Source organism: Podarcis gaigeae, assembly GCF_964106915.1.
Source record: "Podarcis gaigeae genome assembly, chromosome: 1".
Classification (NCBI taxonomy): Eukaryota; Metazoa; Chordata; class Lepidosauria; order Squamata; family Lacertidae; genus Podarcis; species Podarcis gaigeae.
Window position 1 is genome coordinate 58736013 of NC_139678.1, and position 71900 is coordinate 58807912.

At 44.4% G+C, this 71900-nt stretch overlaps 2 protein-coding genes and 1 long non-coding RNA gene across 4 annotated transcripts in view; 2 read left to right on the plus strand and 1 right to left on the minus strand.

Annotated features, from left to right (window-relative positions):
* The first annotated feature begins 1128 nt into the window (after window positions 1–1128).
* Window positions 1129–15067, plus strand: FGF3 (fibroblast growth factor 3). Its single transcript, XM_083728862.1, has 3 exons — window positions 1129–1416; window positions 10111–10214; window positions 13160–15067. Exons 1-3 carry the CDS (start codon window positions 1137–1139, stop codon window positions 13490–13492), a joined length of 717 nt encoding a protein of 238 aa, XP_083584988.1. The 5' UTR covers window positions 1129–1136; the 3' UTR covers window positions 13493–15067.
* A 40207-nt stretch (window positions 15068–55274) lies between these two features.
* On the minus strand, window positions 55275–57689 carry LOC310837500. Of its 2 annotated transcripts, none has more exons than XR_014560566.1 (2): window positions 57575–57689; window positions 55275–55762 (listed from the first exon to the last, which is right to left on the minus strand). It is a non-coding gene; the product is annotated as an uncharacterized lncRNA (long non-coding RNA). The 2 variants fall into 2 exon arrangements; XR_014560567.1 differs by lacking the exon at window positions 57575–57689 and adding an exon at window positions 56396–56458.
* An 822-nt stretch (window positions 57690–58511) lies between these two features.
* FGF4 (fibroblast growth factor 4) overlaps window positions 58512–71900 on the plus strand; it is a 17614-nt gene continuing 4225 nt past the window's right edge. Inside the window, exons 1-3 of the mRNA XM_083742913.1 lie at window positions 58512–58922; window positions 62849–62952; window positions 70608–71900. The exon at window positions 70608–71900 is cut by the window's right edge and continues 4225 nt beyond it. Of these exons, the coding sequence (XP_083599039.1) occupies window positions 58589–58922; window positions 62849–62952; window positions 70608–70784 (615 nt within the window). The 5' untranslated portion in view covers window positions 58512–58588 and the 3' untranslated portion in view covers window positions 70785–71900. The remainder of the gene's footprint in view (window positions 58923–62848; window positions 62953–70607) is intronic.

The window sequence follows — 71900 nt, forward strand, 5'->3', positions numbered from 1 at the left end:
TCTCTCTCTCTCTCTCTCTCTCTCTCTCTCTCTCTCTCTCTCTCTCTCTCTCCCCCCCCCCCCCAGATTCTTGAGCTGCTGTCCAAACCTCTTTTCTCATGCTTCCTTTTCGTTTTAAACGTGTATTTGGACGCCAAGTCGTCCGTCCTTGTCACGCATTGTGAGCCTGTGGGGATCAAGAAAAGCCGGTGCCCGACCCCAGGAGCATGTTTCTCTCAAGGTAGACATTTTCAGATGCAAAATCACTTTTTCAGTTAGGAGTTGAGGGGGTTTTTTTTTGGGGGGGGGGAGAGATAGGAAACCATCTGCCCCATCCCTCGTGTGGGTGGCTGGGTGGGTGTGAGGGGGCGATGTGGTGCCCTGCAAAAGGCCACCCGGGAGCGTGCGTGCGCGTGTAGATGCGCGCGCCCTCGCGGCTGGACGCGGTGCTGCGAGCCTGTGCGCTCTAATCCTGGATGCGGTCTGGAAGCTCACCCGGGACTTGTCTCTTTTCCTCGCTTGCGCTATTATCAGATCAGTCTCCTGTGGCCGGGAGCGCCTTTCCTACGTACGAGCCGTCGATTAAGGCGATGTCCCCATAGCCTCTCTCCTGGCATTTCGGGACCCCCGTTTCCCTTCCTACCTCCTCTCCCCTCCCCTCCTTTTCCTCCCCCGCCTCTCTCTCTCCCTCCCTCCCTCCCTCCCTCCCTCCCTCCCTCTCTCTCTCTCTCTGTCATTCTGGAGCCCTGAAGACTGCCCTGATCGCAGCACCGCCACTTAATCCAAACAGCTGGGCCTCTCCAGTTTGCTTTCCTCGACGACGTCTATTTACTTAAAGAGATCTAAAACCAATTAAGAAGGGGGAGAGGAGGAAGAGGGAGGGAGGAAGACGAGGAAACCGACCTGGATTGAAACAAACAAACAAACAAGCAAGCAAACAAGCGAGCGAGCGAGCGAGCCAAGGAGCCCCCCTCCCGCACGACGAGAACCACAACCTAGCGGCCGCCTAGTCCATGCGTCCCGATTGGACCCGGCGTGCCGGTGGCCACCTAGGAGAGCTGCCTCGGCCGCTGCAGCCCGGCGCTCTTCCCTGATGGGCCCGTCGGGGTTGTGCTGTGCCCGGAGCTGAGCGCCGCTGCGGCCCCCGCCATGCCACAATGGTGACCGCCTGGCTCGTCCTGCTGAGCGCCTTGCAGGCGGCGCGGGGCTCCCCCGGGCCGGCGGCAACCGACGGGGCCCCCGTGGGGCCCCCGTGCGCCCGGGGAGGGCCGTCGTGCGACCCGCGCTGGCGCAGAGACGCGGGCGGGCGCGGCGGCGTCTACGAGCATCTCGGCGGAGCGCCGCGGCGCAGGAAGCTCTACTGCGCCACCAAGTACCACCTCCAGATCCACGCCAACGGCAGGATCAACGGCACCTTGGAGAAGAACAGCGTCTTCAGTGAGTACCGCTTGGCCCCCTGCCCGACCCACACCTGCTAGCCGAGCTCCCCAAGACCCGACGTGGAAGCCACCCCCACCCCCCCAAATCTGGCTCCCAAGTCGAGGCGCGTTCAGCCCCGACGACCGGGCCTCGCCGCCGCCTCTCGGCGATTCGACGGCTCCTCTTCGGCCACCGCTTTTCGGGACCGGGTGACGGGACACCTGGAGAAACCCGCCCTATGAACCCCATGAGCCGTAGAGAATTAAAGGCTGCCGCTTAGAGGCATGCAAGAGGCATGTGCGCTGAGAGGTTACCCACGGGAAATTTCTCACCCAAGGTGAGATTTTTTAAAAATAAAAATAAAAATCAGATCAAAGCGGGCGGTTTTAAAGCAGAGGTTGGACGGCCATCTGTTAGGGATTTTTTGGCGGCGATTCCTGCGCTGTAAGGGGTTGAATTAGATGACTTTCAGGGTCCCTTCCAACTCCACATTTGCCGAAATCCCCGTGCCCGTCCCGTCCTTTGTGCAATCTTGATATTTTGTAACAACACCTTCGCTTTATTTGAGCCAGGGACTAAAATTTGAGCTCAAGACCCTGCTTAAGGCTTCAAGCACATTATGTTTTTTGGGTGGGGGAGGCACGCTGAAAAAGAATAAACATTCGCACCTAGCTCCGGAAACATACCGTAGCATGTGTTGACTTTTGCCAATTCAGCTTGAGCGAAACGTAGAGGAATAACAGTCCCTATTGTACACAGTGGGGGAAAAGCAGGCATTTTCTGGCTTTGCCAGTCCATCCTGGAAAATTTTAAGCAATGATTGGCAACCTGTACAGAGAGATGCTTGGGATAAAGGTTCTGGCCAGGGCAAGTGAGAACCATAAGGATAGGACAACAAGACCATGCTTCTGGCCATGTGCAAAGTATTTTCTGCTGGCCATTGGATAATCACCACCAGCTTCCATATAAGGCAGTGGCTGAAAAAATGTGCATGATAGATGGTTGGCAGTGCTTGTCTTTTTAGGGATAAATTTTAGAAAGGTTATTCTACCCACCCACCCACCCTCAAGCAACCAGCCCAGAAGACATTATAAATATAACCCTCAAAGGAACACAACAAGTAGGTTAAACATCAATTTCATGGAATATAAAGGCTGTCAGTGGTTATACTCTGCCTCCATGGGTGCAGGCAGTATGTTTCTGAAGTTCAGCTGCTGGAAGCCATGGGAGGCCCCACAGGCACTAGGTTTGCCAGTGAGAACAGGATGCCAGGCTGGACAGGCAACTGGCTTGATCTGGCAGGGCTCTTCTTAAGTTATGTTCTTGTGCTTGTCAGTCATCTTCCAGTGGCTACCACTGATGCAGTGACTAATAAATGTATTGGTCTTTGAGGTGCCATGAGACACATTTGTTGGTTTTGCTGCAAAGAAAGAAAGAAAGAAAGAAAGAAAGAAAGAAAGAAAGAAAGAAAGAGACTACCAACACTACCGCTCTGGAAATTACCGTAAATCTGTTTCTGTGGCAAGTCTTAGTCTAAGAATTGTGGCTGTTTTGCTTCCACGTATTTAATTTCTAATGTTTTTCTTTGTTTTCTGCCTTGCACTTTACATATCAAATACTCTCTGCAGCCAAACATAAGACACAATGGGAAACAAACCTCTCTCTCTCTCTCTCTCTCTCTCTCTCTCTCTCTCTCTCTCTGTGTGTGTGTGTGTGTGTGTTCACATCCACACTATCCAGTTAAAACACTCTTATGACACCTTAACTTTAACCATCATGGCTTCCCTCAAAGACTCCTGGGAACTGTAGGAAGGGTGCTGGGAACTTTAGCTCTGCAATGGGTCTCCTAACAACTCTCGCACCCTTAATAGCCTACAGTTCCCAGGATTCTTTGGGTGGGAGCCATGGCTATTTTAAGGGCTTTAATGGATAGAGAAAGACTAGTTCCATCATGACTAGGACTAGTGAGGCTGAGATCCTTTTCTTTTTTTGCCTCTGGATGATGCGAGTGGGGAATATATATATTTTGAAAGCAGCTTCTAAAATTACCCCCACACTAGGCTGTTCCTCTGCCGCTCCAGACAGAAAGCAAAGGGCACAAAGGAAGGGGCTGCCAAGAATCCCCAGCAAAGGTCTTTTCAGGTTTGTCTCTCCTCAAAAGGAGAGGAGCGGGTGGGAGCTCAAAGGACTTTCCTCTCCTCTCCCTTTTGTTCCTCCTCTTCCTGGAAATCTTTCCTGGACTTAACTTGTTTCTCTCCCTCTCACTCCTCCTCATCCCTTCAAATATACATCCCTGTGGGGAGGAGAATCTGTGCTAGAAGAAGCAAAGAAGCTCTCTGGGATTGACAAAAGTTGAGGATCCAATGGGGACTGCCCCTTAGTTTATCGTCTCCTAAGGTGTGAGTTCCCAGGACCAGCTTTCAAATCCCTCTTCCCTTTTATGACACCAGGTCAGATTGCAGCACTAATCCTGGAGAGGGAGGCGGCTGGTTTGTAAATAATGTGTCAAGATGACTTTCACACTTCCGTCTGTTCATCTCAGCCTGTTTGTTTGGTTTCCCTTCCCCTCCTATTCACCTTGTTTGATTTGTCTTTGGAGAGTTAGGGCACATTTTCTGAATGGGCTGCGGACATGGTAGGATGGGCACATTTGCTTATCAAAGGCAGGCTGCCTGTGTTAAAGACTATCCTGTGCAAAAGGAGGAGCATTGCAGTCAGAAGTCAGGGCGCACTCAGACATGGACACCCATCACTCAGTGGCAAGGGTGCAGGGGTGGCATAATAACTGTCATCTCAAGCAGTGCTTTCAGGCTGCACAGTAATTTTCAGTGGAAGCAGTTCAGGCCAAAGCAAAGCACTCTAGCAACTCCTGCACATCAAAGGGACTTAAAAGAGCTTAGCTTTGGCTTGGTTTTGCCACACCTGACTATGTGCCTCACATACCTGGATAATGGAATCATAGAAATGTAGAATTGGAAGGGAGCTCAATGGTCAACTCCTCGAAACCCCTGCAATGCAGGAATCTCAACTAAAGCATCCTTGACAGATGGCCATCCAACCTCTGCTTAAAAACCTCCGAGGAAAGAGAGTCCACCACTTTCCGAGAGAGTCCGTTCCACGGTTGAGCTGACCTTCCCATCAGAAAGTCCTTCCTGATCTTTAGTCGGAATCTCCTAACTTGAAGCCATTGGTTTGGGTCCCACCCTCTGAAGCTGGAGAAAACAAGCTTGTTCCCTCTTCCATGTGACAGCCCTTGAGATATTTGAAGACGGCCATCATATCTCCTATCCTCTGCTATGACCAGCTTATATTCATTGTATAAAACTTTCCCGAAGTTTCCTCAAGACTTTGTGGAAAGAGAAAATATATTTCAATTAATGTATAGTGGGCAGATATAAGTGAAGCAGATTAAATGAAACAGATTAAGCATATAAGAATTAAACTCATTGAGATGTTCAAATCTTGGTCAATTGTGTACAGCATAACCCCTCCATTGTACCACAACATCATAGAATTGTACTGTAGAAAGTGAATCAGTCCTAATCTCTTGCTTCAAGAGGTTTAATCTCAGGCATCTTCAGGTAGGGCTGGGAGAGGCTCCCACCTGAAACCCTGGAACACTACTTTCGACCAATGCAGGCAGTACTGAACTAGATGGGCCAATGGTTTAATTTGGTTTAAAGCAGCTTCCCTCTTGACACATGCCTACCTAACCTTTTTCCCTTTGATCTCAAAGGAAAGGAATATCATTTCTGGAATGCTTGTTGTTCAGAGAAGAAGTGAAAAACTACTTATGGGTAAATTTACACATACATCCACTCAGTGGCACTCATTCAAGTGACAGCTTGAATGTGTGAAACAGCCCTCACTGATCAAACACTTCAGACAGAGATTTAATAGCACAATACTTTTCATTAGTGGGCAGATCACACAAGTAACTTAAAACCATCAAGTGATGCCATAGCACAATGGTGAATGTGCCAATTGTGGGATATTTAAAATGCAGTCAAGTCAACAATTTTGCTAGATAGGCACAGGATAGGAGCTGAAGCTCACCAAGTTTTCCTGTAAACTTGCTAGAATGAACCCTGTGAGAGACACTCCCACTGTGCCCTGACAGAAGGAGGGCATAGCTATATATTCTCCTACCTGCCTGGGCACACCCTCTTTCTCTCTTTCCATTTCTTTCTGCTCTGCCAGCAGAACATCTGCTGGGTCTGAGCTCCAGTGCTTGGACTTCATCTTAAGCTGGACTTAAGTATGTCTTTGTAACTGAATTACCATTTTAAGCCTGAACAAAGCTGTGGTTATCTGTTACTCTTCAACAAGTATTCTGAGTGAGTAAATGTTATTTCTACCTGTTAAAAGATTGTTATTGCTTTAAGGGGGAGAAAAGAGGGAAATACAAGGAGAATCCAGTTTGCCTTAAATCCTCCTGGATTTCTTAAACTAAAAGGCTATCTATCTATCTATCATCTATCTATCTATCTATCTATCTATCTATCTATCTATCTATCTATATCTATCTATCATCTATATCTATATCTATCTATCATAACTCTCTCTCTCTCTCTCTCTCTCATCTATCTATCATCTATATCTCTTTATCATCTGTTTATCTATCTATCATCTATTTATTTATTTATCTATCTATCATCTATCTATATCTATCTATCTATCTATCTATCTATCTATCTATCTATCTATCTATCTATCTATCTATCTATCTATCTATCGATCTATCATCTATCTATCTATCATCTATCTATCTATCTATCTATCTATCATCTATCTATCTATCTATCTATCTATCTATCTATCTATCTATCTATCATCTATCTATCTATCTATCTATCTATCTATCTATCTATCTCTATCATCTATTTATTTATTAATATAATGAAAAATGATTCAGGAGTCCTCACAGAAAAGCCTGGACAAATAAATAGGTCTTTATCTGGAACTAAAAAGAGTTTCCTCTAGCCATAACTGAGAAAGGAGGGAATTCTGTAAATGGGGTGTCAGTACCATGAAGGCCCTGTCTCTCCATTAGGCATCTGTGTCCTGAGCTGTAAAAATATTATATATATATAGAACTTAGCTCAGCAGCGTATATAGGTAGCCATTGGAATTCTTTTAGAACTGGTGTGATATGCTCACAGTAGATAGCCCCACACAACAGCCTAACTGTGGCATTTTGTGTTACCTGCTGCTTCTGAACTAACCTTAAAGATGTAGAGCTCATTATAGTAATTCAGAGGTGGGGAGCTGGAGGGAGCGGGTGGGCCAGAACCATATAACACACCCCAATGAGCAACTTTGTTGGTCACCTGGTAACAGCAGGTGCGTCTTTAGTGCCAATCACCTGTTTGGTGCTGGAAGTGCACCTTCAAAGAGGATCCCTGTAACCATTGATCAGCTGGTCATCAGTTACTGGGAGCCCCTTTGAAGTCTCAGTAGTGGAGGAAATGCTCCTAAAATGGAACATTTTTAAAGGGTTCCTGAAGGGGGAAACCGTAGTGCAGCTGATTCCAGCTGCTTGTCAGGGCTTTAGTTTTGCAGGGCGCTATTCAAGCACTGACCACCAGCTTATTGTTGGCATCCATGCTGTGCTTTGAAGCCCCAACAATCTCTTGAATGGGTTTCAACAGAAAGCATGGCTTGAAAGTGCCTTGCAACTGTACAATGATCAGCTGTAAATCCCTGTTTGGTCCGGCCGTGACTTTATTACAGGGCAGGTGACTGGCCTGGCCAGAACTGCCTGGCAGGCCAAATCAACCCCATAGGCAGGTTTCTCGTTTCTGCGATCACCCCATGATATCCACACGTTGAGTCTGGACTCCTATTAATATTCATATTCTTGTTTAAATTTATTAGTATCATTTTCTTGCCGCAGGCAGCTCAAAGCAACTTGACAAAAAGCTAACAAAACAAAAACAAGAAACCCATACATTCATAAAGACCAAGAAAAAAAATACATTAAAAATATCCATACAGGATGAAAGCCCACCTAGAAGCTGAAAGCCTGCATAAAAGGCTACACAGAGAGAGGGCTAGGCTTGTTCAGAAATCCACTTGTAACATGGACATGTCAGCATGGAGCATGGGGAAGCTGCATGATATTGGCAGCATGGAGAGTGGTCCATTCTCCCTGTCTTGTCTAGGCATGGTCCCTCTTCACATTATTAGTACAGTGGTACCTCAATTTAAGAACAGCCCTGTTTACGAACTATTCGGTATACGAACTCCTCAAAACCAGAAGTAGTTTTCCAGTTAGCAAAATTTACCTCAGTCTACAAATGGAAGCCAAATGGTGGAAGGGCACCTGTGGCGGGAGGCCTCATTAGAGAAAGCCTACCTCGGTTTAAGAACGGTTTTGGTTTAAGAATGGACTTCCAGAACAGATTAAGATCATAAACCAAGGTACCACTGTATAGGAATGGGGCTATAGCCAGAATCCTGCTCTATGTAATGACATTGCAGGTGGACTGGGAGAAGGTGTGGACTGAGGCTATTCCTGCCCTGACATGCCCCCATTGCTACCACTCTCCAGTCCTTCCACTAGCAGAGTTGCGTCAGTGGTGGGGACTTGCCAGCATATCTCTGCTTTGCCAGTCCATCCCCGATCCCCGAAGTTACTTCAATGATGTTTTTCTATGATCTGCCAGTGCAGAGGACTTACACCAAGTCTTGAGGCTTCTCTGCCAGTATAGGATGATGCTCTGAGTGATGTACATACATGCAGGTGAGCTGGCCATAAGACAGTTTCGATGCAAAAGAGAGTACAAAATAGCTCCACTATCCTTCCTGTGAAGGAGAAGGCAGTATTTTTCAAAAACTATTAAAAGACCTTAACTGAGTTTAAGCAGGAATAATTTCTTAGCAAATGAAATACCAAATTCAGTAATGAATGCAACAAGCTTTTAAACTACTGGTGTCATAATCTGAAATGAAAATAATAAATCTGTGCGTGAATAGTGTTGATTATTCTGACAGCATCTCCCAAGTGCTTTCCTATCTGTTGGGTCTCCGCACATATAACATTTTTTCAGCGTACATATAAAATCAGTTTCCCACCCCACTCTGTGGAATGTCTAAAACCATCATGTGACTTGCATGAATGTGATGGACAAGTGTTTGAAAGCGTATGTCTAGGTATTTGTTTTTACATGTTGTGTTTTCTACTGTTTATTGTACAATGCTTTGTGAGTCTTGGGCTTTAAAGGCAGAATGCATTTAAAACACACACGGAAGCAAGCAGGCAAATACGTGTCACATGGCTACTCTGCTCAGAGAGCCAGGCTTGCTTGCACACTCTCTTTTGGATGTTAACATAGTGGGAAACATGAGTTGGTTGCTCTTTAATGTGTGAAGCAGTCCGGGATACATGCATACCTTTGGCTTTCTTGTTGTTTCACTTGTCTGGGCGATGAGACCCTTTCCTTTGATGGTCTGAAATAGTTCCACTCTTTGAATGTGGCTTAGACTGCCACATTGTCCTTCCCTGCAAGGGCTGCGCTGACTTTCTAAATGACAGACTCCATTCATGGTTCCATACGTGGCTTCTAAGATGCTTCAGCCTCTCGTCTGAACTCCATTTTGCCCTCTGGAGATCTCAGCCGAAGCATTGTCCCGAAATGGGCAGCTTTGTGGTTTGCTTCAGTAAGTCAAGCACCCTTGTGTCCCCTAAGAAAGGCATTAAAGGGGATTTAAACTTTTTATAGACATATAGGATTAGGTGGCCCTCTAGTTCAATGTCAGATCTTTCTTTTTCTGAGGCAGTTCAGTCTCAATCAAACAGCTGGGGATTTACTAGCAAGAGTTTGCTTCAAACAATTCCCATGCTCTTATTTTTCTTCCCCTTCCCCTTTTCTTTTCAATACAAAAGGGTTTGCTTATGAACTAAGTCGTGAATGCAGGTATCTTGTGAGATGGTGTTCTTAAACGGGATGTTTCCCAGATGGAAGTAGCATTTGGGCAATTTAATATTAACAGCTGAAGACACAGCCCATTCCCTGGGAGACCCAGCTTCACAATTCTTGCTCAGTTCTAGATTCAGTCCATAGCCTTGGACAAGTGCATCATTTTTTCTGTGGGAATTGTAATAATCAACTTCATCAACTTACTGGGAGGATGAATGGAACCAGAGCTCCTGACAACCAGTATGATGTAGTGGTTAGAGTGTTGGACTGGGACCTGGCAGACCAGGGTTCAAATCCTCTCTCACCTGTGAAGCTCACTGGGTGGCCATGGGCCAGCCATCTGCTCTCAGCCTAACTTACTTCACAAGGTTGTTGTGAGGATAAAATGGGGGGGGGGTGTGTATGCCGCCTTGAGCTCCTTGAAGGAAAAATGGGATACAAATGAAATAAATAAATAAAATGAAACAAATCACTTTGCAGAGCAACATGTCAATTATGAACACAATTAAGTGGGAGATGCAGAGATCTCTGGGGTGCCTCATCCATCACAGTGTTGGGTTTCATATTTGCAATCCAGTGATCCCCAGAGCCTCTGGATATGAGTGCCTGGCAGCACAGATCAGAGACAAGTATGTAGTTCCAGTGACAACAAGTGGTTTTACCTGCAGGTAAACATGGGAGGTTCATGATGTAAAAGTGCTATAAAATTTGTTGATAATAATATTAATAATAATAATTCATTGTACATCATTGTATATCATTAAGCTAAAGCCTTCCTTTTCTGTTTTAGGCATCCTCGAGATTACTGCAGTGGACGTTGGAATTGTTGCCATCAAAGGCTGTTTCTCCGGCAGATACCTGGCCATGAACAAAAGAGGCAGACTTTATGCTTCCGTGAGTGCTATTTACAACAGAAGCATCTTAACTATGGCAAGGAAACTGAAACATCCTACACTGGAGTGCCAGTCATTTTCAATGGGGATTTAAATACCATTGTAGTCCAAAGGACGCAAATACTGGTGTCTATGTACAAACGTTTATAGAGAACAGAAATATGTCCTTTGGTTTTAATGTGGGGATTAAGTAGCCAATGCTTGGAGGCCTCTAGATAAACTATTATGGTAAGCACCAGGCATGCTCATTTTCCTTTCATGTGTGCTGCTGATCAGCCAAGGAAGGAGGGAGGGAGGGAGAGAGAGAGAAAGAGAGAAAGAAAGAACTAGCCAGAGAAGGATTTATAACTACATAAATTTACATGTCAAGATATCCTTTTAGGGACTGTAAGTAACTCACTCAGGTGAATAAGTGTAAAGAGGTAAGGAAGTCTACAATTCACATTGTGATTAGGAAGGTTTCTCAAAAGAAAAATCTCCTGGGGATGTCAATGGGAGTCCCATTTGCACAATGCTATGAATGGGCTCCCAGTGTGCGTAAAGTAATTTAAGTTGGGATCTAACACAGCAGAGAGGTGCAGCACCAAAGCTGCTAACAGACGGGAAGAATGTGCAAATGAAATGAAGTTTTCCTCCAACACTTTCCAATTACCCTTCTGTACTTTAATCCGACTTCCTGGTATGTATATGATAGGATACTTTACAATGAGGATTTGAGAGATACTGCACTGCCAGATAAGGAAGGCTGAAGAAGTGTTTTAATACACATTTACTGTGCATATTATTTAATGGAACCCAGTGCAGTGTTGGGGGGGGGGGGTGAGAGAGAGAACTGGGAGAAAAGTAAGAGAAAAGCATTAATCTGTAGTGTTAAGATGAGGAAACGACCCCATCTTCCCTCTCAATAACCCAGGTGCAACATGTGACTGAGAGATGTTAGGTGACTCCTCACCTAACCATCATTCCCAGGATTCTTTGGGGAAAGCCATGACAGTTAAAATACTATACCACTTTTAAAGAGTGCTTTAAAAGTATGGCGTGGATGTCAGTTGGCTGCATTAGTTAATTAATTACTGGATTCCAGGGTTAACCAACCCTCCCCCCCCAAAAAACACACCTCAGAATGGAGCATATGAGTTTCCCAAGTATTTCCCCAAGCATTAGGGATTCTTGTGCTCTAGATCAAGGGACTCCTAAACTACCCTTTGGACCCCTAGTGGTCCATCAGTTTTGTTTCAGTGTCTGTAAAAATACATTTTTTAAAAAACCATACAGCATCTAGCACAGCGCATTAAAATTGCTACAAAAGACCAACAAATCATTGAGTGGTCCCTCAGGAATTCTCAAATGGTCCATGGGAAGAAATGTTCTGGAACCAATGCTCTAGATGAGATGTTAGAATCAGTGGGTGAACTAGCTAGAGCAGCAGCTGATTAATTGCTGGAGGCCAAACTGCATCATTGAGGACAAATTTTAATTAGTCAGGCTGAGAGAAGATAACTTTCCTTGTAAGAGCAAATGGCAGACTTTTGTTCTTTTGGTTTTGGTAACTTAGGCATCTTTAAATATCTCCAAATGCATACACACAATATAAATCAATGCAATTCAGTGATTATAAATTTATACAAGTCATTGATTCATGAAACATTGACTAAAGAATTATTTAGGTCAACAGTCGCAATTAAAATTCTACCTATTTTTGTTAATTTTTCATCTGCAGTTTCCACCTGCAACTTTCTATCAGCAATAGGTATTTTTCAGCACTTATCCTTCAACTTGGAGGGCCACAAAAATTGTGACCCACCAAGCCAAACACAACCCACTTTTCATAAAGAGATATATAAATATGCGATATTTAGGGGAGGAGCTACAGTTCTTTTATATATGAGGAGTTGTCCACAACTCTGCCATATCTCCATAGACCTCTATCCTGTTAGGCAGCTTTCCCTAATAACTATAACTATGGTTAGCTGAAAACAGAAGCAAAATGTCTGATCTTCCCATGTCCATGCCAACAGGGGAGAAGGCATGGAGCAGTGTGTGAGCCCAGGCCTTACCCAGCCTTGTTGCCATAATGGCAAAGTATGGTTTAGCATTAAGTCTGAATGCAGGCACTCAGGCTTCATTTTGTCTTCTGACACTGCTGCCTTCCTTGTTATGTTGTGTTTTAATGTTGTAACCCATCCTGGGACCTTAGCTTGAAGAACAGATAACAACAACAACAAGAAGGCACCTTGTTTGCCTATAGAAAACCATTATATAAAATAATTGCAATTGTTTCATTACACTTCTCTTTATTAGTGTTTTTCTTATGCATTATCCTTGTGAGTTTTGCACCCTTGGATTCACAGCTGGGGTCTACCTGGTGGTCCCTGATGTAGTACAATTGAAGAATGGACCTATTGACTCCCTCTGCTGGGCTAACCGATAATTCCCTTCTTGTAGCCTTTTCAATCACATTATGCTAGGAGAGTAGCCAGTGGCCGGCTCCCAGTTCCAGGAGAATCAGCGAGCATCAGAAGTAAAATATGTGGAGAGCTACAAAACAGATGAAGGAAACTATGGAAAATGGGCATACCCTACAGACAGTTAGTCAGTGGACTATTGAACTGGTCATCTCTACAAGTGCTGATTTTGCTGGAATTTAAGCATGTCTAATATTCCCCAGAGCAGAGGTAGAGAAGCTAATTTTCAGCCTCAGGTCCACATTACTTCATGGGCAACCTTTTGGGTCACATGCCAGAGCCCTTAGTTTTGCTTAAATTATGTGAATAGTTTTCAAATTGATTCTGCATGCATACAGAGTTTTTGATCTTTGGAGGCCCCTAGTACCCTCTTTTATGTGCCACTGTTAGCTTGCATGAAGACAGCTACATTTGATCTGAAATAGCCATTAGTTCTTCTTTAGGATTTCTGGAACTTATGGTTCTCCTCATTACATTACAGGAAACCTACAATGCTGAGTGTGAGTTTGTGGAAAGGATTCACGAGCTAGGCTATAATACGTATGCATCCCGCATATACCGGACTGTGCCCAATGGAGCCAGCGGTAGGCGCAAAGCTAGCGCTGAGAGACTCTGGTATGTCTCCATCAATGGGAAAGGACGACCCAGAAGAAGCTTCAAAACCCGTCGGACCCAGAAATCTTCTCTCTTTTTGCCGCGGGTGTTGGATAACAAAGACCATGATATGGTCCGACTGTTCCATACAAATGCTAAGTACAGAGAGACCCTGCTAAAGCCTCTGAGCAAGAACCAGAGGAGACGCAGAGGAGACTAAGGGATGCTCTGTGGGGAGGGCAAAGGATGGAGAAGCAAGAAGACAAGTCAGTGTTCATAGTGCTACTAAATAACTAACAAATATGACTGCGTGATCAATGTGGACTCAGAAAGTAATGTTACGCTGTATGTATATATTTTACCAGTTGTCTCACCAAACATACTTGCTAATAGGTGTTTTAGACTTATAATCCATTGTTAAGGGCATATGATATAATAAATCACAGCATGTCCACATGTAAATTAGATGGATGCAACAATTCTCATTGTTTGTCTTTGACTATTCTTTCTCAGTTGCTTTTTCATTAAGTATTGCCATTTTGTTAAATTAAGAATATTTAAACACAGTCATCTCCATTCCTCCGTAGGGTTGTCATCTGTTCAGAGAAAACTTACTCTGATGGAAATCAAATTAGTTTTAATCAATTACATTTGTATACATTTGCTTATGACAAAACAATAGTTGAAGAAACCCTTCCTTCCTCCCTCCCTCCCTCCCTCCCATCACTTGAACCTAGTTCCCACTGAAATTATGGGATGACAGACCTGTCCCATTGATTTCAATGAGACTTTGGGTCAACTAATGTTACATCTTTACATCTGAATCCAGCCCAGTGTTTTTAGACAGTGTATGTATGTGTCATGGTAAGTACCACCTTAGAGGAGGCATAAACGTGCTGTTATATATTTTTTAAAAATAGCTTTGAAAAAAGAAGTATTGCCCAGTTAATTTGGGATACCTTTTGAGTTTATTAAAAAATATCATACAGTGCAATTCTGTATGTGCATACTCAGAAGTAAGTCCCATTGAATTAAATGGAGTTTACTCTCAGATATGTGGGTATAGGCCAAAGGTTGCAGCCCTGGCTTTCAGGTACTTATCATTGTGCAAACATAATATTCCCCTGCTCCAATTTAGAACCAATATTAAGAACTGCAATTTAAGAATGATTTATTTTGTAAATTCTTCTTTAAATTAATTTGCCTTTCATTTTAATCAACAGTAACTACCAGATATTAGTCATTACTCTTTATTAATGTGAAATGCTAAGCAGTGCACATTTCAGGAAAGATGCATGCTGCTAAGACTATTGTTCTCTTTTTAAAAAGTATGTTTTGTTTGTTCAAAACTTGAGGATATTTTTAAATAACTTCCTGTGGATCTATAAAGCTTGCTGAAGTGTAATATACATTATTACAAATCAGGCTTCAGGAGACTATTCAAAACAGGTTGCTAAATGCTATAACAGCTTCTCTGCTTTGACGTGGAACTATGTTAAATCACTTCATTGAAAGAGAATAGCAAAGTTCAAATATCATCTCACACTACATTAAAAAGTACATTGGAGCCTTTCTGAAATGGTGTTTGTGCCACTGGTTAACATATTCAATGCGAGATAGAATGTGGGATGAGATCAAATGCAATACTGGCCAGTGGCCGCTACAGGATTTTTCTTTTCTTTATAAACCCAAACTAATTTCAGAGTCTTGTGTGTAATTTTATTTAGGTTCATATCAGCAAGGAGGTCAAAAGAGTTTTGGTACCTTAGATACTCAATTATTGTGGTATGCCTTTTCCCAGGCAAGAGCTTGTTTCATTTGATGTATGAAGCATATATAAATAATATTTTTTTAAACTTCTTTTGATTATCAGCAATGCTAAGCTGGTTCTTTCTGTTTCTCTCTCTAGCCTGGATCACATGTTGTGGTAAGCCAGAGTAGAGGGGAAAGGTTTGTAGGGAACACAGCGCTTGGTTGGAGATCTGGATCATCTGATCTGATGCAAGGATAGAGAACCACTTTAGCTCAGTGGGCCAGATCTTTATCTCCTCCCACCCTGCAGGCCAACTTTGACAGGTGAGCAGGGCTGCCCACATGTCAAACACCTGACATCATGATGACTGATAGGCAGTCCCACTCACCTCTCAAAGTTGACTCACAGGGCAGGGGGTCCACTCTGCAGCACATTCCCTGCAGAGAACATGCTGACCAAGCAGCACTGAGCAGGATTGACTTCTCCGCTCATCAGTCCTGCTCCCTGAAGCTATGTGGATAGGATTCAACTTTAAGGTGAAAGGAGAAGTTTCCCATCTTGTCAGGGTCAAGGATGAAGGCTGCATATACATCATACGTACATTCAAAGCACATGACTTCACTCAAAGAATCCTGGGAACTGTAGTTGTTAAGGGCTGGGAATGGTAGCTTTGCAATGGGTAAAACTACAGTTCCCAGGATTCCTTGGGGGAAGTCATGTGCTTTAAATGTGCTCATGTGTAAGTGTGCATGTACAAGGGGACAGGGGATTCTGCACCTTAGTGGCGTAGAATTTCAGCAGCTGTAACTTCTCTTCTGCATACTGTACTGTAGGCTGCACTCCAGGCGCTGATTTTGTTGGAAAACCCTGGCTTCAGCAACTGAGTTTAGGGATCTTTCTCCCTATGTCTGGATTAATATATGGCAACCCACAGCCTCAGCCTTACCCTGATGCCACATGAGGGAACGTTGCATGTTGTTGGATGCAAAGGCTAAGGTCAGAGCTGTCATGGTGGTTGACAAAATAGACAGGTCTTGCAGGCCAAACCGATTTCACAATCATATCAGAAAATGGAGAAATCACAGGGCCTCAAAGCTATACTGATTTTCAGAGATAAATTTAAGGATCTCATAGCTACCTGAACTCTCTTGACTGCTGGGCTTGAGAAACAAGCAGCTCTGTAATGTGTCGTTCCAGAGAAATATGACCATAACGAACTGAATTGGCTTTAAGAAGGATGCAATTTTATGCTTTCCATTCTACCTATCCATTTCCTCTTCCTTTCTTCTTTTTTTCTTTTCATTTCCCACTAGTAAAACCCTTTCTATATAGAAATAAGTATTGGATGCTTAAGACATCCTCCCCTCTTTGAAAGAAAGAAAAGCTATTTTAAATAGGCCTTTGAAGATTTCAGCAAAGCTCAAGTTCAAATGTCTCCTGTTTCCTTTTGGAAGATCTGAAGGATTTGGGAAGGTGAACAAGCAAAGCTATAATTAAAGAACAGTTGATGGTAACCATCCCCTCCTGGTTAGCATTCTCAAGCCACCTCCAAATATAGACTGCAAAAGAAAACTTCATCCCGTTTTAGGCTTGCAATAGTTCAGATGCCTCAATGGCAGAGCAGAAAGAAAGGCCTTCTGAAAAGCTGAGGGCATACACAGAAAGTAGTAATAATAATAATAATATAAATAGCGTGCCCTTCCCCTCACACAGAAAATCTCCCGGTGAAGCACATTTGGATGATGGCCGGTTGTGAAGGCGCCCTCTGCAGGAATTAAGAAAGATACCTACTCCTCACCAATCCTCCGCCCCGCCCTCCACCGTGCTCTACACTCACAGGGTGCTAAATCTGCCACTTGGGGAGGTTGTTGGCACTGGCAACCCATGCTATGTCACTGTCTGGGAGTAAGCCACACAGAATTATATCAGACATACTTATGAGTAGGCGTGGTTAGGATTGCACTGTAAGTTTCTGTGAAAACTGAATTTTTAAAAATTGGTTGGGAGACTTGACTGGTGAGATAGATGAAGGAGGTATGGGGGGGTGCATGCCATGGATTGAAATGTTTTGGTGTGGGCAGTTTGCGCACAGATATGTTTATGTCTTCTTCCTTGCCTCTGTGTTTATCTCCACCCTCCTTGCATAAAATGTTTTAGAAAGGTAGTTAATAAATGCTACTATAAAAAAATAACAGCACAATCCTGTACATTTCTACTCAGAAGTTAACTCCATGTGTATATAAGCATACACATGCATCAGAATGATTTTCTTTTATTTCTAAAAAAAAAAGGTCTTACAGATAATAATCCAAGAAACATTAAAACATGAACATCCATAAATGTCATTAAAAGAGCTTTTGTTGTTGCTTTGGAGAGCATTTTCCTTTAAACGTGACATCATGTTATTTTAAATTAAATAAGTAAAAAATCAAATCAAATAAAGATTTAATGCCATTACAAGAACAGAATACTCAGGCTCACAACTCAGCTAAATCTCTTGTACTATGCAACACAGAATGTGTAATTATGCACTGTGGGATAAATTCAAAGAAACGCTGAGACTGTTTCAAAGGAGGGGCCATGTGAGAGAATAATGAGTTGCCTTGCTTTTCAAAAGAAACTCTGGGCACATCTATAGGGCATACAAACTGGAACAGACCTCCCTCAAGGCATGGTGGTAGTGGGATTGTATGCTCTGATTGTAAAGGCCCCTATGGATGAGTTTTCTTGGAAAAACAGGCCGTGACCAACCAGGGTCCAGGCCAAGCTTGCATCAATGTTTTGTATTCAACAGCGATTAGCCTCTCCACCCTAGAAGCTGATCTTACAAATAAGTCAGTATTGTGCATGGAATGGAGGCAGTTTAAACAGCGACCCTCTTCCATGGTCCCGCTGTCAAAATTCAGTTGCATTCCAGCTGGAAAAGCAACGACAGCTATGAACATGGTACAAGTGATTTCTGTTAAGCGGCTATTCAGCATTCCTATTGCAGAAATCATCTTCATGTTTGAATAACCTATTTGGATTCTTTTTCCATGAAAATAATCACCTATTTGGATTCTGTTTCCGTCGAAAAAATATATCATGCTAAAAACCGTCTCTATGAATTTCTAATTTGATGTGCAGCATTTTATTTTTTGTAAGTGGAGTAGTCAAACATGCAGCTTTCACAAGAGTCTGAATAGTTTGCTGAAACTGCATTACATGATTCTGGTGTTTATGCAGATCAGCTGTAAATCAGGCAATGGACAGAGGAATGATTTGATGCAAGAAAACCTAGGGCTCCTGTTGGACTCCACAACTTCCATCAGCCTCAGCCCCATCTACTGTGGCCAATGTCCCAGGATGGGAATTGTAAACTAGCAGGGGAGGTTCCCCATTTCTGTTTCAATGAACAGGTGATTGCCATGGATGTTCCAAATCCCTTAACAGCAAGGAATATTTATTAGTGCTCTGCATTGTTTGGGACGCAGGTGGCACTGTGGGTTAAAGCCTCAGCGCCTAGGACTTGCCGATCGAAAGGTCGCGGTTCGAATCCCTGCGGTGGGGTGCGCTCCCGCTGCTCGGTCCCAGCGCCTGCCAACCTAGCAGTTCGAAAGCACCTCCGGGTGCAAGTAGATAAATAGGGACCACTTACCAGCGGGAAGGTAAATGGCGTTTCCGTGTGCGGCTCTGGCTCGCCAGAGCAGCGATGTCATGCTGGCCACATGACCCAGAAGTGTCTCCGGACAGCGCTGGCCCCTGGCCTCTTGAGTGAGATGGGCGCACAACCCCAGAGTCTGTCAAGACTGGCCCGTACGGGCAGGGGTACCTTTACCTTTACCTTATTGTTTGCAGGAGCACACTTGCCATCATTGGACATGGGTCTGCTATTACAATGGCCTGACAGGTGTGTTGCTTACATGCAGTTGGAAGGGTAGTAGCTGCATCTGGAATGGCCAATCCAGTGTAGACGTCGCTGAGACTGGAGTGCAAGCATGCTGGGAATGTGAACTTGGGAGAGCACATCTTTTGTTTGAGGCTCTGTCCCAAAATCTTGCGATGTCCCAAATCTTGCTGATGCAGCACATATGAAAGGCATTGAGGCGTCATACTTGACGGTTGTAAGTTGCCCACGACTCACCTCCATAAAGCAACGTGCTCAACACACAAGCCTGGTAGACCTTCATCTTGGTATTGGTCATTATCATCACATTCTTTCATACCCTTTTGGAGAGGTGAGCCATTGCTGTAACTCACTTTACCAATGGCATCAATGGAAAGGTTGTCAGTTATGGTGGAACCCAGGTAGACAAAATAGTCTTCCACCTCAAGTGTGTGGTCACCAGTGCTGATGCATGGAGTGCTGGTGATGTCCTGATGATCCCACAGCAGTAACTTCATGTGATGGTTCTAGGGGTTGCTCATGCGTAAGCCGGTGCTTATCTCCCCGGCTGGGTGCAAACACCTGGCTGGGTTGCCTAAGTGAACCTTTTCTGTCCAGACAGCCACTCACCCGTGGCTGACTCAGTCGCTGGCAGAATCCGTCAGTGGGCGTTTCTTAAACTTCTTCCAGCAAAGAAGCTCTTTGACGCCTAGTCTCCTCCTACTCTCTCTGCGTGAAAGCCTTCTGCGCAAGGAGGGCATGGGCAGTGGAGGACCCCTACTCTCCCCGCTGGTCCCAGGCAAGCAGTCATGGGACTGCCTCACCGCTTCCCCCATCTGCCCCCCTTCTCCCGATCCCTGGACGCTCACTGGAATCCCTCTGGCTTTTGCTCTCTCCCTCCGGCACTGATGGCAGTTCCCTGACACTTCAGTATGAAATATAAACTCATTGGGTTGCAGCCAATGCTAATCCTACCCAGAATAGATCCAAATTACGATCACATTGCTTTTGTGCCTGGAGACAGATTGGTGGGAGCTCCTGGTTATAGCAATGCTTTTAGAATGAGATTGGCTGAGTGGTGCAGAGTGCTGATTATCCAGAGAATGGGAGATTGACAGAAATATTGCACTGAGCCTCTCTAAATTCTAATGGATTGTGGAAGGATTTGTAAAACAGGAAAGTGTGTGGCTTTGAGATTTGGGGTATTCTATTTTATTTTTCGCTTGATAGGGCTAAGCCCTGGTTGCCCCAGTAGACCAGCCTTCACTTGTTTTAATCAGGGAGTAGGAAAAATGAAGAGTGGAAACAGTGTGACAAACTAACATACCAGAATTCAACAACAGTAATTCACTGTAGTCATGTTTCAAAGGTATCCTCTCAGTTAACAACATATACAGCATAAGATTGAGGGCAGTGCAGGTGGTTCCCCCACACAGGGGAAATCAAGAAGATCCATAATTGAGTAGATCCAATGGGGGTGCTAAATTTTGGTCTTGCTCAGGGTGCCATTCTACCAAAGATTACCAAAGCCTGCCCCTGAAGAATACTAGTATCTTGGGGGGCCCTCAGATACATGGGGCCCCAATTCTGTGCATACCCATAAACCCACCAGTCGTTTCAACTATTAATAAATGCATTCATGTCCATATTGACATGACCTGATGTGGACCTGGTTCTGCCCCCTTCATGCTCACCCCCTTAGTTACTATTTTAGCTATGGGGGGGAGGGCAATGACTGCTGTAAAATTGGAGGAAGTTGGTGGTTGTGCTCATGGATTTCATTAAGAGGCTCCTCCATTTTCCTCATAATTCAAGGACTGGTTTAGAATAGACTAAATAGATGCACTATTGCCATGTATAAGATTGGTGTCTATTAACATTGGTATGAATGTATTGTTTTGCACATAGTCTATTATTGGAATATTTGTATCACATCCAATGCACCATTTTTGTGTCTCAAACTTTATTTCCCAAGATCAATACCCAAGCAAAACCTGTACTGAAATCAAGCCTATTTATAAGTATCTTCGCCTCTGACACCCAGATCTGAGATATTGCATCTGATGTTTCACTTTACATGATCTGCCATTTGATCGGCAGTAGTAAATGCCAATCTTCTTTCTGCATAGAGTTCCCAAGAAGCAGGAAGTTGCTGTGTTGTTATCAGTGTGATTGTGTCATTAATGATGGCCCTGCCAGACCATTTGCTTGGCTGATTAAGGCCAAAATAGTTATGTCCACTTCAGTCTCAGTGAAATTGATAATACGTAAGTGCACATAACTGAGCTGTACTGCGATTCATGTCTTTGCTATAAGATCATCTCCTTGAGACTGCTTGACAAAGGAAGTAACTTATATGACTGAAGGCTGGAATTTATAGATCTACAAGCCAGATCCAAATATAGTGCGCTATAAATGTGTAAGTATCTCTGCTGGCCACTTTTACCCTTCCACCAACTTTCTCTACCCAATGTATCACGATATCGCCAAGAGTAATTACATTAATTTCTTTAGTGCTTTATTTTCTATCCATACTCCATTCACATTAGCTCCCAGGTCTGTTTTCATATCTCTAGAGTACCTTCGACCTCATGCTGTACCTTGTTGACATTTGTGATGTATTTCTCAATGCTTCCCTCCCCCTCCGTTGACATCACAACTTTATTTTCAGCTCAGCGGTTTTCTTGGCTTTGAGCAATGAAACACTGCCTGCTCTTCAAGACTAATATATGGCCCCTGAGTGAAGGCGAGGCTGTGATCCAAATCAAGAGTTTCGTTGACACCATAATCCTTAGGAGTGCACAACTGGAGCATTTCATGAGCAGTAAGCAAAGGCTCCCTATTGATTTATGGCCCTGGTATTTGATCAGGAGTCCATGTTCTGTGTCACTACTACTACATGCAGACTTCTAATTAAGGAAATTAACTAGTTGTCTGACTTGTAAGAGGAGAATTGTTATATCTGTAGCATGAGACTGTTTTTATGGATTCTCCCTATTTTTACAGTGGATAGGCTCCAGGCATCTAAGAGCATTCAGTAGGGTCTGAAGAAACATCCCTAAAGTTCTAAGATCCAAACTTGCTACTGCAGTTGTCACATTATCCATCCTTTGCCCAACCTTGGAGAGGTACAGGAGGATATCTCTTTGTGGGCAGGGACAGAACTGAGGGCAGAGAAGTGCTGCATGACAGCATGGGGGTGGAGCTCAACCAGGGTATTTATGTTGGCTCCCTGCTTTCTCCTCTAGTGACACCCAGTCCTCCCTTGCTGAGATATCAGTACAGGATTAGCTGGCATGCTTACATTGGTCTCCTATTTTTTTACTCCCCATCTACTCTGCACCTGAGAACTGGGGGTGTGGGTGTGAGCAGGTAATTGATTTAGCTGGGGGTTGGGTTTGTTAAGTAGGCTGATTGTTCCTTCATAAGCTGGCAAGCCTGTGTGGTAAGTGAAACAAGGAAGACCAGTAGGGGAGTATGTTGGAACAGCTTTATGGTACACGAGAGTTGTCTGTGGGGCTTTGGTAGCTATCGATAGGGTAAGGACCAATGCTATGGCTAACTCTTGTAACAGGAGCATCTCCACCCACCCCCGTCGTTCAGCCCGGACACTGAGGTCCAGCTCCAAAGGCCTTATGGTGGTTCACTCATTGCAAGAAGTGAGATTACAGGGAACCAGGCAGAGGGCCTTCCGGGTAGTGGTGCCTACCCTATGGAACACCCTCCTGTCAGATGTCAAGGAAATATACAACTATCTGACTTTTAGAAGTCATCTGAAGGCAGCCCTGTATGGGAAAGTTTTTAAGGTTTGATCTGTTACTGTGTTTTTATATTTTGATGTAAGCTGCCCAGAGTAGCAGGGGCAACCCAGTCAGATGGGCAGCATATAATTAATAAAATTATCATCGTCATCACACTCAGAGTTGACATGCAAGGCAATTTTCCCATTTAGATGAAATTCTGCAAATTCTGTGTCCATCCATAAAGGTGGATGGTTCCTGTGGATTCCCTAATAATTGCTCAGAATCATGAATTCACATCCTCTGTTCACTTTAGGGTATTTGGAACATTAAATGCACAGATACATCTGTAAGGTTCAAAGGCAGAAAAAAGAACACTGGTGGTATAAAACTCTGCAGTCAGGAGGAGAAGGGGTGGGATCAGCACAATTTTTGTCTATAGCTGTCTGGATACAGCATCCTATAATCCTATAGCAACTTAAGTGGAGGCACCGACTTTGTAGAATTTCCTCCTAGATGATCTCCACTGGGCTCCTCTTTGCCTCTCTCTATGACTGGCAAATACTTAAAACAAAAAATCTAATTGGCTTTTTCCATATAGTCTGCTGTTTTACACCTTGCATGCTACCCATTGCATTTTTTTCCTTTGCTAACATTTTAACTGCAGCTATTTAATAGTTACTGACTTGCTGCTTTTAATATTTACATTTTGTCCTCTTGCACTTTTGGATTTATTTATTTTGCTTGGTTTTCACACAAAGGCAGGTGATATTGTGAAATCAAACCAATGTCATTTCGGATCATGTGGTGTAGTCTAAGAATTTGCTCCCCCCCCCCCAAGTCCAAACAAGTTCAGAGCACACCATAAATGGATCATCTGAATATCAGCCTGCCCATGACCAATGATTCAGTTCACCCATTCACCACTCATTCTGGGATGGCGGGTAAAAGTCCTTGGTCACAAGGGGACTAGCTATATGAGCTGCCCCTTACATAAATGCTTTACTCTCTTGCCATAGGAGCCAGCTTCTAGGGACCGTGGGGGCTTCTGCCCCCGCAAAGTTGATGTGCATTTGCATTCAAATGGGGTGTGCACACTGTGTCATGTGATTGATTTTATTATATTCAAGTTAGCATCCTGCTGCATCCATGCTTTGCCGTTTCAGTGTTTACTAAGCACAACTAAGAAGCTCCCATGTACTCGATTGGGCCGTTGGTCCACCTTGCTTAGTATGGCTTCTGCTGATTGGCAGCCATTCTCCAGGGCCACAGGCATTTCACATCACATGCTACTCGAGCCTTTTAACTGGAGATGCCAGGAACGGACTCTCAGGCTCCTGCATGGGTGCTCTGCAGCACTACCAGCCTTAGCTGCTTAAACAAATCTCTGCAGCACAGTGGCCATGAGGCATCCATCCTTTCCTTGCACTCCCTGTCAATGCATACCTGTGAAGAAACTGTTGGCATGCCAGCATTTTCGGCTTGCAAAACAAACCCTTTTGCTCCTGCAGTACCAGCCAGCAACCACAGAGTGTCTTCGAGCCGGAGGATGACACCCTTCCCACCCCCCTCCCGCCCAGCAATCTGCCATTACTCCCCTCTGACCTGAAGTTCTCTAGATTGTTTCCAACCCTGCATTGCTAACCTCACGGAGCCAATAGTATTCCCAGTATTTTGGGGTGGTGACTCACAAGACAGTTATGAGGGCTCCTTAAGGGGCTCTCGGAAGTCTTGGTGTAAGCAACACTCTCTTTTGACCACAGCTGTAAGCCTGAAACTTTGCACACATTTAAGATCTCTCTCTCTCTCTCCCTTTCTCACACTTCAAGGGTGTGCAGTTTTTTTCCCTCCTCGGTTTTTCTTTCTTTGTGCACAACATCTTCAGTCTTGAGGATGTGCATCAAAAACATTTTGAAAGCTGTGAGCAAGGGAAGCATGGAGTGACATTCTTAATTCCCTCCCACTTATTTAATATACTTAATATTTAATATACTTTTTTTTCTTACTTATTTTCACCTCCTACTTTGTACCCTGAGGATCCAAAAGGTCCATTCCTTTGCTCTCACTGCAACTGCTGCTTAGCATAGAGTAACTTCTCTCCGTTAACAACCCCCAACTATTTATAATATGAGTTATAGGGTTAGAATCATAGAGCTGTGGGGGTGGAAGGGACCCCGAGGGTCATGTGGCAAAGCCCTTGCAATGCAGGAATCTCAGCTAAAGCATCCAGTGTTTGTCATATTCAGAGTACACCCACTGAAACGAATGGACATGCCTAACTTAGGTGCATTGATTTCAATGGGTCTCCTCTGAGGAAACAACCAAAACCTCCCTGTGTATGGCTCTTATACTAATGGTGGAGTGATTGGATGTTATGACACCCCATCCAATTCTCTGTCATGGCAAGGTGGGTGGGGCAATTGTCAATTCTGTGCCCCCTCCCCTTGCTCTTCTCATTGAAGCCAGTGGGGAGGAAATGGATTGCAACCCCCAAAAACATACTTAAGGGAAATCACAGGCAAAAAAAAAAAATGCAGATAAATGAATAGTTATTGCAATTTTAAAAAATCTGTAACTCTGTGGTTGATTGTCAAGGGTTGTTGTTGTTGTTGTTAGGGATTATTTCCACCGTTAGTTGTCTAGAAGGAAATGCATTGCATCAGGTCTGAGGGTGGTGTAAAGTTGCATCATTGATGGGATGTGGATGTGGTTAGCGGCAGTACTGGATAGAGTGCAAGTGTGCTCCCTGCTTATCCAGACAGGTATGCCAGTGTGTCTTTCACCCTGGCGGCATCTCTCGGGTTTCACAAGCTTAGTGGGGTTTCTAAACTATAGCCTCTCAGCTGGCAGAACTCAAGTGCAGGACTGGGCTCTTAGCCATTTAGCTTAGGAGTGTGGAATCCCATTTGGACAGCAGGTCACAGAGAACTGGGGCCACATCTGAAAGGAGGGAAGCTGCTGCCCACCAGTCAATCACCTGACATCACAAGGCATCAGGTGGATACAACTCCTGGGCTTGCATTTGGGGTCAAATTTGTATGGTATTGAATGGAAGCCCCACTTGCTAGGGAACAACTAGGATTGCCCTTGAAAGCTCCTGATGGTTCCTTTGTAGCTGCAGCTTCACCTCTCCCACACCTGACATCATAAGACTTCAGGTGAGTGACAGGTGGGCATGAAATGGCCTTGTGGACCAAATTAGGAGTCCCATGCCTGCAATAAAGTGGTACCTCGAGTTATAGATGCTTCAGGTTACAGACACTTCAGGTTACAGACTCCGCTAACTCAGAAATAGTACCTCGGGTTAAGAACTTTGCTTCAGGATGAGAACAGAAATCGGGAGGCAGCGGCAGCGGGAAGTCCCATTAGCTAAAGTGGTGTCTCAGGTTAAGAACAGTTTCAGGTTAAGAACGTGCCTCCAGAACAAATTAAGTTCTTAACCTGAGGTACCACTGTATAGGCAAACCTATCCAGATACCAAAAGTTGGCATGTATTTTAACATGTACGGTAATTTTCTAACATCTAATTTTAAATGGTTGACTTTAAAGTTATATTGTTCTTTACTGACTTTAACTGATAATTTCAAAATATATTTTATTTTGTGTAAAACCTAGAGGTTTTTATGATTAAGCAGCAGACAAATTCAATTAAATAAATATACAAATAGGTGACATGACCAACCTGCTACTGAGTTTTCAGTATAAATATATACAAATAAATTATCATTATATGTTGTATGAATTGCATTCCTTATATGACAACATCCATTTCTAAAAGCATTTTTGCATTCAGTTTTTATTGTAGTTCTTCCTATTTTAGTACTTTAGGTTATACGTATGACAAATCATTTATAGTTGGAGACGTCTGTGCATAAATATATTTATCCTACTCTATTTTTGTTATGCTTTCTTTTCTTTTTTCTTTCTGTACAATAGCCAATTTCAGCATATTTTTGCCCCATTAAGATGATATCAATATAAAATCCTTTGGGGCTGATCCAGTTGGTCCACCTGGCACAGCTAGCCAGCAACTGCTGCTCTCTACTTGAAGGAGGGCTGTGGGCTGATGCTATGGGGATGGTTTCAGCACCAAGAATTCCCTTCCCATGGAACAACATGCATGGGTGTGGAGTGAGGAGGGTCTGGTGAGCAATGGAATTCTGCCTATTGTTTTAAAATTTTAAAATTATTACAGATCAATTTTATGTCTCACTAGCCCCCCCCCGAAAAGAAACAACAACTCCAGGAAAATATTATGACCACAGATTAGTTATCTTTCATCACCTCACTTTCAACAAAATAGCACATAAGGATCTTGAATAAATATTTTTCCCCTCCTTTTGTGCCAGAAATGGATGTTAAGTATTTGGAATTCCTTCCATCTCCATAATTTAAGTGAGCATCTGCCTTCTTCCATTGCTTTTTTTTTCTTTGTTCCTTCTGTGCCAGGTCTTATAAAACAAGATACCCTAGGATTTCATTCTAAAAATCTTATATTACTGCCTTGTGGTATACTGGACACGACAGATTCCTGCTTAATAATACTGTCTTACAGAATTCCTGCATGGTAACTGAATCCCAAGGGATTCCTTCTTGGTAATGATATCTCCCTGGGCTTCTGCAGCAATGCTTCCCAACAGGATATCCCTAGCTCCACCAGATGACAAGTTATGAAGCTTTCTTACCATTTCAAAGATAGTTTAACAACGTAAAGGACATGGACACAAAGGAATTGCATCATGGTTACATTCCTTCATTTATATGAGCTCATGAATGCTAAGATCTTCCTGTTTAAATTAGATTTAGGACCACAACGAGGGCATTGGCGCATTTGGAGCTGTGTGGAAAGGGAGCAGGTATATTTTTTCCCCTTCATACATTCAATGGATCAAAGTATGTGGGATGTCCTCACGGGAATTCAGTCATATTTAGTCTCCAACCCAGCAGAGTTGTCTCTCCATTCCCTCATATTGCCAGGCAGCAGTGAAAAGAGTGGTTAGCCTAAGCTTAGCTGCTTTTACAGAGCAATCCAAGACGTGCCTATTCTGAAATAAGCTCCAGTGACTTCACTCCCAGGTAAGTGAGTATAAGATTGCAGCCTTAGGCAGCTGCAGTGGGACTTCTGTGTAGTTAATCCACACAGGTGACGCTAATGTGAAATCCCCATACAGGCAAATCTTGAATGTATGCCACCGAGTGCTCCAGAGCTTTGGCCCATTATCTTGTTTCTTGTTTTATTGGGCCTCCATACATTGTGGACTCCAACATTAAACTTGGCCAGCCTGGTCAATGGACAGGTAATGATGTGAGTCGAACGGGATCTGGGTTGCCCATCCCTGGTTTAAATGCATCGTGGTCAGAAACCATGCTAAACAAATCATTTCCCCTTAAAATAGAAAGAAGCTGTTTGTCATTCTCTGTAACAAAACAAATACTGATATGCAGCAGAGGTATCATATTTGCACTACTGTAAAAGAAATACAGTTGGGCATTTTCCATTTCTCAAGCTCCTCCATATAGACTGTTGTCATTGTTGGAATTAATTACCGGTATGTGTATGATTGGCAGCAGTGGCATGGCCTCTATGCCCCAGTAAATTTAAACCAGGCTCATATACAGTGGTACCTTGGGTTAAGAACTTAATTCGTTCCGGAGGTCCGTTCTTAACCTGAAACTGTTCTTAACCTGAAGCACCACTTCAGCTAATGGGGCCTCCTGCTGCTGCTGCACGATTTCTGTTCTCATCCTGAAGCAAAGTTCTTAACCCGAGGTAATATTTCTGGGTTAGCGGAGTCTGTAACCTGAAGCGTCTGTAACCTGAAGCATATGTAACCCAAGGTCCCACTGTATGAAGAAGTTTTTAGAAGGCAGTACAGTGAACAACATTCTGCACTAACAGCAGTTTCCAGACCAAGTGCAAGAGAAGTCCCATGCAGAGTTCATTGCAGTCCACTTTTGAAGTCACATCTGCAAAAGAGTGGTCAAGTTCTCCTCATATATGAACAGTAATGACTAGATATGTTCAAGCAACTCATGTGATGATCATTCCTCAGTTAATATACAAAATGTGTATTTCTTCTAGGTGATTGTTTATTACCAGTAATTCATACAAGCACAGTGCATCACATATATTCCAGGGGTGGCCAACTCCCAAGAGACTGCAATCTACTCACAGAGTTAAAAACTGGCAGTCATCTACTCCCTTTTTGGGGGGTTCAGGTCAAAATTGTTGAGTTTTTCAGGGAGGAGGTAAAATGTTGAGCTTTTTTTAGGGGAGCCACAGTTGTTCAGCTTCTTTGCAGAGAGCCAGTGATCTACCAGTGATCTACCACAGACGTCCAGTGATCTACTGGTAAATCACGATCTACCTATTGGACATGCCTGACGTAGTCCATACCTTTTCAAACTGCTAGGTTGGCAGGAGCTGGGACAGAGTAATTTGAGCTCACCACCATCGCATGGACTCAAACTGCCGAGGAAAAGGTGGAATATAGATGCCATAAATAATAATCATTAAAAAATTGGAATCCTACTTTGCCAAATTGTTCAGAGCAGGAGACAACATAATAAAAACACAATTTTAAAAACAAAAATGCACTACAACATTTAGCATAACATCAACAGCAGCATCAAAACAGCGGCAGAAAACAATATCAAGAACAATATTGTCAGCTGAAAGCCCGATGGAGGAGCTCCTTCCAAAAGGCCATCAGAGAGGTCCCTTTCCTCACCTTCTGGCAGGAGACTCCACCATCCAAACCTGCTGCAAAGATGGCACAGGCAGTAATGCCTGAGGACTAAGTCACAACTGGCAAGTGAAAGAGACAGTTTTTAAGGGATGCGTGTGTTGGACATTGCACAAAATGCTGACCCTATTTCAAAACAATCGTTTTGGAAGCAACATGGAGCATACACATACATTCTAGTAAAGGATAGTGATGTAACTTTTGCAGGACAATAAAGAAATAATGTGTAAGGTGGCATTTATGTCTATCCATTTGAAGGGTATAGATGAAAAGTTAACACAATATGCCACAGTATTCTGAAACAGGGGAAAATGCAAGGCAGGTAGCAAAAGGAGCCTTAGCGTATCCCCTCTTTATTCAGCTAGTTTGTTGCCTGAATTGTGTCAGTGTACAATATACCTTTGTTTTCTGCTTCTGAAAACACTTTTCAAAAAACGAGGCTGAGAGGTATCAAAGGTAGGGCAGCTGCAAAGGTTTGCACCTCTGCAGCAGCTCCTTGCTGTCACTATTTGTTCACCTTCCCTCTCTGAGCATGCAAGCAGATCATGGGACCAAGCCTCTTCCTTTGCCTGTCTTGCACTCTCCCTCTGAGCAGTTGTGCAAATTTGGCACAAAGGGAGAAGGAAAGTGAATTGGCAGGGCATCAGTGACCAGGCATTGGCTCCCAGGCTGGGCTTCTTTAAACATTTCACAGGGTTTGCCACTGAGCATATTCTCAATGTAGATGAATAGCAAAACCTTCCCCCCCCACCCTTTTTTTTGCAGACACTGGATTGTTCCTTTCATAGGAACAGGAGGAGCTCCTTTATACAGTGTCACACCACTGGGCGACCTACGGTAACTCACTATTGTTTACACTGACTGGCAGCGGCTCTCCAGGGTCCCATTCAAGGTGCTCTCCCAGTCCTACCTGGAGATGCCAGGCATAGAACTTGGAACCTTCTGCATCCAAGGCAGATGTTCTAACACTGATTATGTTCCCAGGTACAGAATTCAAAATTATTGTACTGTATGAAGAGACCTTCAGCTTCCATGGATTTGACAAGAGTTGGAATGCCATACTATTCCATGAAATTGTATTCCTCCATGCCACATACAGAATATTATTTTCCCTCTGCATTTTGGCATTGTCTGGGGGAGGTGCATGAAACAAGCCAAAGTTGCAGGTACTGAACACAGTAAATAATGAAATACAATTTTGTAGGTGAGATGCAATCCCATAGCAGCAAATTATGATTGTACATTTAAAGTGGATTTGGAGCACTTTCACAATAAACCCTTGATAGGTTTTAAAAATAGAATTAGTGGGCTTATAATGTGTGTGTGTGTTAGTTAATTTGTGTGTGTGTGTGTGTGTGTGTGTGTGTGTGTGTGTTGCAGAGTTGTAAAACCTAGAAACTAGAGCTGCCTGGAGTTATTCAGTACTACCACTGCCCATTCTGACCCATTCATACATCACTAACACTGCTTAAGGGATGCAGGTGGTGCTCTGGGTTAAATCACAGAGCCTAGGACTTGTCAATCAGAAGGTCGGCAATTCAAATCCTTGCAACGTGGTGAGCTCCTGTTGCTCGGTCCCTGCTCCTGCCAACCTAGCAGTTCGAAAGCACATCAAAGTGCAAGTAGATAAATAGGTACCACTTCGGCAGGAAGGTAAACGGTGTTTCCGTACCCTGCTCTGGTTCGCCAGAAGCGGCTTAGTCATGCTAGCCACATGACCCGGAAGCTGTACGCCAGCTCTCTCAGCCAATAAAGTGAGATGAGCGCCGCAACCCCAGAGTCGGCCATGACTGGACCTAATGGTCAGGGGTCCCTTTACTCTTTACCTAAGACTGCTTAATGGGGAAAGATAAAACATGCAGAAGTTCCAATGGTGAAGGGGAAAGAGTTCATTATTTACAGTTACTTCATATTCACAAGGATGGCTTTGAATTCAAAGTTTACATCACTGGAGTAAGTATCATAGCAATCTTGTGCAAGGAGAGAGAGAGAGAGAGAAAGAGAGAGAGAGAGAGAGAGAGAGAGAGAGAGAGAGAGAGAGAGAGAGAGACTATCTGTTAGTTTCAGCTCTGCTGACTGGAGGCATTCAACGTTACTCATACCCAACAAGAGCCCCCACCTGCACACAAAAAACAAAAACAGCCCTGGAATAAATAAAGTGATGAGAAAATGCACAAGAAAATATAGGATTACAATTGCTTGAGATGTCATATAACCTCTTTGTAAAAACAAATCAGAACGAAGGCCCAATAGACAGCCAACCTCTCATAGCCTCCCGACAAATTTTGTGCCAACAAACAGGACAAATGCTCACTAAAGAGGTTGCCTTGAAGCTGCCTCACGGTGTTGTAAAAACCTTGTGCAAATATGGTCAGAAAGAAAAAGGGACAGTGACATTTCCCTTTTAGGCACAGGACAAGGGAGGGATGGCAAGGCTGAGTGTAAAAGAGGAACAAAGCTTCTCAGAGATGTTTGAGGAAATTCTTGCTCCTAAATAGGCACTCAGGGACACCTGGGTGACCGACAGTAGGAAAGCTAATGTCACCTCAGTAGAGGGTTTGGACATACTTCATAGGCGCCAACATGAACAAAATATTGGGGGTGGCACCTCTTTTCTCTGAAGGCACACCTTCCTCAATTGCATGCAACTGGACTCAGGCCTCCCCTGTGCCCCCACCCTGCTCCTGCTAACCTCTCGTCCCCCACCCATGTGCAAGAAGTTTCTGCCTGACTGCTCATGCCTTGCCTCTCCTACCGGCCAGCTGACCGGCCTGTCTACCTTCCTCTCCCTAGTTGCTCCAGCTCGGACACACTTTGCACTGAAAGCCAGGAGGCAAGCTGAGTAAAGAGAGCAATGCCAGGGGAGATGGCTGCCCAAGGGAGAGAGGGAGGAAGACATCAACTTGCATAAAATAGGGGGGGTATTTTATTGGGGGGCAAAGGGACCAGGCCCCCATAAAGTTGGCACCTATTATACTGATCATACATTCATCCTTAAAGAAAGAATAAAACTCTCTGAGAGCATTGGAGACATCTGAACATGTTAAGTGGAACTTTGGTAAATATATCACTTATGGGGTGGGGGAGGTAAAAGACCCCTGGATGGTTAAGTCCAGTCAAAGGCAACTATGGGGTTGCAGTGCTCATCTTGCTTACAGGCCGAGGGAGCTGGTGTTTGTCCACAGACAGCTTTCTGGGTCAGGTGGGCAGGATGACTAAACCGCTTCTGGCGCAATGGAACACCATGATGGAAAGCAGAGCACACAGAAACCACCCCATCACCGGGATTCAAACCACCGACCTTCTGATCAGCAAGCCCAAGAGGCTCAGTGGTTTAGACCACAGCACCACCTGCATCCCTATCACTTATGTAGACGAGCAGGCAAGGAGAATGTAGCAGAGGTCCTAGAAAGATTACTAAACTAGTGCACATTCTAATTATCAATGCATTTCGACTTGTGGGTAAAACACTGAAATGAAACAAGCCTTTTTCTTTATTCTGTATATTTATTTCAGTCAGTAACCAGTAGAGAAATTTATTTCCATTAGTATTACAAATAATGGACAACAAAGCATGCAAGAGGATGAGAGGAATAATCTACTACCAGCCTGGTAATGCCCCCCCCCCCCCAAGTATGAATCATTAAGGGAACAAAGAGCGTGTCTCTGTGCCAGAGGAAAAATGGGTGGGCCTCCCTCCCTGGTTAGTTAGAAAGACAAACAGCCAGAGTTGAGAGTTGAGTCATGTGAGCTAGAAGCTGGATGCAAAAGCTGCAGGCTAGAAAGGCAGAGAGAGAACCAGGCCTGATTTATGATGGAATCTAAGGTTTGCAGCTATGGGAGAAGCAGGACCTTCTTGGGGTGTTAATGCTGTGAACCCCTCCATCTTAGGCTCAGGTTGTATACATGTGTAAATAAACCATATATCATAAGGACACCACAGTCTCCACTGTGCCCCATTCCAAAAGGAAACATGGGTATGCACATAGAACCCTGGAAACCTGCACCAATCAGAGACTGGGGAGGCGGGCAACAATACATACACCAGGGATGGGGAACCTTCATTAGATGTTGTTGGTCTCCAACTTCCATCATTCCTGGGCACTGGCTGAGGCCTGAGGCTGATAGGAGCTGGGCTCAAGCAACAACTGAAGAGCTGTAGGATCCCCATCCCTGATCTATACCATCAGATTCTGTTGTGGACAGCTCAGTTCACTTTTCCAGTAGACACCCGCCAGAGTTGAACAGCTCTGGGTCCAGATGGGCCAGGAAATCAGGACAGTTTAGCAGGGTTTGGGACAAGGGTCTTTTCCAGACCTTCCTGCTTTAGTGCTTTCCCCAGTAAATAATAAATAGCTGAAGTTTGTGGTGTGGTGCTGTTCTCAAGTGCAAGGGCCATAGCTCAGTGGGAGAGTACATCCATGTTCTACGTGCAAAAAGTCCCCCATTCAATCCTTGACATCTCCAGGTAAGGCTGAGAGACTCCCCCTGCATGAAACCCTAGAGAGCTGTTGCCAGTGCATGCAGACAGTGCTGAACTAAATGGACCAATGATTGTAGGCAATGATCATGTCTACCTCCTACGGCAATGAGTTGATGGTACAATGACAACAATAATACAAAGCAGCCCACTACCTGTGTGCATTAAAGTTTGAGCACCTAGATCTCTCTTGATGGAGTAGAAGTCAGTCACAGTCTGTCCACTGCTGACAGATGTTTGGTTCAGCCGTTTCAGACTCACTCGGTTTATGAATTGCTTTCCTTGTTTTGTTTTTCAGATTCCATGGGTCACAAAAATAAAAAGAGCCCTTCTTTTGCAAATAGCAACAGATAGGGGAGAGGGAGATGATATTTCAATAGCTCGCAAGCCCAACTCCGAAAGTTCCCAGGAATGAGGAGAATGAAGATTGATCTCCACATTGGAATAGGCCTGTGTTGTTTAATGAGCAACATCAAAAGTAACCGGGCAGAACAGAGGGCAGGAGCATTGCTGAGGTTCGGGAGGTTGCACAAGAGGGACAAAAAGCACCATCCCAGTTGCTATTTCACACAGGAAGTTTCTCAGCAACACTAGGTCAGCAGCCCTCAGCCTCATTCCAGGATGATTTATGAAGCTGAATTCTGCCCGCAAGTTACACCTGTGCCACCCTGTTGCAGGAATGGGTGGATGGATTGAGCTGACAGGCAGAACTGCGGTTTTAAGATGAACTCTTGGCCTATACATTCAAGACAAACTTTACTGCTAACTTCAGTGGAGGCAGAGTTTCAGCCTTAATCTTGTAAATATCCAGTACTTCTGGCCTTGGGAAATTTGCATAGTATTCATTTTCTCTGTATTGTAACAGTTAGGATTGTGCCCAGATCTAGGCACCTCAGCGGCCATGTTACATGTTATGATTGTGAGACAACGATCTGGGGTTCTGTGGGCAATTTGGAAGAAGAGGAGCCAAGAGGTGGTGAAGGGAAAAGTTGGATTTTGGTAGTGAACAGATGTCAGGGAGAATGGATCCTCAACCGTGGGGTAATGCATGAAAGTCTGAACAAAACAAATCCATAACCATGGAACTTTGTATAACATGTTATTTTTCACAAATAATTATCCAACAGGCTTACCTTTCTTGTGCAGTGTATCCAAAAAAATGAAATCAATCTGAAACATGTTTGAATTGATTTTTGATTTAAAAAAAAAAACCTGGCTTGGGACCTTATGGTAAAGGGGTGGTAAGAAATTAAATAGCAATAAAAATAAAAATAACCAGTCCTTTTTTAAAATAGAAAAAAGGGTGTTGGTTCTCACCATGTACTGGTAGTTGTTACAGTAAGTGAACACTATTAACATTTGCAAAATAATAATAAAATGTGCTGGTACGGTTCTGAGTACCCTCAGAAAAAGTGTCTTGTGCACTGATTAGGTAGTTCTGATGTCACAGGCACCAATTTGATAGTGCTTGTGATGTCATTGTTGACATCGGGTACAATTCTCCCCTTCACCTAATTCTGTTATTTTGTGAGGATTTAGACTTGCGAAAAAGAGAAAACCCCTCCCAACCCATATCATGGCTGTAATATTAATATTTACACCACGCTCATCTGGCTGGGTTTCTCCAGCCACTCTGGGCAGCTTACAGCATATCTAAAAACATAATAAAAACATCAAAACCACATAAAAACACCAAGCATTAAAAGCCTCCCGATACAGGACTGCCTTCAATATCTTCTAAAAGTTGTGTAATTCTTTATCTCCTTGACATCTGAAGGGAGGGCGTTCCACAGGGCGGGCGCCACTACAGAGAAGGCCCTCTGTCTGGTTCCCTGTAAATTCACTTCTCGCAGTGAGGGAACCAGCAGAAGACCCTTGGAGAAGGATCTCAGTGTCTAGGCTGAGCGATGGGGGAGAAGACTCTCCTCCAGGTATACTGAGCCGAGGCCATTTAGGGCTTTAAAGATTAGCACCAAGACTTTGAATTGTGCTTGGAAACATTTACTGGGATGTATTCAGCATTTATGCATCTCTTTAAATTTAGATTAAAAGGGGGAAACTTTCCAAAGAAGGTTTCTCCCTCTTTCTTTTTACAGTATTTAGGTCTTTGGATTCTGGTTCTTAGCTTCATAATTTATAGCACCAGTGATTATTTATTTATTCATTATTATTATTTAAAAAGCAAACACAGCAGTAAATCTTGACTTCAGTTCATTAAGAAACGTTAGTGTAATGGTTCTAGGGGTTGCTCGTGCGTAAGCCGGTGCTTATCTCCCCGGCTGGGTGCAAACACCTGGCTGGGTTGCCTAAGTGAACCTTTTCTGTCCAGACAGCCACTCACCCATGGCTGACTCAATCGCTGGCAGAATCCGTCAGTGGGCGTTTCTTAAACTTCTTCCAGCAAAGAAGCTCTTTGACGCCTAGTCTCCTCCTACTCTCTCTGCGCGAAAGCCTTCTGCGCAAGGGGGGCATGGGCAGCGGAGGACCCCTACTCTCCTCGCTGATCCCAGGCAACGAGTCATGGGACCGTCTCGCCACTTCCCATATCTGCCCCCCTTCTCCACTGGTGCTACGCTGATTCTCTTCCCCAGAAGATGGACTGCTTCTCCTGATCCCTCGACGCTCTCTGGAATCCCTCTGGCTTTTGCTCTCTCCCTCCGGCACTGATGGCAGTTCCCTGACATCCACCTCCTCCTCAGACCCCCACCCCATCCCTGGCACGATCTTCCGATACATCCTCCTCTCTCTCCTCGACCGACGATGCGGGGAATCCCCTGAAAGAATTGTCATCATCATCTTCTGAGGATTCAAAACCAGCCTCTCATCCGCTCGGATCTCTTCCCGCTGGTTGAACCTCCCAGTCTGATTCTTCCCCCTCGGACACCTCCCCTCCCTCCTCTTCGGAGGCAGGAAAACCCACAAAGTCCCCTTCGTCGTCTGTGGGTCCAAATTCCTCCACCCAGAATCTAGCTAATGGTTTGGGCTTACCCGGGAACAAACCATGAAAGTCTTCCACCAGATACCTGTCAGTGATTGATTCTGCAGGGGCCCAAGTGTTTTCAGACCTAGATTCCTCCTCCCAGGCTACCAAGTACTCTACCTGGCGACCTCGCCACCTCAAATCGAGTATTTCCGTAGCTTCGTTACAGTGTTCCCTCTCCTCTACCCGCGGGTGGGTGGTAACCCCTCCCTTCCGTCCCGGGAATTCCCGCCCCTCCCTGTAAGGTGAAAGTAGGGACCTATGGAACACCGGATGTATCTTCATGCTGTCAGGCAACTTGAGTTTAAATGCCACTGGGTTGACCTGCTGTATTACCTCAAAAGGCCCCAGCTGCCTAGGCTGCAACTTCTTGCACCCTCCCTTTAGGGGCAACCCTTGGGATGACAACCACACCCAGTCTCCCACCCCTATGGCCTCCCCCTCCCGACGGTGCCTGTCCACCTGCCTCTTGTAAACTTCCTTGGCCTGCTCCAAGTTCAGCCTGAGTTCCCGGTGTAAGGCCTCCATTTCCTCCACAAATTGCTCAGCCGCAGGTACACTCCATCCTTCCTCCCCCCCCCCCCCGCCCTGGGAAGGCCCTGGGGTGACACCTGTAATTAGCCATGAAAGGGCTCATTCCCGTGGACACGTGTTCAGTGTTATTGTACACAAATTCAGCCAAAGCTAATTTCTCTACCCAATCGTTCTGCCTCTCGCTGACATAGCAGCGTAGGTACTGCTGGAGTATACCGTTCACTCTTTCGGCTTGTCCGTTGGTTTCTGGGTGTCTCGCCGTCGAGAAGCTCACCTCGACCTGTAGCAACCTCATGAGTCTCCGCCAGAACCGGGAGGTAAATTGTTTCCCGCGATCCGAGATTACCCTCAATGGTAATCTCGCATAGATCGCAAGCAGTTCTCGGTCATACACCGTGTAGTTTTGCTCCGACTTGCTCAGCTTCCTAGAGAAAAAGGCACACAGTTCTCCTTGGACCCGGGTTGCAAAAGTACTGCTCCAATTGCGCAGTCGGACGCATCCGTCTCCAGTCTCATGGGCTTCTCCGGATCCACGTGCAGGAGCTGCTCTTCTGAGGCGAACGCCTTCTTCAGTTTTTCAAAGGATTGCTGCGCATCCTCTGTCCATGTGAACTTCTTTTTGCTATCAAGACAATCCGTTATGGGCACTGTCAAGTGAGCGAAGTTCTTTATGAACTTCCTGTAGAAGTTGCTGAAGCCTAGAAACCTCTGCACATCCTTTCTGTTTTTTGGGGCCTTCCATTCCAGCACTGCCTTCATCTTGCCCGGATCCATGGCCAGTCCTTTGTCTGACAACCTGTACCCCAGGAACTCGACCTCCCTGGCATGGAATTGGCATTTTTCCAGCTTGACCCACAACTGATGCTTCTTCAGTCTCTGTAGCACCTCCCTGACGTCTCTGACGTACTGCGTTTCATTGTCCGAATAGATTAAGACGTCATCCAAAAAGGCTACGCAATTCTTGTACAGCAGGGGCCCCAACACATGGTGCATGAAGGCTTGAAAGCAGGCGGACCCCGATTGTAATCCAAATGGCATGACTAAGTACTCAAAAGCCCCCGGGGGGGTGAACATGGTCGTTTTCCATTCGTCCCCCTCCCTTATCCTAGTCAGATTTTATGCCCCCCTGAGGTCCAGCTTGGTAAAAATATTCCCCTGCCTCACATGTGTCAAAATATCGTCAATCCTGGGCACTGGGAAAGTCACGGGTTCTGACACCAGGTTTACGGCTCTGTAATCCACGACTAATCTGGGCTGATTAGTCTCTTTTTTGTCCACAAAGAACACTGGACTGCCCCCACCACCTTTGATTCCCTTATGAAACCTCTCTTCAGGTTCTTGTCAATAAACTGCCGCAACTCCTGCATCTCCCGGTCAGACATGGCATACAGCTTACCCACCGGTAACTGAGCCCCTGGAAGTAGGTTGATTTGGCAGTCAAATGGCCTGTGGGAGGGCAGTCTGCCTGCCTCCCTCTCGCTGAAGACCTCCTTCAAATCAGCATATTGTGGTGGCACCTGCCCTTTTTCCTCCAGGGCCACCCCAGCCACCCTGGCCACTGTCATTCTTGGTTCCTTCCCTCCCAGACAGTGTTCTAAGCAGTAAGCTGGTCCAAAGGTGAGCAACCGCTGATGCCACAACACCACTGGGTCATGTGTTGCCAGCCAGCTCATTCCCAGTATTATTGGGTGTCCTGCCAGCGTGGCCACGTGAAAGGCGATGGTTTCCGTGTGCCTGGAAACACTCATCTGCATTGGCGGTGTCTGGTGTGTCACTTCCCCTCCCAGTAGTTCCCTGCCATCGATGGTGGTCACCTGCAAGGGAAAATCTAGGGGCAACAGGTGGAGCTGCTGCTCCAGAGCAAAGTCTCTGCTGAAGAAATTACACGAGCTGCCAGAATCCAGCAGCCCCTCCACTTTGACTGGGTGCCCATTTGGGAGTTCTAGCACCACTTCTATGGCTATAGCTGCCTTGGGAGGGTCAGGCTGGGGCACTTCTATTGGTTGCTGGCCTGGCTGCTACCCCTGTTGGTTGGCAGCCAGGCTTTGTCGTTTCCCTGCATCGGCCCTTCCTCCCCCTTCTCGTCATGGCCTGCAGCCCCCATCATGCCTTGCCGGGCTTTTTGTTGAGGACAGACCTTTGCAAAATGTCCTGGCCGCTGACAGAGGAAACACTTCTTGGTAGTTTTCCACTCCTTCCCCTCCCTTTTCCGGCCTTTACTAGCGTTTGAAACTTCGCACACGTGCGCTCCATCAATTTCCATCGGCTTTGCCGCCTGGGAAGGCTCCCTTGGCATCTCAGGAATGCGGTTGCCATGGAAACATTCCGCCCTTATCTCCCGCTTCTCCTGAGCCCGCGCTTCCTGGCGTACACCGATCGCAAGCACAGTCTTTGTGAGTTCATCCATCGACCGCGGGCGGGGCACTCTGGACAGCTCGTCTTTCACTTCTGCTTCAAACAGCATTTGTACTGGTTCAGAGCTTGTGGACTAACATCTCAAAACGCAACCAGTAGTTTCTGACGGACAGGCTCCCCTGCTTGCACCCCATCAGCTCCCTCTGTGTCACGCTTTGCTCAACCTCGCTGGAGAACATCGCGTCCATTGCCTGGTATAATTTCTTAAGATCTTTCAATGCATCATTCCCCGTTGCCATTAAGGGCCTGATCCATTCCTGCGCCCCATCATGCCGATGTCCAACAATGTAAGCCACCCTCTCCCCGTCATCAGCAAAGTCATTTTTCTGCAATTCCAAAGCGTATTGAATTTCCGTTCGGAAAGCATTGTAGTCTTGGGGCTTTCCACCAAACTTGTTTACCAGCCCCGGGACCTTCCTCCCTATCGGGGTGGCTCTGACCTGTGCATCCTGAGCCTGCCTCTCCTCCAGCCGTGCTGACAGGGTAGCGACATGTGCGTCCTGGTCTCGGTTCCTCTCGACCAGACCTCACACCATGGCTTCTTGCTCTGTCTCTCCAGCCGGCCTGTTTGGCTCATCGTGCTGCCTCTCCGGGGCTGCGCACAAGCAACGTCAGGGACTCACGGATTGCTGTAATGGTTCTAGGGGTTGCTCATGCGTAAGCCAGTGCTTATCTCCCCGGCTGGGTGCAAACACCTGGCTGGGTTGCCTAAGTGAACCTTTTCTGTCCGGACAGCCACTCACCCATGGCTGACTCAATCGCTGGCAGAATCTGTCAGTGGGCGTTTCTTAAACTTCTTCCAGCAAAGAAGCTCTTTGACGCCTAGTCTCCTCCTACTCTCTGTGCGTGAAAGCCTTCTGCGCAAGGAGGGCATGGGCAGCAGAGGACCCCTACTCTCCCCGCTGGTCCCAAGCAAGGAGTCATGGGACCGCCTCACCGCTTCCCCCATCTGCCCCCCTTCTCCACTGGTGCTACGCTGATTCTCTTCCCCAGAAGATGGGCTGCTTCTCCCGATCCCTGGGCGCTCTCTGGAATCCCTCTGGCTTTTTCTCTCTCTCCCTCCGGCACTGATGGCAGTTCCCTGACAGTTAGGTAATGAAAAATCAGGATTGAGAGGCCTTGTTGTCAGTGCTGGAATATGTGTAGTCCAATGCATTGTTTCCCAACTGGGAAGCCAAGAGCTGCTTGTTGCTGCTGCCAGTGCTGGGCCCGGTAGCAGCCTGGGCCTGACTCTGCCACGTGCAGGGTGAAATCCACCCCAGCGCCTAGCAGATCAGGGCCTTTGGATGTTGCCAAGGGATGTAGGGTCACCTGGTGCTGTGCTGCTGTCTTGCATCTAGTAAATGACTGTTTACTCAGAAGAAAGCCATACTAAGTTCAGTGGGCCTTACTCCCAGGTAAAGGTGTGTGGGACTATAGGCAGCCAGGGCTCCTCTGGATGACAAGATCGGTGCTGGACTTCCATGTCCGGGCTGAATGATGGAGGTGGAGACGCTCCTTCAGGTATGCTGGGCCGAGGCCATTTAGGACTTTAAAGGTCAGCACCAACACTTTGAATTGTGCTCGGAAACGTACTGGGAGCAAATGTAGATCTCAAATGTTACGTTGTCGCATTCTGGATTAATTGTAGTTTCCGGGTCACTTTCAAAGGTAGCCCCTCGTAGAGCGCGTTGCAGTAGTCCAAGCGGGAGATAACCAGAGCATGCACCACTCTGGCGAGACAATACGTGGGCAGGTAGGGTCTCAGCCGGTGTACTAGGTGAAGCTGGTAGACAGCTGCCCTGGACACAGAACTGATCAAGTTTATGAAACTTTGATTCCAATTGTTCATGGTTTCAACTCCATGTTTTCTCAGCAATAGCATGCTCTACTCCAAGTCTTAAAAGGGACGGTATACAAAAATCTGCACCTTGTTCATCCTTGGCTGCTGCCCATCAGTGCCCATACCTTCCTTACAATCCCACAGTGCACTTAGGTAATTTTTGATTCTTGACTAAAGAGTCTCAATGGGAGCCTGTTATTTAGGTGGTTGTGTGCATTACTTCACTCACTTCAAAATGTGATAAGCTTGTCCTGCTGAGTTTGGGGACTGTCCTGCTTAGTGAGGCCCTGTCCCAATTGCACTACTGCTACAATGCCTTGAAATGATCGTAATTGTGTCTGCACCATTTTTTCCCCCTGAATGGCAAAGGAAAAGTAGGTAGCCTACTGCAGTTGTTGATACACCTACTTTCAAACTTATCCAGGTTTATTTTGCTGTTGAAATGCACCCTGTGATTTCTAGGAAGCTGAAATGGTTTTGTTCCTTCTCCACCCCACCCCAGAATAAGAAGCCCTCCCTGCTTATCCCATGACATTAGGGAGCAGCTCACCCAGTGTTTCCTTTTCTCCTATAGATGGCACCAACATTACTTGAACTTTTGGAAAGATCTGCACCTTCAAGAATGGACTGTTCTTTTCAGAATTATTATCAACAATTTGTGGGGAAATGTGGTCATTGAAATAAGAACAAAGATGTTGTTTTCATAAGACTTGCTCAACCCCTCCCCAGCCCAACGGTCATGGAAACTGTAGAAATGCCCAAATGTTGTAATAATAATTTTGCCCTTTTCTAAGTGCATCCCCCTGTGTAGATGCATTGAATCAAATCACATTCTTAATGTGCTCTACGCAGCTCATCTTTCTTCAGAGGAAATGCATTTCTTTAACAAACCTGAATCAATGGAGCTTGGAATAAGATGCAGATAGCAAGTTCAGGATAGATTGCATCATTTACAATAAAGATCTGCTGTATGGGGTAGCTGTGAAACCAAATTAAATGATTCTGGAAGGCTTACCTGACTGTATGATTCTGGGCTGGAACTGAGGGTAAACTAGATGGTACTTTAATTGATACTGTATAGTCAATGACTATTTTGGGGTGTTGTTGTTTTTTTTAATAATAATGCTAGTTGCAGGGGGTGATTTCCATTGACTTCCACTTGTGTGAAGGGGAGGTTTGACCATTCTTCCCTAGCCATGACAGGGGAGGACTTTATCTTTGGTAATATAGCACACTGAGCAAGGCCATTTTTTTTAAAAAAATCTGGTATTTATTTCATTGAATTTTAGAGTTGGAAGGGACCACAAGGGTCGTCTAGTCCAATTCCCTGCAATACAGGAATCTTTTGCCCAACATGGGGCTCAAACCCACAACCTGGTGCCCCGAATGGATCTTTTGAATTATGGATTTTCTCAATTTTGTGCCCCCTCGGCTCAGCACCCTTTGTGGGGGAGCCACCTACACTGCCCTAAATCTGGCACTGGCCATGACCCCCCCCCCCCAAAAAAAAGAGGCAGATAGCTTTAGAAAGAAAGATCTCAATGGCACAGATACTGAAAACTGGGAACTCCCCATCCTTAGTATTAGATAAAGAAAATATCCTGATGGGTTTGCCTCTGACCCTGTACCCCATTTGTGGTCATTGAGGTGAAAAAAGCTTCCCCACCCCTCTCCTAAACAGTAAGGGTTGCAATTTGGAAGCCACCTTTTATATAACAGTCTGTAGTATCATCAATATCTTAAGTCGTCCAACCTTATATTGCCTGAAGTTCCATGCTTGGTTGCATGTGGTCATACAGCCACTCAGCCCAATATCCCCGTCCTCCGAATGTCCACCACCTTCCAAAACAAAACTCTGTCCTTTGCTTCAATCTTGATACAGTGGTACCTCGGGCTACAGACGCTTCAGGTTACAGACTCCGCTAACCCAGAAATGGTACCTCAGGTTGAAAACTTTGCTTCAGGATGAGAACAAAAATTGCACGACGGCGGCACAGCGGGAGGCCCCATTAGCTAAAGTGGCACCTCAGGTTAAGAACAGTTTCAGGTTACGAACAGACCTCCAGAATGAATTAAGTTCTTAACCCGAGGTACCACTGTATAGCTAAATAAATCCCATGTAATCTGTTCTTTTTCAACAAACCGGGTTACCACTTTGTTTGTTTTCTGGGAGGTAGAGGGAGTGGTACATTTAAGTTATTTAAGACTCTGATGAGACTTTGGGCCTTGAAGTGCTTTTTCTGGCCATGTCTCTGAGTGGAATATTTTGTGCCTGTATATAGCATTCGGGAAATAGCACAGCAGTGACTGCGCAGTCACTGTCTGAATTCCCTAGGCAGGGAAGTTTTGCCTCATTAAAGCATAATTTGCGGCATTAGACAGTGATTTTGTTCCTATCCTTCCATAAAGAATTGTGCACAGAGATTTGCCCAGACTAATGCTCACATGTTCACAGGTTCACATGTAACACTCACTGTCTCGGGGGCAAATTGCACATTACACTGCAGCCACGTGTAATAAGGCCCTGGCAGCTCCCTCAGGATTTGCATCAGAGGAGGAACAGCACCATAAAGGCTAAGATTATGCAAACAACAACAGTAAGAATTTTATTATTTATATGCCACACATCTGACTGGGTTGCCCCAGCCACTCTGGGCAGCTCCCAACAGAATATTAAAAACACAACAAAACATTAAAAACTTCTGAAATATACTTGGAGTCGAGTGTCGATTTCATGCTTTTTATTTCAGCTCATGGCAAACAGGGAGTGAGTCTTCCCAAAAACCTCTGGCTATATATACATTATTTACACAATGGCTCCCGCGTGATTGGCTGATTCAGCTCCCCTCCTGGAGCCTGATTGGGCTGCTGCTGCAGGTCAATCAGGTTGCTTATTCATTTCCTCCTGGAGCCAGATTGGACTGCTGCTGTAGGCCAATCAGGTTGTTGCCTTCTAGGATCTTACTTGCCTATTGTTCTAGGATCCAAGCTCAGTACATAACACCTTCCCTATATGGGGATGTCTTCAGATCATCTGCTGCTCCAAGACCTGTGTATTAAAATTGTATCAGATGCTCTGAGAATGGGCAGAGCCCTGGGGAGCCAGTCATGCTCAACATGAAGTCTTGATCAGCGTTCTCCTGCCTTTGCTCCACACGCAGCAGCCACGGTTCCCAGGTTTTACTGCAGCATGAGTGGCCTTGGATCTGTCAACCCTTTGGGCTATTGCCTGATGGCTATTGCCTGATGGGCAAGATCCAGCACTGAATTATGTAGGGTCAGCTTGTGTTGCAGGAAGTCACTGCCTTTTAATAATAGGCTGGCACTCTCCTTGTATTGTTTTAAACATCTGCTAAAAACTTTTTTCTTTAGGCAACCCTATCCATGCATGAAATGTTATCATGCACATTTGGTGGTGGTGGTGTTTTAATAAAATGTCGATTTTAGGTTTATGTTGATAATTGTATTATGCCCACTTTTTATTGCTGACTTCAATGAATGTATTATACCATCTTATGTAAACAGCATAGATATATAGCTATAGGTATATTGTAGCTAGAGATAGAGGCCGTGACAGAGATATTGCTTAAGCTGTATAAACATTTTGCGAAATGCAAAAATGAATGAATGAATGAATGAATAGACTTCTGGGACGACTATCTGGAAAATAGACCCCCTGAGAACCCAGCAGTTGGCCATCTCTGTATTACATTGTGGCTTTTTGTTTCAGTCCTTCATCATATTGATGGCTATTCCTCTGAGACCACTAGAAAATGGATTGGTGGATGGATGGATAAATTGAAATGAAATATAGTTTCATTTCATTCATAGCTGTGGCAAGAAATGTCAGCTGGAAAATCTATATCTATATCTATTTTTGGATATTGGTACTGTTCACGATGCTTATGATTTCCATGATTATCTCTGTATGTGTAGAGACAGATTTTACGTTAAACTATATGGTGAAGGTTTTTTAAAACTCAGCAAGGCACGTCATTTGCTTACAACAATGAGGTTGCTGCGTAAGTATATGAAGATGAATCATAAAACAGAGGTCACCCCATGTGGAGAATGCCACTTCTATAAGGAACTGATGCTGTACAGTAAGGTCAATTCATGAAATATTAAAAGTAATAATAAAAAGAAAACTCAGGGAGCTAACTTTTATTACTGTTTCCCACAACAACAACAACAATAACAGCAACATTATTTTTCTTTCTTCTAAAAGATCAACAAGGAAATACATTTTATAGGCTGGCAAGAAAGCAGAATGCATATTTTCATTCATTAATTTCAAAAAGAACGAAACACAAACAGTATAAGCATGAGAAATTAAAAAAGGATCAGTGACTATGATAAAAGGAGCTAGCATGTTTTTAATGGAATATGGTAATGAGCTATTGTAAAGAGTTGTTGAACAGAACACACCACAAAAACCAAGGGAGGGGCAAAATCTGTCCACCAGACTAGCATTTTATGAAACATTTCCTTATTCATAGACATGGTGCATTGCTAGATACATAAAAGATTTGGGGTGTAGACCCATAGACCCAAATGTGCACAAACACACATTTATAACTTAAATGCCAAAGAAAGTAGAACCAATTATGGTAATTTCCCATCCAAATCACACAAGATAAATTCTTCACTTACTTTGTACCTTATCCCAAATAAGTTCCTCTTTAATTCATTAGCCACAGTATTGGCAACTTCCATACTGAACTATTGCAGTGCACTCTAAGATGACTTGGAAACTTCCAAAGGACTAAAATGCAGAAACCAGATTCTTGGCTGGAGTTGCTTAGAACTCATATAATCCCTGTTTTAAAGCTGTTGCAATGGGGGGACTTCCGGGTCGGCGCCATCGCCGAATGGCGGACTCCCTCCGAGCTCTGGAGGGAGCCTGCTTGGCAGGGGCTGGGTCCTACCGCACCGGCGATGCGGGGACCCTTAAAAACCACGGCCAGAGGAGGCCGTGGACATGGAGACTCGGCTGGCACCGTTAGCGCCCTCCCGACTCGTGAAGGAGCCTTTTTAAAGGCTACGGATCGGGTGCCGGGGAGAAGCGTGGTGCTTTGAGTTCTCTGCTATCCCTGCCGAGCGCAGCCGCATGCCATCCGGCGGAGAGCGCTGACTTCTTCTATTGAAAATTTGGATCTAAAGAAGAACCCGTGAGTAATTGGAATATGGACTAAAAAAAAAAAAGGGATAAATTTTTAAAATTTGGAGCGAACGGGGGAGGCGGAAAAAAGGAAGTCAGCCCACCCCTAAATTGTAGAAGAGCCAAAACAAAGGACTGGACAACTAAGATCGAGTGTAACCTTATTTTGCCGAATTAGCAACTTCGCGAGGGAAAATTATAAGATTGAGCTGGAGGAGAAAAGTGGAATTGTTTTAAAAAAGCAACCCCCCCCCCCCGGAATCCCTGGAGCGATTCGTGAAACTGCCTGGAGAAGAGCAATGGAGGTTTTGACAGCTGTCAAAGAGCTGTCAAAAAGGAAGACTAAAATAGAGACTTTGTTATGAGGACTTTGCCGGTTACATTTGTTACAAATTGAACATAAACTGCTTTAAATATGGACTAACAAGTTACTTGGACTGGTGGATGTGATTCTGGAAGGGAACTTTGTTACTGTAATCCATCTAGAGGAGCTGAGGGATATTGCATGTGTTTTTGACAGGAAACTCGAACAGTTGAATGGAACTTTTAATCTCCTGGGAAACTGCAGGAATGGAACATTATTTTGTCTACAGAGGTTTACACACTACAGGAAACAATGGAACTATTTGTTGAAAAATGAAAGGAACATGATGTAATGCTTTGCTCCTGAATAACAAGCCTCTGCAGAGACACTAGAACTTTTGGAAAAAGAACATTTCTGTGGGAGAACAGAGAAACAAAAAGGAGGAGAATGATTGACAAGACTAAGGAAACAACAAGAACTGGACAGAACTGGGAGAGGGAACATTTGGGATATCCAGGTTTGACAAGCATATGGAAACAAAATTGGAGTTTTTACTCCTGGATATAAAAACCTGGATAGAAGAAATGGGCCCCTTTTTTGATAGACTCCTTCTATGATTGGACATTCGTAATTAAAGACTGGCAAAGAACCAGAGGGACGTGGGCATAGTGTAATGTGGGAACTCCAGGAAGATATTAGAAGTAGAGGGTTAGGTGAAACGCAAAGGGGAAAGAGGGGAGGGAAAGTTGGAATCCAAAGGTTGTAAAATCACTACTCATATTTATTTTATTTCCATCTGTACTATGTTTGAAAGGGGGGAACTCGTGGAAGGGAATAGATCGATCTTAGGGGATGGGAATTTGGATAAATTGGGTTACTGATGATGAGTGTAATTTGGGGATAAGAATTTGTTGAATTTAATTGCTTATTTGGAAGATTTGGAACACAAGAGGGGGTAGGGAGGGGAAGTCCTGGTTATTGGCAAAAAGTTTATAAATTGGATTTAATTTGTTTTAATTTGTTTTAATTTGGAAAACCTTAATAAAAATTATTATAAAAAAAATAAAAAATAAAATAAAGCTGTTGCAATGATTGACAGTTTGTTTTTGGACCCAATTCAAGGTGCTTTAGGTTTAAAGGCCTAAATGACTTTAGCCCTGAATATCTGAAAGAATGCCTCCTTCTCATCAGACCCTCTTGGGTGTTAAAATCAGCAAAGGGCACCCTTATGGTAATTTTATCACCCCCAATAGTTCAAAACGCCCAGGAGAGGGCATTCTCTGTGGTGGCCCCTAAATTATGGAATTCCATCCCCACAAATTCTGGCACCTTCATTATGTAGTTACCATTCTATGCTGAAGTCATGTCTCTTTACCCTGGCTTTTGACACCTGAGATATAGATATTTTAAGACTTGCACTAATCTTTCAACTGTAATTTGCTTTAATTTGTTTTTAATATTGTGTTATTAAATTGCTGTTAACCCACCCTGGGACTTTATGGTGAAGAGTGGGTAAGAAATTGATTGAATGAATGAATGAATGAATGGCTTAACCTCATTAATTTCCCAATAGATCCTGCTCCAAATCAATTCAATTCCCCTTTGATTACTTCCATTTATTAATCCCCAAGTAATCTGTAGTCACCTCAGTTTATTTTTCCAAATTACTATCCTACTCAGTAACCCAGATCCTGCTCCTCAGTTAGAAAAAGATGTGGGTTTTATGCTCCTTCGCCCTAGCAACATCTCTGACAGTGCATATATGTCACAAAATGCGGGTCTGGAAGACCAATCCCCACCCACCCCATTTCAACAAAACAATAACAAAGGCGATCTGAAGAGCATTTTGTTTTCAGAGAACCAAACTGACTGAGAGAACAATCCACTGGGAAAGTTTGCCTCTTGAAGCACTGGAATTGTCTAGGAATTGTGCAAGGAAAACCAAGAGCATCCGTTTGAATGGAACATCCCAGAGGATAGTGCCCATAATGAAGAGGAGCAAACTTTAAAACATCACAGGTCACTTTTTCAGACCAAAACCAACCAACAAATAATTCAAAAGCCTTAGCTCATATTGCCCAGCAACATTTTCCTGAAGTGCTTTAGGAATAGTAGAAGAGTACATTCACATAAACGAATGTTGTGCACCAATAGAACCCATCACTTTGCTTACTTTTTCAAAAACAAGAATAGTAGGAGCCTCCTTACTGCATCTTTAGAGATCCCAGAATAGGAGAAATCTGACCCTTCTTTCAAGGTCTAGAAAAGTAGGAACCACTGTACTTCCTGTTTGAAGAACAAGAGTTGATTGAGATCTGTTGCCTTTTGTTGGGAATTCACCATTTTTGTTTTTACTATACAATAAGCCATAAATTGGTGGTGTGTGTGTGTGTGTGTGTGTGTGTGTGTGTGTGTGTGTGTGTACATACATACATACATACATACAACAGAATCCAAAAACATAAACACATTTTTAATTAAAAGGCTTTTAGTTTTCTTAACTTCTTCTTACAACAGAAATGTAGGCTGGAAGGTGTTTTGACAATAACAATATAGAATACACAAAAGTAGCCACAAAACAAGGACAAACACAAACCACTTAACACAGAGAATGTTTGCAGGTTAGCTGGCCTCTCCATGTTGCTCTGTCATGCTATTCCTTGCCTAAACAGTTCTGTATCTTTTCACAACCTCCCTCTTTGGAGTAGATTGACTGATAGCAATTGAGTAAATATGTTCAAACTGATCTAATGAAAAGCTCTCTGTGGAAACCCTTAATTTCTACCTTCCCCTCCTCATGTACTTTTGCCAGTGCCCACACCAACAATTTATTTTAAACAATATCTTGAACATAGTTCACACTGAAAGTGTGAACAAAGATGAGAGATTTAGAGACTGCATGGACAGAGAACCGCAGGGTGGTCATGTCAGCTGACTTTCCTGAGTTCAGATTCAACCTTGTGGACTTACCTGGGAGTAAGCCCCATTGAACTCAGTGAGAGTCACTTCAATCAAACTGTATGGTTTCAAGTGACCCTATGTAATCTTTCTAAGTCAACAGGACTTATTTTTGAATGTGCACACTTAGGATTAGACTCCACCATGGTCCTGTACTTCAAACCTTTGTTGCTTGGCTGTGCCTTACTTTGGCCTCATTAAGAATATTTACTTTAACTTGCTTAGGCATCATTAATAATATTTAAGATTGCTTGAAAGTCACCTCCCACAATCCTTTGCACCTCACATAGGCAGAAGAATATTAGAGTAGCATCCTCCCTAATAAGACTTGTAAATATTTTCAAAAGCTTTGGCATCATCAATAATATAGTGGTACCTCAGTTTTTGAACGTCTCTGTGGACAAACATTTTGGTTTTTGAATGCCATAAACCTGGAAGTAAATGCTTCAGTTTTCAAACACACCTCGGAAGTCGAACAGGAAATGCTGCTTCCGCTGATTGCAAGGTCCTGAGGCCTAGCTGTCAGCTTTCGAGTTTTCAGTTTTCGAATGTTTCAGAGCTCAAATGGTCTTCTGGAACGGATTACGTTTGAAAACCAAGGTACCACTGTATTTAAGATTGCTTGAAAGTCACCTCCCACAGTCCTTTGCACCTCACATAGGCAGAAGAACATTAGAGTAGCATCCTCCCTAATAAGACTGAAAATGTTTTCAAAAGCCACTAGACTATTGGGCAAGGCTTTGAAATCCATTGAGGCAGACCAGTCTTCCACAGCGTTGATAACTGATGTCATTTCCAGAAGCACATCTTCAGTTTCACCAATGCAGAGAATGAGGTAATAGCTGCTGAGATTGTCTATATGCATTACAATTTAAAAAATAAAAAAAAGTGGTGGGGGGAGGCGGGAGAGAAAGTCCCATTAAGGCTTTGTATATCTTTGAACACATTTTGTCCACCTTACTGCTGCCTGTTTGCTCAATGCCCCATTGTGGCTGGCTCTTGCCATACTTCATTGCCCCTGGCCGACATATTCCAGCGCACTCTCATCTGAAGGAGTACGTTTTGATCAGGGCAAGGCGTGAACAACGGCAGGCAACAAAGAAGCACAGAGATCAAATAGGGCAGTAGCATGAAAGGGAGGAAGAAAGAGAGTTTGTGTGTCCATCGACTCGGATTGCCAGCCTGCGCCTCAATGTGCCTGCGCATTTCGTAGGTGGCGCGGCCTCCTGAGGCCTAGCTGGTGAGGAGTCTCCCAGAGACACTCGCTGGCCACTGGGCCCCCCAATACTGGTCTGCATTCCAGCTGGTTCTCCTCTCTCCCAGCCACACACACACCCCTCCGACATAGAGAATCAGCCAGACGTGAACGTGAGAAAGCTTGGGCAGTCGAGTCTCTTCCACTGATTGCTGCTGCTTGTTGGCTTCTGATATGATAATCATCAAAAGAGGCGTGTGCGATGAGGGGCCTGCGAGAAGGCGCAAGCCGAGGAACGGGCCCATTTGTTTTCACTGACCTAGTTACATACAAATACGGGGCGGAGGGGAATCCATCCAACAATATACTTAACGAAAGGTTGATCTATTTATCCCGCTCGCCCCAATGAGGCAGATCAAAGGGGGGTGGGACAATGCGCTCCTTCAGTCTCGGAGTTTACAAATTGTGCCAATTTAGCATCCATTCAGCGGAGTGAATCATCAATATAAGTTAACTCAAAATATTGTCACTGAAGATAAATGCCTGTTTGTGCGAAGACGGACGGTATACCCAGTCGATACACTGTATGTCTGCATGTGATGAATAGTTAGATGGAGCATAGATTAGACCTGTAAGCTCAAAGCTCTAGAATAATTTATGGCTTTTATGAACTATAAGCTCATCAAGCTCCCAAGTCCTTTTCCACACATTTTGATGGAGATGCCAAAATATTGTTGCACATCAATCTCTGAGAAATTGAGATTCCAGAGGTTCCAGGCATTTACCCAGGGTTCAATTTCCTTGCAATGAGGGACCGCAGAGACTGTGATGTCTTTATGATATATGGTTTCTTTATACATATATACAATCTGAGTGTACAACGGAGGGGCTCACAGCATTAACACCCCAAGAAGGTCTTGCTTCCCTCGTAGCCACAACCTTGGATTTAAGCAGAAATCAGCCATGGCTCTCACTCTCTGGCTTCTGACAGCAGCCTGCTTCTAAGCCCAGCTTTCTCACACATACATTCCTCTTTGGTTTGGTCCTTCTCACTACCAGACCTGCATTTAAAGCCATCGCCAAGGAGCTGGCTTGGCTACTTCAACAATGGAATCCCTCAAACACCTCACTGCTTTGTGAAGGGAAAGAAGGACTTCTGTGCTCGGCTCCTTCTTGCAGGTGATGCCATAGCAGGGGCAGCACCAGATATTGGCAGGACAGGGATTCTCCAGAGCCCCAAGACAGCCAAAGAGAGAATAACACAAACATTTGACAGTTTGCGCAGAGGATCCAGGAAGATTGAATGCAACCAAAGAGACTTCTCAGTTTCCATGTCCCACCTCTTTCAGCTTAGGAAGGACCACTGAGAGTGTCATGTCTGTGACTGAGCCTCTGAAATTCCCTGCCCAGGTAAACTTGCCTTGCCATTTCCTCCATGGCCTCTGTCAAAGTAGTACAAAGACCTTTCTCTTCAGGAAGGTTTTTTTGGTCCTTAGAAACTGGATGGAGCCACCTGACTTTTCATACTTGACTCCCTGGCTGCCCTGTCATATCTCCAGTGGTTAACTTTGTATAGTGGGCTGCTGTCAGTTTCTGCTTTTGCTTATTGTATTTTATACTGTCCTGGTTGTTAGCCACCTTGTACTTTTCAAAGGAAAGAAGTGCTATAATTAATGAGCTTCCTGAAGCTCTGTGTGTATTCAAGTCTCCCAGTCTGATATTCAACATGGCACTTACATCAGGCAAACAATATAAAACCTCAGGCCTGGTCTTTACTAGAAGCCTGGTCTACTGTGTTTGCCTGATCAACATTCGGCACTTCTAGGGATATAGAAAGCTGCCTTATGCTGAGTCATTCCAATATATTGCCAGTACATGATCCTCAAATGTTACTGAACTACAGCTTCCATCATCCCCAGCCAGGATGAGATGCTGGGAGATGTAGTCCAACAAATTCTGAGGCCCCAAAGTTGAAGAATAGTGGTCTGTGCTGACTGGCAACACTTCTCCAGGGTTTCATAGAATCATAGAATGGTAGAGTTGGAAGGGACCACAGAGGTTATCTAGTCCAACATAGCCAGTCAGATTATGGGAGTTGGAGTCCAGAGAACATCACGGGTTGACCATACTTGGCCTCTTCCCACACCCTTGGGGAATTATGGGGTTATGCATGATGTGTGTGTGTGTTTATTACATTTTATATCTGACACCCCCCCTCAAAGGAGCTCAAGCAGGGTTTTCCCCTCCTCAATTTATCCTCACAACAACCCTGTGAGGCTACATTTGAAGGTGACCTGGAAACTACAACTAATCCAGAACATGGCAGCTAGACTGGTGACCAGGAGTGGCCACTGGGACCATATAACACTGGCCCTAAAGGATCTTCATTGGCTCCCAGTGCATTTCCAAGCACAATTCAAAGTGTTGGTGCTGACCTTTAAAGCCCTAAACGGCCTTGCTGACCTTTAAAGCCCTAAACGGCCTGAAGGAGCGTATCCACCCCCATCGTTCAACCCAGACACTGAGGTCCTCCTCCAAGGGTCTTCTTCTGGTTCCCTCACTGCAAAAGAGATGTTACAGGGAACCAGGCAGAGGGCCTTTTTGGTGGTGGCACCCACCCTGTGGAATGCCCTCCCTTCAGATGTCAAGGAAATAAGCAACTATCTGACTTTACAAGACATCTGAAGGCAGTCCTGTATCAGGAAGTTTTAAATGTTTGATGTTTTATTATGTTCTGATATACAGTATGCTGTGAGCCCCCCAAATCATAGATTGAGAGATAGTGACTAGTCCAATGTCACCCAGTGAGCTTTATGGCTGAGTGGTCTCCCAGGTCATAGTCCAACACTCTGTTACACCACAAAGGTGTAACACACATGATAGTATGTTCATATACTGTAATGGTGAGCTGCAATTTTATAGTTTTCCTGTTTTACAAGGACACTATCAGTACTAGCAGTATACAAATATGTACTCACAAAATTCTGTAACGTGCTGAAGCCCCTTTTAAATTTGCCTTTCCCAAAGCTAATTCATATTATGAATTCACATTATGAAGGATTTGATCAGGGTTCTGCACATCATAAAAATGCATGCTCAACTCCACATGGACCCAAACCCCACATCCACCCAAACCCTAGCCCTTTAGCGCTGACCAAGACTTATTTTCAACCAGGGCTCACTCAAAGACTTTGACCAAAGCCAGTCTGCCCTTGAAAGTCACAAGGGCAGGAAACAATAACCACAGCCATCTCCTTTTGCTCATCCCAAGGACTGGGTGCCTCTCCACATATGGAGATGGCATCAACCTCAGGGCCAATAAAACCACTGACAGACCTGTTGTCATATTCATATATATATCTGTGTGTGTGTTCTCTCTCTCTCTCTCTCTCTCTCTCTCTCTCTCTCACACACACACACACACACACTGCATTTGTATCCCACCTTTTTCTCCGAGGAGCTCAAAGTGGCACACATGGCTCTCTGCTTCTTCATTTAACCCCCACAACAGGTTAGGCTGAGAGGCAGCAACTGGCCCAAGGTGACCCAGTCAACTTCATGGTCAAGTGGGGATTGGAACCCTGGTCTACCCAGGTCTTAGTCTGATGCTCTAACCACTAGACCACACTGGCTCTTTAGAAACAGCAGCCCATGTTAGTGGCCATGGTCCATTCTTATGCTAATGGATCCCCACTTAACACAGCTGATTACATGGGCACCACTTTAAACGGGGAGTTAAAGGGGAATGAAGGAGAACCAAACCATGTTTACTGCTTAATATTTAGAATTTCAAAACAGCAGACATATTTTTTCTTTTTAAAAAAACCATACAAAGAATAAGAACAAATAAAATTCATCACAGCAACAGAAATATATTGATATATTTTAAATATATGTGCACCATTTTGTGCATGGACATTATTTGTATATTCATTTCAGGTATTTATAGACTGTGTAATATTTGGAATGTCTAAGCGGTGTACACAAAACGGCTTTTAAAAAACCTATATAAAGAATGCCAACAAAATTCATAGCAGAAACAGAAATAATCTGCATTGGGAGATTTAAATTTTTTAACTCCAGTAATTTTGGGTATGGGCATATTTTGGAGAGTATTACGTAATCACCGGTCCTGAATGATGAAGAAAAACAACGTAAATCTGAGGCTGAGCCTCATAGCGGTCAGGCTGAGCTAGGGGTGGGAGGCGGGTCGCTTTGTGCTGGGATTTAGCGAAGGTCGGCGATTTTCGCACCTAGGTGAGCTGTCATCTGGCTCTGGGCAATTCGCTTTCTCCTCTCGCATCTGTGCTGGACCAGCGGGGAACCTCGCTGGCGTGAAAGGGAGGAAAGCCTGCGGGAAGCGAGAAAGGCCTGACTCACTTACTCACACCACGCAACGCAGCGCAGCGGCCTGTCGTCTGCTGTCCATTCATTCGTTCATTCATTCATTCAGAATCGCAGAGAACACTTCTGACTCTCCCACCTGTTGCTTCTGAAGGACGAGTCTGGGCTCCCCCCCGAACCAACCTAAGATTACCTGGGAGCAAAAATACCCATTGCTTAATTAGTATAAAACGATCGATTATTATTATTATTGCATTGCAACAGTTTGCTTGAATGGTGTTGAGGCAGACAAATAAAAAATTGAATTCCTCTGAATTTACTCGTCGAAGGTGGCATGCCTCTGAATGCCAGTTGCGGGGGAATCACCAGAGGGGAGACACTTCTTGAACCCAGCTCCTGCTTACGGGCTTCCCACGGGCATCTGGGGGGCTAGATGGGCCACTGACACGGGCGTAGCCAAGGGGGGCAGGGGGGCAGCTGCTCCCCGCCATCAAGTAAAACAATAGAAATATTCAACTAACTGACCAATCACGTCAGTTCTGCCCCCCAGTCCTGGCTATGCCCATGGGCACTGTGCTCGTTTTATGTACTGTACTCACGAAAATGCACGACCAAGGAGGCTCCTTTGAGTTCAGCTGGGCTTACTCGCAGGCCAGGTAAAGGTGGTCTCAGGATTGCAGCTTGAGCCTCATTGAGGGCATTGTGGGCGCGGGGGGGGGGGCGTATACACGCCTAGAATTGCTCTAGGTACGCTGCGTTGTAGCCATCCCTTGAAACCTAAACACCTCCCCCCCCCCCAGGTGAACATGAAAGAAAGAGCTCATACGCCTCTTGTTTCCAGTGGGACCTTAATGCCCTTTAGAATGAAATCCCATTGACCGTGTAGACGACGCACGAAATAATTTGTAGAGGTTAGAATGTTCGCGCACTTGGCACTTACAACAGCCCTGTAAGGTAGGCCGGCATTCTGACGTCCACGCGGCTCGCATCCAAGCCACCTCATCCGTTCAAGGCTGAGGCTGGGATGCGCACTGGTGCGGTCCACAGCTCACTCTCTTAGCTGTACATCTACTGAATCATTTACCTCTCCAACCCTTGTCTTGCTTCAGAAAGTCCAGGGCGGTAACTTCTACAGAGGGGGAAGACTCGTGTATTTGTTCATTTACTAAAATCATAATATAATAGGACCACAACACAGGAAAGGCAGTCTAGTCCAAACTCTTAATCACTACTCAATGTATGATCGCACGGGAGTATACAAAATCCGGCCTCCAAGAACGCCACGATCAAGGTTACACAATATATATATATATATATATATATATATATATATTTATTAACAAGTCACTCCAGAATTAAAACAGTCCGGCTTGCCCACCAGAAACCAAAGGAGGTTCCTCAAGCAATGATGCTGATGGTGTTATTGCGTCATTTTTCGAATATGCTCGAGCTCCGGTTTTGGCAGATCTTAGAATTTAGAAGCGCGTAAATGGAAATATAGTACTAAAAGAATAATTTCTCCAAATATACGTTCCTCTTCTTCTCAGCGTCTTGAGCGACCTTCCTTGGAAGTAAAAACCCTCTGAAATTAACAGGGATCCCCTTCCAAGGAAAACGTCTTTGGGCTGGTGCTGCCAGAATAGCATATATATCTATATTCTATATATACATATAGGCAGAAAAATGACTCCAAGGAGCATATATGTAACCAGAGAACAGCTCCTCCATTGGGCTGTCAGCCTGACACTTGAAGAAGCGTCTGTGTAACCTAAAACGACCAGATACCAAAAGTATCTTTAAGATACCATTCCAATGTATCCGGGTGATCGCTCGAGAATTTGCCTCCTTGCTCTTCCAAGCTGCTAGAGCGCATTTTTGGGTCCTTAGAGTGCAAGTTTAACCCAAAGCCTGGCCTTCCTCCCGCCCCGTTCCCCGCTCTCGGTTTCCCCCAGTTTAAAAGGTCCCGTTCAGATTCTCGTTTTGTCTCCACTGAGCCCTTTAATACCTTCTCTTTTGTGCGCAGAGTTTCCCTTACTAACTTTTCTCAAGTTCGGTTTTCTCAGTGCTTCCAACCTCTCCTTTCTTGCAACAACTGTTTTGGCCTTTCATGGAGAGATTTGTTTTGTTTTCTTGGTGGTTGTTGTGTGTTTTTTTGCACACTCTAAAGCAATGTTACTTGGAAACAGCCGAAGCTTAAATTCCACAGACTTCCACAAAGTATGACATTGTTGGAAGGGAGACGGAGGCAGGCGTCTTGGGCATTCTTCTGCGCCTTTGGGGACTCGGACGCGCTTGGCGCGCGCTTGGCAACCAGAAAAGGGAACCGCGGCGGAAAGTGCCCTGTTAACTCTTCTTTCAAAGGGTGTGTGTGGAATCCACTCTTTTTATTAAAAGTGGACTTTTTCTTTTTTTTAAATACTCTCTGCCCTTCTTCCTCTGCCCAGCTCCGCTTGGAAGTGGCGGGTGATGATCATCTCGGGGTAATCACTTCGCGTTCCGCTCAACTCAGCTGCTGCCTCCAGCACTCGGTGGTGATGTAATAGGTGCAAGCGAGGCACATGGATCTATAAATGCCGTGGCTTGAGGGGGGTCAAGGGGCTGATGGCTGAGCAGCCGGACCAGAAGATCCCCACTCGACAGGAGCTCTCTGGGACGGAGATCAAGTTCAGAAGGAGCTGGGGCTGAGTCGATCTCCCCAACGCCCCCACCCCTCTCTCTCTCTCCACCACGACGCTTCTGCCGGGCGCCCCCTCCCCGGGTCTTCGCCCAGCCCCTTCCCAACGTGGCTTGCTCTCCCGTGCAACCTGACCAGAGTGTCTCCAGTTCCTTGGGGGACTGAGCTGCCTGGGCTCCCTCTTTGGCACCCTCTCTCTCTCTCGGGCCCTCCCCCCCCCCTTTCCTCCTGTGATCTCTCCAGTCCGAAGTGGGAAGCTCTCCTCTCTCTCTCTCTCTCTGGGCGCGCGGAGAGGGTATATTTTTAGAGCGATCGCCTCCCTGCTCGGCACCACGTGTGCTGCCCATGTTGCTCGGAATGACTGGCCCCTCTTCGGCCTGCTTGCCAGTCTTGCTCCTGGGACTGCTGTCGCCTTGGCTGGCCGGGCGCTGCATGCCCGCCTTCGCCCAGCCCCACCAGCAGCCCCAGCACAACGACACCCTGGAGTGGCGCTGGGAGACGCTCTTCTCGCGCTCCATGGCCAGGATCCCCGGGGAAAGGAGGGAGCCCAACCGCGACGGCGACTATCTGCTGGGCATCAAGAGGCTCAGACGTCTCTATTGCAACGTCGGCATTGGTTTCCACATCCAGGTGCTGCCAGACGGCAGGATCAACGGGATCCACAACGAAAACCGGCACAGTAAGTCGCCACCTGCGCCCACCTGGCCAGGGACTGTGGCACTCTCCAAGGGCGTGGGATCTGGTCGCTTTGCAAAGCCCCGCCAGCCCATTCCACAATTGCCTTCTGGGGAGTTTTGACGTTCCTTTAACGACAGGGTTAAATCTTACCACTTCGGAGCTCACCGGGCAGTTTTCTCCTGGGACCCGCTGGAGGGTGTGGGAATAATAATCATCTGATGTCATCAGTCCCTTATGTTCCGGTCTGGTCTGGAGCGCATTTTCTTGCATGCAGGGAGGTGGACTAGAGGACCCTTGGGGTCTTCTCCATCAGCTCGACAGTTCTGTAATTCTACCTAGAATCGCCCGAGCAAAGGTGCTTAGTCAAGCAATGCAAGGAAAAGGAAGGGAAAGAGCGCAGGGTCTCAGCAAAGCGGGCCTGCGCTGCTTTCGATGCCACCCAGGTGATCAAGTCCCTTAGACCAATAGTACTGACCCAGCCTCCCCAAAAGCAAAAGCAAACAGATTCGGAAGCCAGCAACTTCGGAGATGCCTCCGTTAAACTGGTGGAACTAAAGGGCGTTTTGTCAGGTTTCTATGGTTAGAAAACACTTCTGCAGACGGGGGAGAAATATGTCAGGTGTGGCGATTTTACTGTGTGTTGCTTCATCGCATTGCGCATATGCAGCAAAACGCATGCATGTGAAGATGATCGCCCCTGTTGATTTGCCATTTTCATGCTGTTTCCCTTATAAATAAGTTTATTCCTTGGGCATTTTGTGTGTTTGGTCCAAGGGAAATTGCAGTGTGTGAAGAGTCTCTTAATGGGATCTGTTAGTCATTTCTACCTCCATACTCAATTTTGAAGGGGGGGGGGAATAGTCATATATGGTCAAATTATTCCATTTTTAAAGCCATTAGTCCTCATGAATGCATAGGGAAAGTGTTTAAAATACCTAATGCAAAGTGCCAGCTTGGGAACTATTCATTTTATCTTCTGTATAACAGCCCGATGCCATTCAGATGTTTTGGGTTACAACTGCCATCAGCCCCAGCCAGCACAGAGTTTGAGGGGGGGGCAACAGGTTGGGGATGACTTCTCTATCATTTAGGCAGCTATATATTCTGTGGCTGGCTGAGTTACTCTTGCTCTAGAGTGGGATACGGGAGGACGGCAATCTAAAATGTAAAAAAAAAACCAGCATTCTTAAATTCTGGGTTTGTAAGCTTGGTTGCATTAGATATTTCAAATGGAGTTCGGTCCCAGAAAATAAACCACTTTGCTCGTCCCCAGCTCTGAGTTCAGGAACTGGTTACACAGAAATAAAAAGTTGCGTCACTCCCACTGTGAACAGAATAAACTGTCTTGAAGCAATTGTTGCATGGGCTCCTAGAAATACTACTACTGATCAAAAGGAATCAGGTGTTTTTCACGGTCCCAGCGGGAAGCCTCCTGGTTTGCAGTGAGACACTGCTCAAATAGCACCCCCCTTCCTTTTGCAAGAGGGTTGCAAATAGTTAATTTGGGATTCCAGATCCCACAGAAGCTCTGCCAAGAAGTTAGGGCAGTCCACTAGGAAAAGCATCTGTTAGTGACTTAACCTCATGGCCCTGTGGCTCTAATTCTAACTACGGTCCAACTGAAACAATAGGACTGGGGAGGAAGGGTTAGAGACAGCAGCATGACAAATGTTTCACATGTCCTGAAACATATTGTTACTTATTTTAACCTGGACGATGTGGGGGATCACTGCCAACCATTAAAACATGCACACACACATACACACAAACTCTTTAACCGTATCTGGGTGCTTTTGTGGTGCCCTGCTGTCACTTAATGAATGGAAGGAGTTTAAAGGAGTTCTGTTCACTTAAGGAATGCAATTGCACAGGACTCCTATACACACTTACCTGGGAGAAAATCCATTCATCTCAATGGGACTGACTTCTGAGCCTGCATGCATAGAGTTGCCAATGTAGACTGATTATTAGGCAGCAAACCTCATCAGGGTCAATCTACACACATGACAACTGCCACAGAGAACCACTTCAAACCAGTCCATGTTCAAAGTTTAGCACATGGAAAGTCATTCAGTGTGGCCAACCAGAAGGGGTAGTTTGACCATGTCAACACAGTTCGTTCCTTTTCAGATATCTGGGCGATCATGGGGAAAATAATAATGCGTGGTGCATGCAGGAGTAGATGTATATGGGGAGAGGAAGACTAAATTGTGCCCCTGAGTAGAGATTCACCCTACTCTGCTGAAGCATAGTGCCTTGATAAGCGTGTGTGTGTTCAAGGCTGCAAAATGAAGCTTGGCACCCAGAGCGTGATTCCTATTGTCCAGTATTATTGTGTCATTAGCCTGCATCCTTGCTAGATGCTGCCAGCTTCTAGGAGCTGAGCCTCTTTCATGTAACGGTCCTTTGTTTGCATCACCACAACTTTTCCAGTAATTTTAATGTAAGCTACTTTGGCTCACTCAGTGAGAAAAGCAATTTCTTCTTATTATTAGAAGATTGATCAGTAAATAGATAGATAGATTAGATATAGGCAGTGCTTTTTTCTGAGGGGTACTCAACAGTTTGTAGTACCAGCACTTTTTTTAATGGATATATTAAAAGTTTGGTACTTACTGTAACAACTTCATGGTGAATGCCAGCACCATTTTTCTAGAAAAAGCACTGGATATATTATTATTATTATTTATTAAATTTGTAGACAGTCTTAGATGGGACACAGGAGGCGTTGTGGGTTAAACCACAGAGCCTAGGATTTGCCGATCAGAAGGTCGGCGGTTTGAATCCCCGTGAAGGGGTGAGCTCCCGTTGCTCGGTCCCTGCTCCTGCCCACCTAACAGTGTGAAAGTACGTCAAAGTGCAAGTAGATAAATAGGTACCACTCCGGTGGGAAGGTAAACAGCGTTTCCGTGCACTGCTCTGGTTCACCAGAAGCGGCTTAGTCATGCTGGCCACATGACCCAGAAGCTGTACACCAGCTCCCTTGGCCAATAAAGCGAGATAAGCACCGCAACCCCAGAGTTGGTCATGACTGGACCTAATGGTCAGGGCTCCCTTTTCCTTTATACAGTCCTATACCTGTAGATCTTAGGGCGTTCACAACATGAAACCAGAATATAAAAAAACAGAAAATACATAATAAAAACAAAAACAAAGACAACACAATAATCCCCCCTTCCACAACATATTTTAGAAGGGTATATACAGTAGACATAGAATTATTAACAGTAGGATGTCCCTCCAACCTCCATTATCACACACTTACAGACACCAAGTTGTACATTCGCATGTTCCACCACACACACAACCATAGGAGAAAATTGCATCAACCTTGCTCTATACAGCTTAGCACATGAGAGTCACCACCAAGTGGGGCAACTGAAAGTATTTTCAACAAAGTGGCAGTAACATATAGAGCAAGCCTACATCTACGCATTAGATTGCTTTAAAGAAACCAAGCCTTTGGATCACAACTCGTTAATTCTAGAGTATCCCAAAGAGATCGAAGGAATTGCTCTGAAGCTGAGCACCTTGGAGATTGCTGAACAAAGTCATCTGTTCACAATACATAGGATGTGCTTAGGAGTGGACTATTCCCAAACACTTACTTCTGAGTAGCCCCATTGATGACATCAGAAAATGGATTCAGAATTGTATCATTGCTGCTAAATCAGTATAGCATCCTCTTATCCTTTTCCAGAGGGACATCTATGTTAGTCTCTTGGCGCAAAAACAACAGAGACTGGTGGCATCCTAAAGACTAATATATTTATGATGGCATAAGCTTTCATGGACTATGGTCTATTTCATCAGATATATGAAATGTTATTCTCTGTTGCTGGTATTTGTGATTTAAGAGAACAGCAATGGCTTACACTCAGATATATCTCTTAGCTGGCTCCCTATGCATTTTTCCCCTTCTTACAGGTTTGCTTGAAATCTCTCCTGTGGAAAGAGGAGTGGTGAGCCTCTTTGGTGTTAAAAGTGGACTCTTTGTAGCCATGAACAGTAAAGGCAAACTCTATGGAGCTGTAAGTAGTCTTGAACGTGCTCAACTATGTGTCTTTAACCCCCCTTTTAAAGTGTTGATGTGTTGTTTTGATGTAAAATGGAGTGCTCCTGAGTCTTGACCCTCTCAAAATATATTAACATGGAAACCAGTGAGAGATACCCAGCTAAGTAATGCTCAGAGCAGAGTAGTCTATTGATTTTAGTGGTTCTGCTCTAAGCAATACGAACATCGAATATCAATCAATAATTCCACACACACCCTTTTATTTGATGAACAACACTTTAAACTGCAGGAAAATCAGCATAGAAATATTTGAACCAATGCATATTTTAATAGGTTAGGTTACTGAGCAAGTCCCAGTGGCAGTTGTTCAGTTATCTTCATTGTGGTCTATGGTAGAGAATTATAAGTGCTTGGGTACCTCCCTTGCCACTGGAATCTTAATGTGCAAGCTTAATGTGCAAAAAATAAAAAAATACAGCACCTGGTTATCTTGTTTGGCAAGTTAAAGGGCAATACAAAAAGCTTCAATCTGATAATATAAGGATTTACACATATTTGTTTTAACGAGGCAATAAAAAATAAATTCCAAACTGTGTTCCAGGGACACATTTGTGTGGTGCTATTGCACAAATATATTTAAATAAAATAAGGATGTAACCCTATACCTGCCACAGGGACAAAGTAGCAGTAAAGAGAGGGGGCTGTGCTTGCTGTGTCTCAACACCATCTGATGCTCTGGCCTTCCCCCTTTTCAATTAGCCTCTGCTGGAGACTGTATTGAGTGTGACTGCACCAGTCATTCTGATGCAGAGGTCCAGTAGAATTATCTGCCCTCTGAGAAAGCCTGTGTAGGGCAGCAACATGTCATTGGAAACCAGTTCCGTGGAGAGCCACAAGCTCCCCAAAGCTACTTGATTTAAAGCATCCAAAACATCACAAAATAGTGAGCAAACTTTTGAGTTCTCCGGAGTTTTTCTTCCACCTGGGTGTTAGGTAAAATAGGCTCAGGGAAGGAAACATGGGAGAAAGAGCTGGATATGATGTTGAAGTCCCAAAGCCTGCCACTTTTACTAGTCTTAAGATGGAGTGCCAGAAGATTTTGGGATGGAGAACTTGGACTCTGGGTTGGACTCTGAACTCCCATCAGCCCCAGTCAGCATGGCAAATGGTCAAGGCTGATGGGAGTTGGAATTCAACAACATCAGGAGGGCCACAGGCTCCCCATCCTGCTTTAGATAGTCTCAAGGAGCTCCCAGGTCGAAGTTGGTTGTGGAATTGGCACTGCTCACCCACACCGGTATTTGCAGGGTCTGCTGAACATTGTCATCATCAAATTGCTGGCATTTTAATCTGCATTCCTCCTTACTTCAGAAAATCCAACATGGAAAAACAACTCTCTCTCTCTCTCTCTCTCTTTGTGTGTGTGTGTGTGTGTGTGGTTACTGGTGGTATGGAAGTTTATGCGTGCATTTCCCCTCCCGACAGGTACATTGTCACATGTGTAGTGATGTTTCTGTGGCCTCTAATGCTATGTTCTTACTTCCATTTCTTCCTCATTGAGGAAGCCATTTTGTTTTCAGTGGCCCAAAGGATAGGACCATGCCAGCAATTGCTGGATGCTGAATTCACATTTGAACATTCTAGTTAGGAAGAGCTGCTCTCTCAAGATCTCCATCCAAGACATTACCTTGCAGCTGGTAACGTAGCACATACATCATGCTATAATGGCAATCATATTGATTGTAATGATATTAATAATCTTTTATTAATAATAATCTTTGGAATGCTTGAGCAGTCAACATTATTCAAGCAAGTAAGCAAACAAACAATAGGAAACGGATATTCTACCACCATCTTTGACAGCACAAGCCTTCAATTTGTCTATCATGACACATGATAACTAAGTCAGGCAACATTTACTCTTGTGCACTAAGTGGCAATTTTTGGTGCATATTCACAGGTACAGAAATACCTGTGTGCATGCCCAGTATTGAAGATGGCTATGGATATATTGCATTATGGTCAACCCACTAATTTGGATGGCAAGCAGTGGAATAGCAATGAAGATCTATGACTGGAAAAAAGGGAATGTGTTGAAGCTAACCAAACACACACAGAGAACAATTGGATCTGAATGATCCAGTTGTAGTCTGGAAGCAATCCCAGTCTGGAAGCACCAAGCACCATTAATTAGCTAAGTCCCGGCAAAGTTCAAAAGAGCTTTCCTCTTGCACAAGGAGCTGCTGAAACTAAGAAGCAAGAAGTGCTGCTTCCTATATTTTGAAAATATAAAATCTAGCAACGGCTCAGACCTATCTCCAGCACAGATTCAGTCCCTTGTAAGGTGAAGTTTGGTTTCCAATTTTAATTTAAAAAGAGCATGTATTGGAGTTATCTAAAGTGGGGAAAACACATTGTGCCGCAATCTGATGAGCAATTGCACCATTTGCTTATTGGCCATTGTTTGAAAAAGGGACAAAGCAAATCAGTAAATGATATTCAGACTTCAGATACACAAATATTCATCTGATCTTCTGGAGAAGGATTTAGTTGTTTGTATCTGCATTTTTACAACAACAAAAAAAGTTTTACAAAAAACACACAAACAAACCATACACAATCTTGAGAACAAATAGCCAAAGGCATTTCATTTCTTGAGGCCCACTTGGTTACTAAAAATAATGCAAGTCTTGTTTATGGTCATTTCCAGCTGTCCTTCTCTTGTGGCCTCGCTGTTTGTCTAAGCTCGTGTGAGCAGGGCTTTCTGTCCAATGATTCCGCAACGGGATCACTTTTGCATTGACTTGTCCTAAAGAGCTATGGATGCAAAAGGCTCAAGGCTTTCATTGCAAAAGTCTTTAACCTTGGACTTCTTCTCACTTTGGGAGATAGAATTGAGTGTGACGCTTCCTTTTGTTTTCTGCGTCTATAGAGATTTGTCACCAATTATCTTTTCCCTTCTGCACTATTATAACATTTTGTGTGTTTGAGCAAAAGCTGCATCCTTTGCTCTACATCTCAGAAAAAGCCCTTAGAGCAGCTCTGCAGCAGTGGCAGCTCAAAGGCCTTTCTATTCCTTCTATCAGGGCTCAAAGGCAGGAACCCCTTTCCACTGTTGCTCCCCAGCAGCTGGGATTCAGTGGGTTACTGATTCCAGAAATTCCTCATAGCCATCATGGCTTGTGACTATTGATAGCCTGGTCTTTCATGAATGTCTCATTCTCCTTCAAAAGCAATCTAAACCAGTGGCCATGATCACCAGGTCTTTGTGCTACTACATGCCATATAAGAACATTTGAGTATAAAATGTCCAAACCACAGTCCACAACACCTTAGTTCCAGTTGGAGAAAGTAGTTTGTGGATTACTGGGGTCCACAAGGGCCTTGAGACGCCACACTTGCATTTACGTAGCGTATTGAGCGATGGCATATGTAGTCTTTGGATTGTAGTATAAAAGTCTACATGCAGAGAAGATGCAGGTCAGTGGAGACTTGGAATAGTGCAAGATCTTTTCTTGCAGTGTCTCTGAGAAAAAGCCAAAGCCTTGGGCTTGTAATGTATCCTCTAGCTGTGATGTTGCTATTTGCAACATTTGCAAAAGTCAAGATCAGCTCAAGATTAGCAAAGTAGAGGGGAGAAGTAGTGAACTTAAGGTGAAGGCTCAGAAGGTCTGTGAAGATGGGGCAAAACCAAACAATGGACAAGGCTTAGAATTGTGTACCTGTCAGTAACTCTGTCTAGCTTCCTGTTTGACTATATCTTCCCATTAGATTTAGTCATTTTCCTCATCAGTGTGCTGTTCTGAGCTTCAACAACTCTTTGCAATTTGCTTGGCGGATTCCCATCAGTTTCAGAAAACCTGTTTCTAATAAACCAACAGTTCTGACTTTGACCCTTGGACGGTGATCAGCATTCTATGATGGAGATACATGGGTGTTTTCCCCCTCCCCCCTCCCCCCCCAGCGCTGGCTATTCCATATATGTTTTTTAACCTGGGAAAACACCATTCTCTTTCACTCCCTACCCGAGATAGTGCATCGATACAATAAAGATTGCACTGTGGAATGTGGTGGTGCAGGTATCATTGAGGCACCTATCAGATTTTGCCTGCGATATGTATGGAGATGAGCCCCACGACTCTATCCCTATGCCATTTTGTAACTTTGAAACGCCCTATTTCAGCAAGCCACAAAGCAGCTTTATTTAGGAAGAATGCTGGGAACACAAGCAAAACTCTCCCTGCCCCTCTCCCACCCTTGCCTCTTTATACAACCCTTTTAGCTTACTCCTCCAGGGCTGAGAATTCCCCCTCTCTAGTACTAGAGTGCATAGCTCCCCTGATAAAAATCTCCCTTCGAGTCCAATCGAAACATCCTTAATGTAATGGAAAGATGTCTCCCTCCCACTTCATTTTTAAGGCAGCTGCCTGAGGATTTTCCATGCATGTACAGATCCTAGAGGGTTTACAGTTGCAAGTGTAAGAGGAGACTTTTCCCTGCAGTTGAGTGCATGCACCCACATGCTTCAAACAGCCAATTCATTTAGTTGTGTGTGTGTGTGTGTTTGTGTGTAGCATTCAGCTATGCACTACTCAGAGTAGACCCATTTAAATTAGTAGACCTAACTTAATCATGTTTCATAATTTCAATACATCACTCAGAGTAAATCTTAGTTGACTTTGACCCATAGATTGCTGAGATGAGGCTGGAGGTCTGACTGGCCAAACAGTCAGAGAGCAGATTCCGTGGTGGAATCACTGTTGGGGTAGATATCCCTGGAATCATTATTGTGGTGGATTTCTGAGGTGGATACTGAGATCTACCCCCAATGTGGGTCAGAAGATAGTGGAGGCTATTTGCAGTTTGTACTGTGTTGCTGGATGGAGACATGCTACTGGAAAGCATTATGTACTAGCAGCTGAAAGAGCATGCCAGTATCCTTAACTGCAGGCGGACTTGATGCTGTGTATATGCACCAAGCACAGATGAATCATTTTGTAAACCCGTATGAAGCATACAGGTAGGAATGCAGGCACCTGAAGATATCCAGGTGCTGAGTCCCAGTGGTGGTGGTTTGTGTGAGCAGATATGTAAGAAGCATTTCCAGGGGGAGGGAGAAGGTATACATTGCAGTAGGCATTGGGGTGGCCAGCTTCTGCCAACACTGTATTACCTATGCTAGTGCTTTGTTAAGGCCAAGAGTCCAGAAATGGATCTCCTAGGCCTGGAGTGCCACCGATAAGAAATTGAAAAGTTTGGAGACAATGTAGATTTTTATTTTGCTGCTTCTAACCATTTCAAAAAACCAGCGTGAAGTGAGACGCTGGGCTGTGCACCAAACAAAAGATTCGGTACAACCTACAGTTTGGCACATTGGAAAATTGCCCAATTTGATCTCAAATGCTTTGAAGGCTGCCCCATTTGACTTGGGTCTGAATTTGAATTCCTATTGAGAAAAAAATGAAGTGTCAGGCCTCGCCCATTAAGGGGATTTTTTAAAATGGCTGTAGCCTTTCCCTTTTGACAAAATTGGGTGAAAGTTTCATGCACCGTGTGTCTTTTATATGAATAAGGCCTTGCAGAAAAATAGGTCTAGAGGATTGTTTTGTTGTTGTTGTTCTGGACACCTTTACTTTTTGTTTTTAATGGAACTGTCCATATATCTTCTCTATATTTGTTGGCAGAATTGGGTAAAATCTGCAGGCAAGGTTATAATAATTTTATTATAATTTATTATTTCTACCCCTGCCACTCTGGGCGGCTTCCAACAGAACCTTAAAAACAGAATAAAACCTCAAACATGAAAAACCTCCCTAAACAAGGCTGCCTTCAGATGTCTTCTAAAAGTTGGATAAAGTTGGATAGTTGTTTATTTCCTTGACATCTGATGGGAGGGCATTCCATAGAGTGGGAGCCACTACCGAGAAGGCCCTCTGCCTAGTTGCACCTTACAGTGGGGTAGGAGAACTGGGGGGGGGTGGATCCCTTTTATTTTGTGGGCAATTTGTGTAAAAGTAATGTATGTTATTCAGTGCTCTCATATAAGAAACCTGCCAAATTACAGGCAAGCAAGTCTGGGGTGCATGTGCTAGGTGCATGTAAAAATTGTTGTTTTTTTAAGGGGGAGAGAGAGGAGCAAACCTGTTTCCCTCCCTGTGGTTTTGTAGGCCATAAGATTAGTATGAAAATGGCATTTATCATAGCAGTGCCACCAGGAAAGTAAGATGTAACATTTCAGAAGGATGGTTGCTGGGGCTACAGAGTTACAAAGAATGGGAGGACAAACAGCTTCACGTCTGCATTCTTTTTAATCGGCACAAAAGATCTCATAAATACAGATTTGACAGGCATGGATTGTGGACTGTGCCTCTCTCCCAGGCCACACCCCTCACTTCCCCTGATCTGTGTTCTCCTTTAGTACTTTTTCTGGCTGGAATGGTCCCTTAAACTGTGATAATGTGATGGGGGGGGTGTATGCATGCATGCGAAATCCTCTGGTTTTTGTGTGGTTGCAATGTAGCCTAAAGTTGCTCCATCCACTTTTGCCTATGACCACACCCACCACTGGCACGCAGCATTCAGAAGGGAATCCACAGCAGACCTAGAGCATTTGCCATCCCTGTGCATGGATTTAGGTACCCACTCTTATCCTGTTTTCTCTGATCTATCATATGGGTGAATATACCATTAGGGCAGGCTGCTCATGAGTGGCTTGTGGATCTCAGAGGACTGAGCCTGATTGAATGTGTCCAAGACACGTCAATCAAATCTCCATATGGAAGTGCTCCTAATCTAGGCATGGATTATTTGTGTTCATTCATAAATCTGTTCTGTCCAATTTCCTTGCCAATCTGCATATGTTTTTAAAACTCCTTTAAAAAACTGCATTGTTAAAAGTATTTCCCCCTCAGTATCTACAATTTTTTGTACATATTTCATTTGAAAAATACATATTGTCTGTATTACAACCTAAAATACACATTTCATTTGCATATTGGTACTTGTTTTTTTTTTTTTTACCCAAGAATTGTATTTCAAACTTCAGAAAGATGCAGAAACCACAGTGCCCCTATCATGTAATGTTTAAAAATGGTGATGGGGTGAAATTCTTGAGCAGCCCTCCAAGCGTGATTCAAAGCCTGTGGAGTTTTTTTTAAAAAATATCATGGTCTCGGTCTCAAAAGGGCAATTTGAACCCTCAGTTGTACAGTATGATACACTTGAAAGGAAAACTAGAAAAAAGTCAGCTGCTGAGGTGTATCGTCCCTGCACCTGTTCTACAAAACAAACAAATCTTTTCTACATCTAAATCCCTGTTCTGCTAGAAAGAGCTTGTGGTCTCTGTGGCTCACAGGGAATATTAATGAGCAAAATACCACTTGTGTGAAGTTAACTTTCTGTCTGCTGTGCAGCTATGAGAAGGCACAAGAGTCCTCCCCCCCCCCCCCCGAAAAAGTTGGCAACCTCTAAATTCTCCCGTCAAATACTTTGAGAAATATATTATTCTTGAAAAGTGGTATACAGGTGTGCTAAGAGAAATATAATAGCATATTTATTTAATTTTGTAGACCGCTTTGTTTTTCAGCAGAAATCTCTGACTTCTGATCCCTAACAGAAAACTTCCATCGTTCACTCTCCCTCCCTCCCTCTCCCCCCAAATTCTCATTTCAGAATCATTTCAATGATGAGTGCAAGTTCAAAGAGATCCTGCTGCCCAACAACTACAACGCCTACGAATCCCAGATCTACCCCGGGATGTACATAGCCCTGAGCAAAAATGGACGAACAAAGAAAGGCAACAAAGTCTCTCCCACCATGACAGTGACACATTTTCTTCCTAGGATCTGAGCACTTGTCCCTTCAGACTTAACCTCAGGGAAGTGGGGAGGAGGCGAGAGACCCGAGAGGCGGAGGAGGGGAAACCTATGGTGCACTTTTCTTTTAAGAGTTTTATGCAAGAGTAGATGTAAGATATTTAAATTATTTAATTCTGTATATATTGCCAGAAAGTTATTTATAGTTCTGATTTTTAAAAAAGAAATTCCTTTTAAAAAAAAAGACAAAAAAAGCATAAAACAAAATCCTCCGACTTAAGCTATTCATTGCACAATGCAGCGACAGAGGACTCTTTTGCATTGTGGCTTATTTTACTTTGTTTTGGGTAAGTTATCACAGGTGTGCTGCTATTATGTGTTGTTGTTTTTTAAAACGTGAAATCCGATTCCTATATTTACAATGTTTTGCACTGTTCTCTGTGTTGTACAGTGTTGGCTAGTGAACATGATTTTTTTGTTTTGTTTTGTTTTTTTAAAGAAACCAATGATAACTGCCAGGTAAGGTCTTTAGTCTTTGAAGAAGGAGTGGGCAAAAACTCCCTCTTGTTCTTATGCCAGCTTGTTGCAAGCAATGCACAATGTCTGACCTCCTTTTGTGCAGCATTGCTGTTTCATTGAAATGGTATCAGTTTACTTCTGGTGCAGAAAGTGCAGTGTTGAAGTACCACCCTGAAAAGCTGTTTTTAGATCTGCTGCTGCTGAACTCTGAACTTCCCTGCAGTCAATCTCTTCGGAGCCCCTGAGACGCAATTCACCAAGTAATATGGGAGAATGACTCTTTTGAACTAACATGGAGGCTGCTCAGCAGCAGTGCTTGGTGAATTGTGCCCTTAGCAGACAACTCTTAAACATGTAGAATCAATTTCCAGGAATATTATTCTATTTTAACTTTAAAAACAAAAACAAAAAACTGGACAAAAGCAAACCTTTTGACCCATCAGTAACTGTGTGCTCACTTTATTCCCTCCATCAAGGTTCACACTGTGTGAAACCAGTAGGCCACAATTAATTAGTAACATTTAATTTAAATGTGATAACTCTATTCCTCTTCCCTGCCAAATGTGTAATTCTGGCAATGTCTGAAGAGCATGTCATCAAAAAAGATCTCTCTCTCTCTCTCTCTCTCTCT

What these genes read in the sequence shown, in the direction of transcription:
- FGF3 (XM_083728862.1), top strand. Translation starts at nt 1,137, where the DNA reads ATGGTGACCGCCTGGCTCGTCCTGCTGAGCGCCTTGCAGGCGGCGCGG. An exon ending in GGAGAAGAACAGCGTCTTCA is followed by an intron (nt 1,417 to 10,110) that starts GTGAGTACCGCT and finishes TTTCTGTTTTAG; the next exon opens with GCATCCTCGAGATTACTGCA. An exon ending in GAGGCAGACTTTATGCTTCC is followed by an intron (nt 10,215 to 13,159) that starts GTGAGTGCTATT and finishes ATTACATTACAG; the next exon opens with GAAACCTACAATGCTGAGTG.